This window comes from Aquarana catesbeiana, linkage group LG12, assembly GCF_042186555.1.
Source record: "Aquarana catesbeiana isolate 2022-GZ linkage group LG12, ASM4218655v1, whole genome shotgun sequence".
Lineage (NCBI taxonomy): Eukaryota > Metazoa > Chordata > Amphibia > Anura > Ranidae > Aquarana > Aquarana catesbeiana.
Window position 1 is genome coordinate 97,672,837 of NC_133335.1, and position 72,089 is coordinate 97,744,925.

Below are 72,089 nucleotides of genomic sequence, written 5' to 3' on the forward strand. Positions count from 1 at the left end.
CTCACACCAGGAGTCCCCGGCGGAGCTCCCCCTCACATCAGGAGTCCCCAAGGGAGCCCCCCTCACACCAGGAGTCCCCGGCGGAGCTCCCCCTCACATCAGGTGTCCCCGGCGGAGCCCCCCTCACATCAGGTGTCCCCGGCGGAGCCCCCCTCACATCAGGAGTCCCCAAGGGAGCCCCCCTCACACCAGGAGTCCCCGGCGGAGCCCCCCCTCACATCAGGTGTCCCCAGTGCCCCCCCCCTCACATCAGGTGTCCTCAGTGCCCCCCCCTCACATCAGGTGTCCCCAGTGCCCCCCCCTCACATCAGGTGTCCCCAGTGCCCCCCCTCACATCAGGAGTCCCCAAGGGAGCCCCCCTCACACCAGGAGTCCCCGGCGGAGCTCCCCCTCACATCAGGTGTCCCCGGCGGAGCCCCCCTCACATCAGGAGTCCCCAAGGGAGCCCCCCTCACATCAGGTGTCCCCAGTGCCCCCCCCTCACATCAGGTGTCCCCAGTGCCCCCCCTCACATCAGGTGTCCCCAGTGCCCCCCCCACTCACATCAGGTGTCCCCAGTGCCCCCCCCACTCACATCAGGTGTCCCCAGTGCCCCCCCCACTCACATCAGGTGTCCCCAGTGCCCCCCCCACTCACATCAGGTGTCCCCAGTGCCCCCCCCACTCACATCAGGTGTCCCCAGTGCCCCCCCCACTCACATCAGGTGTCCCCAGTGCCCCCCCCACTCACATCAGGTGTCCCCAGTGCCCCCCCACTCACATCAGGTGTCCCCAGTGCCCCCCCCACTCACATCAGGTGTCCCCAGTGCCCCCCCCACTCACATCAGGTGTCCCCAGTGCCCCCCCCCACTCACATCAGGTGTCCCCAGTGCCCCCCCCCACTCACATCAGGTGTCCCCAGTGCCCCCCCCCACTCACATCAGGTGTCCCCGGCGGAGACCCCCCTCACATCAGGAGTCCCCGGCGGAGCTCCCCCTCACATCAGGAGTCCCCAAGGGAGCCCCCCTCACACCAGGAGTCCCCGGCGGAGCTCCCCCTCACATCAGGTGTCCCCGGCGGAGCCCCCCTCACATCAGGTGTCCCCGGCGGAGCTCCCCCTCACATCAGGTGTCCCCGGCGGAGCCCCCCCTCACATCAGGAGTCCCCAAGGGAGCCCCCCTCACATCAGGTGTCCCCAGTGCCCCCCTCACATCAGGTGTCCCCAGTGCCCCCCCTCACATCAGGTGTCCCCAGTGCCCCCCCTCACATCAGGTGTCCCCAGTGCCCCCCCCACTCACATCAGGTGTCCCCAGTGCCCCCCCCCACTCACATCAGGTGTCCCCAGTGCCCCCCCCACTCACATCAGGTGTCCTCAGTGCCCCCCCCCACTCACATCAGGTGTCCCCAGTGCCCCCCCACTCACATCAGGTGTCCCCAGTGCCCCCCCCACTCACATCAGGTGTCCCCAGTGCCCCCCCCACTCACATCAGGTGTCCCCAGTGCCCCCCCCCCACTCACATCAGGTGTCCCCAGTGCCCCCCCCACTCACATCAGGTGTCCCCAGTGCCCCCCCCTCACATCAGGTGTCCCCAGTGCCCCCCCCACTCACATCAGGTGTCCCCAGTGCCCCCCCCCCACTCACATCGTGTCCCACAGCGGTGCGCGCGCTCACCCCCCACCTAGAACCCCCGCCCCTTTCCATATCAGACTGGCAGCGGGGCGGGGGGTAGGCGGGCCGAGGCGGAGCGGGGCGAGGCGGAGCGGGGCGGGCCGAGGCGGGCAGAGGCGGAGCGGAGCAGGGGGTGGGCGGCGACGCAGAAGCTTCGTCTAGCCTCCCCCCAGCCGTCTTACTGAACTTCAACAAAATGGCGGCCGGCGGAGACAATGTCTCCGCCGGCCGCCGACCTCTAGCGGCGGCGGCAGCGGCGGCGGCGGCGGTTTCAAAAACCGGAACCGAATTTTTCGGGACATTTCCCGGGACACCACAAATCCGGGAATGAAGTCCAAGTCCCGGGAAATTCGGGACAGTTGGCAGCTATGATATATATATATATATATATATATATATATATATATATATACACACATACACACACACAAGCACTTTTTTTTTTTTATATATACAAAATTGTATTCGACTTTTTAATTAATATCATGAATTTAAATTAATATGTTTGTTGTCGGCCATTATTGACACCTTTAGCGCAAGAAAAGAAAAATGCATCCCTTTTAAATTCTATGTGTGTCTTTACACTGGTCTGTTGTGCTTTCGTTGTGGTGGTGTTAAAAATTGTGCTTGCTGCATTTTTGGTCAGTAAAATAAAAACGCACCAAAAACGCACCTCTCCCTTGAAATGCATTGAAAACGCAGCAAGAATGCATCAATAACGTACCCATGTAATGTTTTTGATGTGTTTTTTGAGTCACATGACCTATGAAAAACTTACCATAAGCACAGTAAAATCATGGTAAAATTGCATGCATTTTCGATGCTGTTATTGGCAAAATGTTTTTTGGCTGATATGTTTTGGCTGCCGAAATTTTGAGGCATCTCTAATTGAACGTGGTTGAAAGGTAGTCACAGACCCTTCACTTGCTACACGAACACTTCAGAGAAGGCTAAATCTGCTCAGCCCCCTGCTCTATCCCTGCTCTGCCTGCCCTGTCCCACATTCCACCCTCCTGGAGTGAAAGTCCTTGCTGTGGAGGCGACCATAGGTGTGCGCACAGGGTGTGCCAGGTGTGCCTGGGCACACCCTAATCACCCCATGTGGTGCAGATTCCCCCTGTTTAGACCTCTGATATTCCACCAAAGCCCCCTACTGGGGCTCCTAAAAAGTTGTAAAAACTAAAATTGTAAAAAATAATTAAAAAATAAAAATAAAAACGACTGACACCGTCCACTGCCCTACTGACACCATCCACTGATCTACTAACACCGTCAGTATATATACACATGCACACACACACATATGTGTTTGAGCTTTGGGGTGCACACCCTAATGTAATAGGCTGCGCACACCTATGGAGGCGACAGATTTCTATGTAGAGCCCATTCCGCAGCTCTAGATCCCAAACCGCAGTTTTAGATCCAGACTGCCTGAACCTCAGGGAGACCAGCCTGGGGCCATAATTGAGTGCAGGCATACTAAAACCCCCTCTTTGTCCTTGACATTTGCAGTTGTCCCTCGCTTTGCTGCTCCAAGGGCCCATTCACAATATGCAACAATGACTGCCAATCCTCTGAAATGTGATCGTTTTTCAGATGCTTGTGACAGGCAGTGATGAGGTGATATGCGAGCTCCTCATTGCCTGTTTTAACCCACTAAAAAATGTATTGAATGGTTGCATTACAGCCACATGTGTAATGCCCTGTACACACGGTCGGACATTGATCGGACATTCCGACAACAAAATCCATGGATTTTTTCAGACGGATGTTGGCTCAAACTTGTCTTGCATACACACGGTCACCCAAAGTTGTCAGAAAATCCGATCGATCTGAATGCGGTGACGTAAAACACGTACGTCGGGACTATAAACGGGGCAGTAGCCAAACACTTTTGTCTCTTAATTTATTCTGCGCATGCGTGGCACTTTGTGCGTCGGATTTGTGTACACACTATCGGAATTTCCGACAACGGATTTTGTTGTCGGAAAATTGTATAGCCTGCTCTCAAACTTTGTGTGTCGGAAATTCCTATGGAAAATGTGTGATGGAGCCCACACACGGACGGAATTTCCGACAACAAGGTCCTATCACACATTTTCCATCGGAAAATCCTATCGTGTGTATGGGGCATAAGAGTTCTAAATGTGAAAAAAAGAGAAGCAGAGACCTATGGAAGGAGTAATTGCTGCATATATACCACTGGGAGTGACCTCTGTGCTTATTCTCTATTTCTCACTCCCATTCTCTCCCTCTGACCCCCCCTTACCGTCTCTCTCTGCCCTATCCCTCTTCTCCCATTCTGTCTCTCTTCCTCCCCCTTTCATCCCTTCCTCCCCCTTTCATCCCTTCCTCTTCCTTTCATCCCTTCCTCTTCCTTTCATCCCTTCCTCTTTGCCCCTCTTTCTTTCCTTTTCTCATCCTGACTGCTGCATTCTATACACTGTTTCATATGTTACAAAGTTACATAGAGGTGAGGGGGTATGGTTGTAAGGGCATGGGCCATCATCCCTAATAGAAAACGCAAGAAAAATCCCCCAATATAATGGGACTATAGTGGTCCAAAGTAAAAAGGTAATTTCATGGATAGATAGATAGATAGATAGATAGATAGATAGATAGATAGATAGATAGATAGATAGATAGATAGATAGATAGATAGATAGATAATCACAAATTTATTATTACATTTTCAACAGTCAACATTGGAAGAACAACAGAGGGAGAAGACAGCGGAGAAAACCGGACAAAAGAGTGAGCAAAAGAGCGAGAAGACAGCGGAGGAGACCCGGCAGAAGACAGCAGACAGAGGGAGAAGAACTGGCGAGAGAGCGGAGAAGAACTGGCAGAGGCAGAAGACGTGAGAAGAGCCGGAGAGGGGAGAAGAGATCAGAAGAGGCGACGGAGATGCAATAATAAATTACTTTACAAAACTTGTGTAATGTGTTTTATTTTTGACACTTTTTTTTAGGTGAATGGGTAGGGGTACATTGTACCCCATATTCATTCACACAGGGTGGGGGGGGGGGGGCAGGATCTGGGGGCCCCCTTGTTAAATGGAGCTTCCAGATTTGCGATAAGCCTCCTGCCCGCAGACCCCGGCAACCAACGGCCAGGATTGTCGGGAAGAGGCCCTTGTCCTCATCAACATGGGGACAAGGTGCTTTGGGGTGGGGGGCGCAGGGCCCCCCTGCCCCAAAGCACCCACCCCCCTATGTTGAGGGCATGTGGCCTGGTACAGTTTGCGGTTGGGGGGGGGCACTCGCTGGTCCCTACCCCCATTCCTGACCTGCCAGCCTGTGTGCTCGGATAAGCGTCTGGTATGGATTTTGGGGGGACCCCATGCCGTTTTTTTGGCGGGAGGGTTCCCTTTAAAATCTATACCAGACCGAAGGGCCTGGTATGCTCTCGGAGGGGGAACCCATGTTGTTTTTTTTTTTTTAATTTGGCACGGAGTTCCCATTCATCCCATTCCCGATCATCAGAGCACAAGTCGCATGCCAAAGTCAGATCATTGAAGACGACGATCCGACTTTGATCCGACTTCAGTGATATTCAATGGGCTAAAGTAGGATCAAAGTCGGACAAAAGTAGTGCAGGGAGCATTTTCAAAGTCGGACCGACTTGTGTCGGACCAGTTAAAACGGCTCCTATAGGGAAACATTGATTTTCACACATCATGCAACATGAGCTCCCAATGTCGGAGCGTTTGTCATACCAGTGTGAACCCGGCCTAAATGAGCCCTTATTTGCATTCAGCAGCAGGACCCTTAGGGCTCATTCACACGTAATGTTGGGAGGTGGTAAAACCCTGCAGTTGAGTGTCAGTTTTACTGCCCCCAAACCCTACCCCTGTTTGGTGTACACATGCCGCAGCAGAAATTAAGCCCCCTGTTGCTTTTGGTGGGTGCTACTGCCTGCCAATTGCAACCTATCCAATTAAATGGGGCCACTCTGCAAGTGCCCGAGAAATGCATGCTTCTGTGGGGTCCAAGGGGTTAAAGGAGGTGGGGAGAAAGCAACACAACCCTATTATGCCCAGTGTATTGCTTCACACTGACCTGAAGATTTCCTCTTTTCTTGCTGCTGGCACCACTCTGGAGACTGCTAGCCGGGATAAGAGGTGAAGTTGTTATTATTCCGCATGGGACAGGAGCCAGCACTACAGAGGAGGCATCAGCTTATATGGCTCTTGCTCCAACTTTACAAGCAGTCTCTCTGCATTGCACTCTGATGCTTTGGAATGGTGGGTCAGCAAGCCCAGACCATGATCTACCAGTCACCTGTCCGAGATCTACTGGTAGATCGCGATCTACAGGTTGCCCCCCCGTTTACATCCACTTTAGTTTGGCCAAAGATGAATCAAAATGTTGCTGGTGTAACAGCGACTGGTCAAATTTCAATCCATCCATAGCCCTTTCCACTCAATAGAGGTAATTCTAATGAACAACTTCTGTTGAACTGAAAACATTTGTCAATCATCGGCTACAGCTCTGATCAATGCATTCTGACAGCTGTGAAGTCCCATTGTCAGAATGCAATAACACAGCCAGGAGGATTCCCCCATCCACCTCACTTGCATGGCAAAAAAGGCAAAATAATATCCTTTTGTGTGCAGAAAAGCATACAGTATGGAAATGAAAGTTAGCATTTTTTTAAATTATTCTTTATCCTGAGGTTTATAGACTGATTTGCTGTTAAATAGGCATATAAAAGCAATCCCCACATCCCTAGTGCTGAATAGTATAGAAACAAGACCCTCTAATGGGATTTTATAGGGCATACATTTCAACATGGTTTTAAAAGTTTCAACAATACTTTGCAGGGGCCAGCCATAACAACCAGCAAAACATCATAACTAGCCCCAGGCACAGAACAAAAATAAACCTCCAGCATAGCACGAAAATGAACCACAAGCATGGCACAATATTGAACCACAAGCATGGCACAATAAACCTCCAATATTGCACAATAATTAGCCCCTTAGCATGGCAGAACAATTAAATCCCAGCATGGCACAATAATGTAGCACAGCAATAAACCCCCAGGAATATGCATTAATAATTACCAGAACTACACAATTAACCCCCAACACTGTACAATAATTAACCTCCAGGATAATAGCAGTCAGTGAGCCCCCTTTATTGTAAAACTTACAACAGAGAATATACAGAGGTCAGCACTATATGTGGTCACCATAATTGCCTAGGACTGACACCCTTGGATGCCCAGAGCAGGAATGACCCCTAAGATCACAGTGCCCATATAGATCAGGGTTGCTCCTTAGAATGCCCAGAAGAGGAGTGCCCCTCAGAGTATACAGAGCAGAAAAAGTGTCCCCTCAGAGTACCCAGAGCAGTAGAATGTTATCTTCAAATGCCCAGAGCAGGAGTGTCCCATCAGAGTTCCTAGAGCAGGAGTGACCACTTAGATCAGTGCCAATATAGACCATGCTTCCCTCTTAAAAGAGCCACAAATAGGAGTGCCCCTTTAGAGCTTCCCCCATAGACTGTCAAGATTAGAGTGCCCAGAACAGGAGTGACCCCTTAGATCACAGTGCATATATAGATCAGGCTTTCTCATTTGAGTGCCCAGAGCAGGAGAGTGACCCCCTCAGAGTGCCCAGAGCTGGAGAGTGACCCCCTCAGAGTACCCAGAGCAGGAGAGTGACCCCCTCAGAGTGCCCAGAGCAGGAGAGTGACCCCCTCAGAGTGTCCAGAGCAGGAGAGTGACCCCCTCAGAGTGCCCAGAGCAGGAGAGTGACCCCCTCAGAGTACCCAGAGCAGGAGAGTGACCCCCTAAGTGTATCCAGAGCAGGAGAGTGACCCCCTAAGTGTTTCCAGAGAAGGAGAGTGACCCCCTAAGTGTACCCAGAGCAGGAGAGTGACCCCCTCAGAGTGCCCAGAGCAGGAGAGTGACCCCATCAGAGTACCCAGAGCAGGAGAGTGACCCCCTCAGAGTGCCCAGAGCAGGAGAGTGACCCCCTCAGAGTGCCCAGAGCAGGAGAGTGACCCCATCAGAGTGCCCAGAGCAGGAGAGTGACCCCCTCAGAGTGCCCAGAGCAGGAGAGTGACCCCATCAGAGTACCCAGAGCAGGAGAGTGACCCCCTAAGTGTACCCAGAGCAGGAGAGTGACCACCTCAGAGTACCCAGAGCACAAGAGTGACCCCCTCAGAGTACCGAGAGCAGGAGAGTGACCCCGTAAGTGTGCCCAGAGCAGAGGAGTTACCCCCTAAGTGTACCCAGAGTAGGAGAGTGACCCCCTAAGTGTACCCAGAGCAGGAAAGTGACCCCCTCAGAGTGCACAGAACAGGAGAGTGACCTCCTAAGTGTACCCAGAGTGGGAGAGTGACCCCCTCAGAGTACCCAGAACAGGAGAGTGACCCCCTCAGAGTGTCCAGAGTAGGAGAGTGACCCCCTAAGTGTACCCAGAGCAGGAGAGTGACCCCCTAAGTATACCCAGAGCAGGAGAGTGACCCCCTAAGTGTACCCAGAGCAGGAGAGTGACCCCCTAAGTGTACACAGAGCAAGAGAGTGACCCCCTAAGAGTTCCCAGAGCAGGAGAGTGACCCCCTAAGTGTACCCAGAGCAGGAAAGTGACCCCCTCAGAGTACCCAGAGCACAAGAGTGACCCCCTCAGAGTACCGAGAGCAGGAGAGTGACCCCGTAAGTGTGCCCAGAGCAGAGGAGTTACCCCCTAAGTGTACCCAGAGTAGGAGAGTGACCCCCTAAGTGTACCCAGAGCAGGAAAGTGACCCCCTAAGTGTACCCAGAGCAGGAGAGTGACCACCTCAGAGTACCCAGAGCACAAGAGTGACCCCCTCAGAGTACCGAGAGCAGGAGAGTGACCCCGTAAGTGTGCCCAGAGCAGAGGAGTTACCCCCTAAGTGTACCCAGAGTAGGAGAGTGACCCCCTAAGTGTACCCAGAGCAGGAAAGTGACCCCCTCAGAGTGCACAGAACAGGAGAGTGACCTCCTAAGTGTACCCAGAGTGGGAGAGTGACCCCCTCAGAGTACCCAGAACAGGAGAGTGACCCCCTCAGAGTGTCCAGAGTAGGAGATTGACCCCCTAAGTGTACCCAGAGCAGGAGAGTGACCCCCTAAGTATACCCAGAGCAGGAGAGTGACCCCCTAAGTGTACCCAGAGCAGGAGAGTGACCCCCTAAGTGTACACAGAGCAAGAGAGTGACCCCCTAAGAGTTCCCAGAGCAGGAGAGTGACCCCCTAAGTGTACCCAGAGCAGGAAAGTGACCCCCTCAGAGTGCCCAGAACAGGAGAGTGACCTCCTAAGTGTACCCAGAGCGGGATGGTGACCCCCTAAGTGTACACAGAGCAGGAGAGTGACCCCTCAGAGTTCCCAGAGCAGGAGAGTGACCCCCTAAGTGTACCCAGAGCAGGAAAGTGACCCCCTCAGAGTACCCAGAACAGGAGAGTGACCTCCTAAGTGTACCCAGAGTGGGATGGTGACTCCCTAAGTGTACCCAGAGCAGGAGAGTGACCCCCTAAGTGTACCCAGAGCAGGAGAGTGACCCCCTAAGTGTACACAGAGCAGGAGAGTGACCCCCTCAGAGTTCCCAGAGCAGGAGAGTGACCCCCTAAGTGTACCCAGAGCAGGAAAGTGACCCCCTCAGAGTGCCCAGAACAGGAGAGTGACCTCCTAAGTGTACCCAGAGAGGGATGGTGACCCCCTCGGAGTGCCCAGAGCAGGAGAGTGACCTCCTAAGTGTACCCAGAGAGGGATGGTGACCCCCTAAGTGTACCCAGAGCAAGAGAGTGACCCCCTCAGAGTGCCCAGAGCAGGAGAGTGACCCCCTCAGAGTGCCCAGAGCAGGAGAGTGACCCCCTCAGAGTGCCCAGAGCAGGAGAGTGACCTCCTAAGTGTACCCAGGGAGGGATGGTGACCCCCTAAGTGTACCCAGAGCAAGGGAGTGACCCCATCAGAGTACCCAGAGCAGGAGAGTGACCCCCTCAGAGTACCCAGAACAGGAGAGTGACCCCCTCAGAGTGTCCAGAGTAGGAGAGTGACCCCCTAAGTGTACCCAGAGCAGGAAAGTGACCCCCTAAGTGTACCCAGAGCAGGAGAGTGACCCCCTCAGAGTGCCCAGAGCAGGAGAGTGACCCCATCAGAGTACCCAGAGCAGGAGAGTGACCCCCTCAGAGTGCCCAGAGCAGGAGAGTGACCCCCTCAGAGTGCCCAGAGCAGGAGAGTGACCCCCTCAGAGTGCCCAGAGCAGAAGAGTGACCCCCTCAGAGTACCCAGAGCACAAGAGTGACCCCCTCAGAGTACCCAGAGCACAAGAGTGACCCCCTCAGGCTACCGAGAGCAGGAGAGTGACCTCCTAAGTGTACCCAGAGCGGGATGGTGACCCCCTAAGTGTACCCAGAGCAAGGGAGTGACCCCATCAGAGTACCCAGAGCAGGAGAGTGACCCCCTCAGAGTGCCCAGAGCAGGAGAGTGACCCCCTCAGAGTGCCCAGAGCAGGAGAGTGACCCCCTCAGAGTACCCAGAGCAGGAGAGTGACCCCGTAAGTGTGCCCAGAGCAGAGGAGTTACCCCCTAAGTGTACCCAGAGCAGGAGAGTGACCCCCTCAGAGTGTCCAGAGTAGGAGAGTGACCCCCTAAGTGTACCCAGAGCAGGAAAGTGACCCCCTCAGAGTGCACAGAACAGGAGAGTGACCTCCTAAGTGTACCCAGAGCGGGAGAGTGACCCCCTCAGAGTACCCAGAACAGGAGAGTGACCCCCTCAGAGTGTCCAGAGTAGGAGAGTGACCCCCTAAGTGTACCCAGAGCAGGAAAGTGACCCCCTAAGTGTACCCAGAGCAGGAGAGTGACCCCCTCAGAGTGCCCAGAGCAGGAGAGTGACCCCATCAGAGTACCCAGAGCAGGAGAGTGACCCCCTCAGAGTGCCCAGAGCAGGAGAGTGACCCCATCAGAGTACCCAGAGCAGGAGAGTGACCCCCTCAGAGTGCCCAGAGCAGGAGAGTGACCCCCTCAGAGTGCCCAGAGCAGGAGAGTAACCCCCTCAGAGTGCCCAGAGCAGGAGAGTGACCCCCTCAGAGTGCCCAGAGCAGGAGAGTGACCCCCTCAGAGTACCCAGAGCAGAAGAGTGACCCCCTCAGAGTACCCAGAGCACAAGAGTGACCCCCTCAGAGTACCCAGAGCACAAGAGTGACCCCCTCAGGCTACCGAGAGCAGGAGAGTGACCTCCTAAGTGTACCCAGAGCGGGATGGTGACCCCCTAAGTGTACTCAGAGCAGGAGAGTGACCCCCTAAGTGTACACAGAGCAGGAGAGTGACCCCCTCAGAGTTCCCAGAGCAGGAGAGTGACCCCCTAAGTGTACCCAGAGCAGGAAAGTGACCCCCTCAGAGTACCCAGAACAGGAGAGTGACCTCCTAAGTGTACCCAGAGCGGGATGGTGACCCCCTAAGTGTACCCAGAGCAGGAGAGTGACCCCCTAAGTGTACACAGAGCAGGAGAGTGACCCCCTCAGAGTTCCCAGAGCAGGAGAGTGACCCCCTAAGTGTACCCAGAGCAGGAAAGTGACCCCCTCAGAGTGCCCAGAACAGGAGAGTGACCTCCTAAGTGTACCCAGAGAGGGATGGTGACCCCTTCAGAGTGCCCAGAGCAGGAGAGTGACCCCCTAAGTGTACCCAGAGCAAGAGAGTGACCCCATCAGAGTTCCCAGAGCAGGAGAGTAACCCCCTAAGTGTACCCAGAGCAGGAAAGTGACCCCCTCAGAGTGCCCAGAACAGGAGAGTGACCTCCTAAGTGTACCCAGAGAGGGATGGTGACCCCCTCAGAGTGCCCAGAGCAGGAGAGTGACCCCCTCAGAGTAATAGAATAAGAATAGTGTAAATGAGCATAAAGGAATAACCACATTCAACTGCCAAAGAGCTCATATGAGAGGAGGAGTTCTGGCGGGGATGGGGATACATTGTAGAGAGGGATGGATGATGTTGGGCAGGGATGGGGATACATTGTGCAAAGGGATGCGGATACATTTATTTTTGAGGTAGGGGGTGGAATCTTGGGTGAGTTCCCACACTTTTTTCCCCAGGACTTGACCCCTGGGTATTCCCCTAGATCAGTGTCTGCCACCACCATAGAGGAGATTAGGAGTCCACCCCAGACCCCCCTTGTCTCAGCTCAGGTGCTCCATAAGGAATGGGCACTGCCTGGTGTGGGGAGGGTTGGCACTGCCTGGTGGGAGCAGGGTTGGCACTGCCTGGTGTGGGGAGGGGCTGGCACTGCCTGGTGTGGGGAGGGTTGGCACTGCCTGGTGTGGGGAGGGGCTGGCACTGCCTGGTGTGGGAGAGGATGGCACTGCCTGGTGTGGGGAGGGTTGGCACTGCCTGGTGTGGGAGGGGCTGGCACTGCCTGGTGTGGGGAGTGGCTGGCACTGCCTGGTGTAAGGAGGGGCTGGCACTGCCTGGTGTGGGGAGGGGCTGGCACTGCCTGGTGTGGGCAGGGTTGGCACTGCCTGGTGTGGGAGGGGCTGGCACTGCCTGGTGTGGGCAGGGTTGGCACTGCCTGGTGTTGGGAGGGGCTGGAACTGCCTGGTGCGGGGAGGGGCTGGCACTGCCTGGTGTGGGGAGGGGCTGGCACTGGCTGGTGTGGAAGGGGCTGCCACTGCCTGGTGTGGGCAGGGTTGGCACTGCCTGGTGTGGGAGGGGCTGGCACTGCCTGGTGTGGGGAGGGGCTGGCACTGCCTGGTGTGGGAAGGGGCTAGCACTGCCTGGTGTGGGCGGGGTTGGCACTGCCTGGTGTGGGAGGGGCTGGCACTGCCTGGTGTGGGGAGGGGCTGGCACTGCCTGTTATGGGCAGGGTTGGCACTGCCTGGTGTAAGGAGGGGCTGGAACTGCCTGTTGTGGGGAGTGGCTGGAACTGCCTGGTGTGGGGAGGGTTGGCACTGCCTGGTGCGGGGAGGGGCTGGCACTGCCTGGTGTGGGAGGGGCTGGCACTGCCTGGTGTGGGGAGGGGCTGGCACTGCCTGGTGTGGGCAGAGATGGCACTGCCTGGTGTGGGGAGGGGCTGGCACTGCCTGGTGTGGGGAGGGGCTGGCACTGCCTGGTGTAAGGAGGGGCTGGCACTGGCTGGTGTGTGAGGGGCTGGCACTGCCTGGTGTGGGGAGGGGCTGGCACTGCCTGGTGTGGGCAGGGTTGGCACTGCCTGGTGTGGGAGGGGCTGGCACTGCCTGGTGTGGGCAGGGTTGGCACTGCCTGGTGTGGGGAGAGGCAGGCACTGCCTGGTGTGGGAGGGGCTGGCACTGCCTGGTGTAGGAGGAGCTGGCACTGCCTGGTGTGGGGAGGGGTTGGAACTACCTGGTGTGGGGAGGGGCTGGCACTGCCTGGTGTGAGGAGGGTTGGCACTGGCTGGTGTGAGGAGGGGCTGGCACTGGCTGGTGTGGGGAGGGGCTGGCACTGCCTGGTGTGGGAGGGGCTGGCACTGCCTGGTGTGGGGAGGGGCTGGCACTGCCTGTTGTGGGCAGGGGTTGGCACTGCCTGGTGTGGGGAGGGGCTGGCACTGCCTGGTGTGGGGAGGGACTGGCACTGCCTGTTGTAGGCAGAGTTGGCACTGCCTGGTGTGGGGAGGGGCTGGCACTGCCTGGTGTGGGGAGTGGCTGGCACTGCCTGTTGTGGGCAGGGGCTGGCACTGCCTGGTGTGGGGAGGGGCTGGCACTGCCTGGTGTGGGGAGGGACTGGCACTGCCTGTTGTAGGCAGAGTTGGCACTGCCTGGTGTGGGGAGGGGCTGGCACTGCCTGGTGTGGAGACGGGCTGGCACTGCCTGGTGTGGGGAGGGTTGGCACAGCTTACTGACAGAAAAACAATCATTATCCTTCCTCCATTGATTAGGACTAGAATAACACTGCCTGTCCCTATCCCCTCCCAGCGCAGCAGCTCTATAATAAGGATCAGGGCCAGACAGGTGATAATGTGATGGTGAGGGGGCGGATGCACTCTACTTACATTTCCAGAAGAAATCCCTCTTCCTCTGGGGCTGGGATAGGAAACTCCCCTCTTGTCCTGATCTTGGCTCAGCCCACAGCAGTTCCATAGAAGCACACACAGCTCCTGTCTGCCTGGTTGTGACAAGGTGTGGGAGGGGCTGGCACTTCCTGGTGTGGGCAGGGTTTGCACTGCCTGGTGTGGGGAGGTGCTGGCACTGCCTGGTGTGGGAAGGGCTGGCACTGCCTGGTGTGGGGAGGGGCTGGCACTGCCTGGTGTGGGGAGGGTTGGCACTGCCTGGTGTGGGCAGGGTTGGCACTGCCTGGTGTGGGAGGGGCTGGCACTGCCTGGTGTGGGGAGGGGCTGTAACTGCCTGGTGCAGGGAGGGGCTGGCACTGGCACTGCCTGGTGCGGGGAGGGGTTGGGTTGGCACTGCCCGGTGTGGGAGGGGCTGGCACTGCCTGGTGTGGGGAGGGGCTGGCACTGCCTGATGTGGGGAGGGTTGGCACTGCCTGGTGTGGGGAGGGGCTGGAACTGCCTGGTGCGGGGAGGGGCTGGCACTGCCTGGTGTGGGGAGGGACTGGCACTGGCTGGTGTGGGGAGGGGCTGGCACTGGCTGGTGTGGGAGGGGCTGCCACTGCCTGGTGTGGGCAGGGTTGGCACTGCCTGGTGTGGGAGGGGCTGGCACTGCCTGGTGTGGGAAGGGGCTGGCACTGCCTGGTGTGGGCAGGGTTGGCACTGCCTGGTGTGGGAGGGGCTGGCACTGCCTGTTATGGGCAGGGTTGGCACTGCCTGGTGTGGGGAGGAGCTGGCACTGCCTGGTGTGGGGAGGGTCTGGAACTACCTGGTGTGGGGAGGGGCTGGAACTTCCTGGTGTGGGGAGGGTTGGCACTGCCTGGTGTGGGGAGGGGCTGGCACTGCCTGGTGTGGGAGGGGCTGGCACTGCTTGGTGTGGGGAGGGGCTGGCACTGCCTGTTGTGGGGAGGGGCTGGCACTGCCTGTTGTGGGAGGGGCTGGCACTGCCTGGTGTAAGGAGGGGCTGGCACTGGCTGGTGTAAGGAGGGGCTGGCACTGCCTGGTGTGGGGAGGGGATGGCACTGCCTGGTGTGGGCAGGGTTGGCACTGCCTGGTGTGGGAGGGGCTGGCACTGCCTGGTGTGGGCAGGGTTGGCACTGCCTGGTGTGGGGAGAGGCAGGCACTGCCTGGTGTGGGAGGGGCTGGCACTGCCTGGTGTAGGAGGAGCTGGCACTGCCTGGTGTGGGGAGGGGCTGGAACTACCTGGTGTGGGGGGGGCTGGCACTGCCTGGTGTGGGGAGGGTTGGCACTGCCTGGTGTGGGGAGGGGCTGGCACTGCCTGGTGTGGGGAGGGTTGGCACTGCCTGGTGTGGGGATGGGTTGGCACTGGCTGGTGTGGGGAGGGGCTGGCACTGGCTGGTGTGAGGAGGGGCTGGCACTGGCTGGTGTGGGGAGGGGCTGGCACTGCCTGGTGTGGGGAGGGGCTGGCACTGCCTGTTGTGGGCAGGGGCTGGCACTGCCTGGTGTGGGGAGGGGCTGGCACTGCCTGGTGTGGGGAGGGGCTGGCACTGCCTGTTGTAGGCAGAGTTGGCACTGCCTGGTATGGGGAGGGGCTGGCACTGCCTGGTGTGGGGAGGGGCTGGCACTGCCTGGTGTGGGGAGGGGCTGGCACTGCCTGGTGTAGGGAGGGTTGGCACAGCTTACTGACAGAAAAACAATCATTATCCTTCCTCCATTGATTAGGACTAGAATAACACTGCCTGTCCCTATCCCCTCCCAGCGTAGCAGCTCTATAATAAGGATCAGGGCCAGACAGGTGATAATGTGATGGTGAGGGGGCGGATGCACTCTACTTACATTTCCAGAAGAAATCCCTCTTCCTCTGGGGCTGGAATAGGAAACTCCCCTCTTGTCCTGATCTTGGCTCAGCCCACAGCAGTTCCATAGAAGCACACACAGCTTCTGTCTGCCTGGTTTTGACAAGGAGGAGAGGTGGGCGTGGCTTCCATGCAAGGAGAGAGAGAGACTAAGGCCTCATGCACACGAGACGCTGTTAAACACGCGTTCAGAGGCAGTTGGACACTTTTTTCAACTGCCCCTGAACCCATTCAATGTTATCCCATGTGTCCATGTACACAGTCTCGTTTTTTGGCGTTTTTAGGCAGTTGCGTTTAACCTCGTTTGTCCAGAAGCAAAAACATGGGTTCCGACGCAAAAGTTTTCCTCGTTTCAGACGCCAAACGTGGCTAAACACCAGTACCGTGTTTAGCCACGTTTGCATTTATGTGTTTTTAAAGGAACATTTTGCAACCCGAATTTGGGGCCCCATATCTCGGGGCCACTTGGTGCTAGAAACCCCAAGTTTGATGTGCTAACATAGTTGGACTAACACTATAACATATCCAAATATGGGGTTCCTAGCACCAAGTGACCCTGAGATATGGGGCCCCAAATTCTGGTCGGAAAATGTCATTCTCTGCTGCAGAAGTGCTTGACATTTTGCAACCCGAATTTGGGGCCCCATATCTCGGGGCCACTTGGTGCTACGGGGCCCCAAAGTTGGGTCACAAAATGTCATTCTCTGCTTTGCAGATGCTTCTAGACGCAAACGCGGTAAAACGTGGCTAAACGCGGCATGCAAACGTGGCAAAATGGGCATTTCTAAACGCCGGTTTCAGCTTTTAAAAACATGTGTTCAGCAGAGTTTGCACCGGCGTCTCGTGTGCATGAGGCTTAATTCCTTCCTCCACGGCTCGGCTGGGCTGAGAGCTTCTCCCTCCTTCCTTTCCTTAGTGCGGCTGGCAAGTACAGAGGCGTCACATGTCCCAATGCTTTCAAATCCTAGCCCCTCTGTACAGTAATGAGATCAATCCGCCACTAATGATGCCGAGACTTACTGAAGATCAGCGGCTTATGCGGCCAGAGCTGCAGTATCCCTCCTCTATATGAAAGAGTCCCCAGACTTTTTTTCTCACACAGAGCACATAGGTAAAAATGTATTTAAAAAAATTCCGTGACATATATTGGAAATTCAAGTGTGTACATTTTGGGGGTGCTATGATATGTGCTTAAACAATTTTGAGGGTGCTTTAGCACACCCAAGCACCCACCTGGCGCCGCCCCTGATACTTTGACATGTAGACATAAAAGAAAAAAGACCTTAGTATACCATAAAATACAAATGCGGTTTTAAATAAGAATAGTGTAAGTGAGCATAAAGGAATAACCACATTCAACTGCCAAAGAGCTCATATGAGAGGAGGAGTCCCAATGCGTTTAGAAAATGTAATGTTTCTTCTTTAGGGTTTGGTGGTTTTAATACAAGGCTTTTCTACAAATGCAGAAAGAATACAGTTAGGCATCATATAAGTATATTAATACAGAACGGAAACATTATGTAAGTATTTATATACTGACCCTGTAGACACAAAACTAGCTTATGGAAAACTGCATCATTTAAAAACATCAAGGTTTGTTTACCGCTGCATGCTACCAAGAGTCCTGCTGTTTGGGACACTCAGACCCATGTTGCTCCACCCACAAGGGGCTTGAAGAAAGCCCAAGTGGTCACACTTATGCCTCCACACGACCAATATGCTGCTGTAGCCCATCTACTTCAAGGTTGATGTGTTGTACATTCAGAGATGATATTCTGCAAACCTTGGTTGAAACTAGGAATGGACTTGGGCGTGTTAAGGATCCCACCTGCCCGATCCCACCAGAAAGCCAACACTGCACACCGCTAATCACAGGCAGTGAGACATTTTGCGGTCCACAGTTGCACAGATTGGGAAATATCTCACTGCCTGTGATTAGCGGTGTTCGGGCTCGGGCAGGTGGGATCCTGAACATGCCTGAGCCCATCTCTAGTTGTAATGAGTAGTTATTTGAGTTACTGTTGCCTTTCTATCACCTCAAACCAGTCTGACCATTCACCTCTGACATCAACAAGACATTTTCCTCCACTGGATATTTTCTCTTTTTCAGATCATTCTCTGTAAATCCTGAGATGCATGAAAATCCCAGTAGATCAGCAGTTTTTTAAATACTCAGACCAGCCCGTTTGGCACCAACAGCCATGCCACGATTAAAGTCACTTAAATCCCCTTTCTTCCTTATTCTAATGCACGGTTTGAACTTCAGCAAGTCATCTTCACCACATCTAGATGCCTAAATGCATTGAGTTGCTGCCATGTGATCGGCTGATTAGCAATTTGTGTTATCAAGCAATTGAACAGGTGTACCTAATAAAGTGTCTGTATTTTCACCAGAAATTAAACATTGCATAGGTGGCTAGCTAAATGTGCCTAGTCATTTTTGTTAAAATGTATTTACCTCTGTGTTCTGCTATCCTGTTTTCAAAAACTACACGCTGTAACCTTCTTCTTGCTTCATATCATTTGGAAACTGTAGTTTATAAATGACATTTATCAGGAGTCAATGCATGCACAGTGAAAGCAGCTCCACGCTTGTCAAATAAGGGCCATAAATGGTGCATTGAAAACTGAACACTTGATGTCCAGTACAAGAAATTGTTTGAACCGGACAATGATCACGCAAGACAAGAATGGCATGGCTGAGTGCTGAGTGAAAGAAAATAATCATTTAGATTGACCCAATCAATCGGTTGTGGCAGAAAAAAAATCAATCATACAGGGTCGATCGATAGCGTCCTGAGCTATTCCCACAGTTCACCATTTCCAGTTGCTCAAGTATACAAAAGAAGACCTGTGCTTCTTTTTTTTCAATCAAAACCTGGGGTACACATGTATGAAACATTTGAATTGTGTTTGCTGTGCAATTGATTATTAGCTTAAAGTGATACTAAAGTCTTGTTTTTTTTCATTACCTGCTCTGTGCAGTGGTTTTGCATAGAGCAGCCCAGATCCTCCTCTTCTCGGGTCACTCTTCGGTGTTACTGGCCCCTCCCTCCCGTTGACTGCTCCCACAGCAAGCAGCTAACTATGGGGGCACCTGCGCCAAGTCGGCTTCCTGTGTCCATTCAGACACGGAGCCGTGGCCCGACCCCACCCCTTTTCTCTTCTCATTGGCTGACTGATTTTGACAGCAGCGGGAGCCAATGGCGCTGCGCTGCTGTCTCAGCCAATGAGGAGAGGAGTCTCGGACAGTCGATTCTCTCGTGCAACATTGCTGGATCTAGAGGGGGCTCAGGTAAGTATTAGGGAGGGTGCTGTAAACAGAAGGTTTTTTATATTAATGCATAGAATGCATTAAGAGGAAAAAGCCTTCTGCCTTTACAATCACTTTAAATAATGTAAATAACTGGTTTAGATTGATTATGTTATAGCACCGTGTATGGCCACCATTAGTGATTAGGGGGGCTGAGCAAAACTGCACAGTGCATGTTCGTGGCATATGGAAAATAAGGGAATGCAACTATCCATCTTCCCTAATGTTAAACGCTATGGGCTCAGGAAAAACTGTGGTTTCCTTAAAGGTGCACGGAATGGAAATTTTGGTGGCAAAACTGAAACCGAAAATTCAGAATGCACTTGGCTGAAACTGAAAACAACAACAGTTTTTAAATTTTTAATATAATATGTGTGTGTATATTTGACTTTTTAATTAATATCATGAGTTTAAATTAATATGAATTTATTGTCGGCCATTATAGACACCTTTGTAGCGCAAGAAAAATGCATCCCTTTAAATTCTTTGCATGTCTTTACACTGGTCCGTTCCATTGTGGTGTTATAAATCCTGCTTGCTGCATTTTTGGTCAGTTAAAACAAAACACCCCAAAATGCACCTCCTGTTGAAATGCATTGAAAACGCAGCAAGACAGCATCAATAACGCACCCATGTTACGTTTTTGATACAGTTTTTGAAACACATGAAAAACCTATGAAAAACACCATAAGCACAGTAAAATTGTGGTAAAATGTGGCAAAATCGCGTTTCGGTGCCATTATTGCCACCTTTTTCTCTATCGGTAAAATGCAGAAAACACAATTTTCGGCCGCCGAAATGTTGGTGCATGTCTACTTAAAGGTATAACTATATATGGATTTCTATTCTAAGCACAATAGTTTATAATATAATTGGACTTGGGCCAGCTAATGAAAAAAAATAAAAGGGTAAGAGGTAATACGGAGATAACTACCTTCTTTTATTAAAAAATAAATAAAAACAATTTTTAAACTTATGGATTTGCAGTAGCTGATATTATATTATGACATTTTTATGAATGAAGGATATTAGTTAGTATTTAGAAATTTATTTTTATTTTTCATGCTCTTTTGTTTCTTTTTTTCTCCACTTCTTTTCGAAGGGTGACAGCACATTTGCATATTGGGGGTTATTTACCAAAGGCAATTCCATTTTGCACTACAAGTACACTTGGAAGTGCAGTCGCTGTAGATCTGAGGGGGGACATACAAGGAAAATAAAAAACAGCATTTTAGCTCGCACATGATTGGATGATAAAATCAGCAGAGCTTCCCCTCATTTCAGATCTACCCCTCAGGTTTACAGCGACTGCACTTCCAAGTGCACTTGTAGTGCAAAGTGGATTTGCCTTTCGTAAATAACACCCAATATGCAAATGTACTGTACCCTTGGAAAAGAAGTGTCTTAAAGGAGCAGCATTAACACCCTTGCAAAGGAAATGGGGACTACAAAACACCTCTCCCTCTGCTCATCTTCAGGGATGAGCTGGGCAGAAATTACAACACTGATTGAGATAACAGTGCAGAATGTCTAGCAACGAATGGGCCTACAACATTCAACAGTTTTGTTTACAACAATTGAACATCATATATAACAAAACCCCTTTATTGGTATTTTTAACCACTTGCCACCCACCCACAGTACTTTTACTACGACAGAGCGGCAGCTCCAGGCTGAGTGACGTACTTGTATGTCATCCCAGACACAGCGAAGCACTGTTGCTGTGAGCTCTGGAGTATCATGTGATCACTATGACCAATCATAGCAATCACATGATTACAAAAAAAATCATGAATGGCTTCCATTCATGACAGCTTGCTTACTAGCGTGATGCTGTGATTGGCCCACTGCTGTCACATTGTGCCTGGGCCAATCAAAGTACCCTGTACCATGTGATTAGCTGTAGCAGCATCACAATAGTAAGCAAGCTGTCATGAATGAAAGCCTTTCATGACAGTTAAAACTATTGCTTATAATACTGATCATCAATGTTATAAGCAATAGCAGTGTAAAAAAAAAAAAAAAATCCCTGATTACTTCCCCAGAGTAATATAATATGTAATAAAAAAAAAAAAAAAAAAGTTTACAAAATTTAAATAAAAAAATGATTATTATTCCTGATCACCGCCACACCAGTCGTATGATGACGCTGTACTGCACTGGTAACAGTATGTAAAACAAAAAGTGAAAAAAAAACTAATTTTTATATATTTTTTAATTTTCCAAAATATTTTGACCAAAAAATTACAACTTCAAAAAACTTGCCATGCCTCTTACTAAATACCTTAGACTGTCTACTTTCCAAAAATAGGTAATTTGGGGGGTATTTGTACTGTCTTGTAGGGATGAGCCGAACACCCCCCGGTTCGCACCAGAACCTGCGAACGGACCGAAAGTTTGTGCGAACTTTAGAACCCCATTAAAGTCTACGGGACTCGAACGTTCGAAATCAAAAGTGCTAATTTTAAAGGCTAATATGCAAGTTATTGTCCTAAAAAGGGTTTGGGGACCCGGGTCCTGCCCCAGGGGACATGTATCAATGCAAAAAAAAGTTTTAAAAAACGTCTGTTTTTTTGGGAGCAGTGATTTTAATGATGCTTAAAGTGAAAAAAAAAAAAAGTGAAATATTCCTTTAAATATCGTACTCGGGGGGTGTCTATAGTATGCCTGTAAAGTGGCGTGTGTTTCCCGTACTTAGAACAGTCCCTGCACAAAATGACATTTTTAAAGGAATAAAAGTCATTTAAAACTGCTTGCGGGTTTAATGTAATGTCGGGTCCTGGCAATATGGATGAAAATCAGTGAGACAAACGGCATGGGTACCCCCCCCCCCTAGTCCATTACCAGGCCCTTTGGGTCTTGTATGGATATTAAGGGGAACCCCGCACCCAAATTAAAAAAAGGAAAAGCGTAGGGCCCCCAGGCCCTATCTGAACAGCAGTATACAGGAGGTGCAAACAAGGCAGGGACTGTAGGTGTGTTGTTAAGTAGAATCTGTTTGTAATTTTGAACTTGTACATTTTTAAAGTGTAGCTCCAGCCAAAAAATCTATTTTTAAGCTTTTTGGAAAACATAGGGAAGGGTTATCACCCCTGTAACATTTGTTACCGCTCCTTCTGTGACTGACCGAAGGCTCAGCAACACGTTGTCCAGGAGGACCAGGAAATTGTAACCTCCCAGACTCTGGAAAAACGTTGCACAAACCTTTCTGCAAGGCCTCCCGAAGATGTTTCATCCTCTGCTCCCTCTGCGACAGCAAGATAAGGTCAGCAACATTACCCTTGTAACGTGGATAAAGGAGGGTTGCCAGCCAGTAATCATCCCTCCCCTTGATACCACGAATACGAGGATCCTTCCGCAGACTTTGCAGGATCAGGGAGGAAATGCAGCGTAGGTTTGCTGAGGCATTCGGTCCAGAGTCCTCTGGGTCACTAAGGACGACATGATCCACAGCCACCTCCTCCCAGCCATGTACAAGTCCATGGGTTTCTTTGGACTGTAAATGATCCCTTGAAGACTACTGCGATGCTGAGTGCCAGGCTCCACCTCCATGCTGACACAATCCTCTTCCTCCTCCTCCTCCTCCTCCTCTTCCTGTGTGATCGGCGGGCACGCAGGAACACTGTCTGGATAAAGGGGGCCTTTAGAGGTAAGGAAGTCCTCCTCTTCCTCCCTCTGTTCTGCCTCAAGTGCCCTGTCCAATATTCCACGCAGCGTGTGCTCTAACAGGTGGACAAGAGGGACAGTCTTGTCCTGGTGCCATAGTCGCATAGGTACTCATTGATGGCCCTCTGTTGCGTGTGCAGCCGCTGCAGCATGGCCAACGTTGAGTGACACCTGGTGGGCATGTCACAGATTAGGCGGTTCTTGGGCAGGTTAAATTCCTTTTGGAGGTCAGCCAGCCGAGCAATGGTATTATATGACCTGCGGAAATGCACACAGACTTTCCTGGCCTGCCTCAGGACATCCTGTAAGCCCGGGTACCTGCCCAAGAACCGCTGCACCACCAAGTTAAGGACGTGAGCCAAACAGGCCACATGAGTCAGTTGTCCCTGTTGGAGGGCGGAGAGGAGGTTGGTGCCATTGTCGCAAACCACCATACCTGGCTTAAGCTGGCGTGGTGTCAACCACCTCTGAACCTGCCCCTGCAACGCTGACAGAATCTCTGCCCCAGTGTGGCTCCCGTCCCCCAAGCACACCAGCTCAAGCACCGCATGGCATCTTTTTGCCTGCGTGCTTGCGTAGCCCCTTGAACGCCTACAGAGCACCGCTGGTTCTGAGGACAAATCAGCACAGGAAGAGACCATGGAGGAAGAAGAAGAGGAGGGGGTGGAGGAGAGAGGTGTGGCAGAATCACCACTAGTAGAATTTTGAAGGCGTGGAACAACCTCCAACACTACTGCACCCTGTCCTGCATCCTTCCCAGCTGCCAGAAGAGTCACCCAGTGTGCGGTGAAAGATAGGTAACGTCCCTGTCCATGCCTGCTGGACCATGAGTCAGCGGTAATATGCACCTTACCGCTGACCGCCCTGTCCAGCGAGGCCAAGACATTGCCTTCCACATGCTGGAAGAGAGCCGGAATCGCCTTCCGTGAGAAAAAGTGATGTTTGGGAACCTGCCACTGAGGAACCGCACATTCCACAAACTTACAGAAGAGGGCAGAGTCAATCAACTGAAAAGGCAGCAGTTGAAGTGCTAGCAATTTAGCCAAGCTAGCATTCAACCGCTGGGCATGTGGATGGCTGGGAGCAAACTTCTTTCGGTGGTGCAGCAGCTGGGGCAGGGAAATTTACCTGGTATAATCTGACGTCAGTGTACCGATAACAGATTGCCCACATTACTTGGCTGTGACACACCTAATTCTACACCTTCATTCCTCTCAGTGCAGGTTTCAGAGAGGAATGAAGGTATAGTGGGGTTGGAGATCCCAGTTGATGAGGAGCAAGGAGAGGTCCGCTTTGTACTTTGGTGTGGGTCTTTTAGGTACGCTTGCCATCGAACTGCATGGCAGGTCGACATATGTCTGGTCAAGCATGTAGTGCCCAAGTGGGTGATGTTTTGGCCACGCGAGATACGCTTGAGACATATGCAGCGGTGCGATCTGATGCACTCGTCTCAAAAAAGGCCCACATCAAAGAACTTTTGGAATAATGCGCAGAGACAGCAGTGCCCTGCACATGCGGAGCTCTGCGGTGTCATGCAGTCGGTGTGCTGCCTTTAAGCTGGCCCCTGGAGGGCATCCTGCCTCGTTGGAGATGTGCCTCCTCCTCCTCCTCCTCCCCACGTGGAGTCAGTGACCTCATCATCCCCTCCCTCCTCATCACTGGAGCAAAGCTGGCAGTATGCTGTAGCTGGGGGAACATGACTGCCAGATTGCTGTCCTTCTTGGGCACCCCCTCTCTCTGGGCTCACGTTACTGCCTTCCTCTAGCTGGGTACCATCATTGGAGCCTTCAAAATGCTGGGCATCCTCCTGGAGCATGTACCCAACACTGTGGTCAAACAGTTCGGGGGACACCTCAGGAGGACATGGTGGGGCTAGGGAAGGAGCGACTGATGCCATTGAGCCGAGGGAAGAGGCCGTGTTGGCAGCTGCTTTGCCAGACAAAGTACCCTGAGCCTGGGTGAGAGCATGAGGAGGATGAGGACGGCTTGGTCATCCACTCTACCAAGTCTTCCGCATGTTGCGGCTCAACACGGCCAGCTGTCGAAAAAAAGGACAAGCTTGTCCCACGGCCACGCGCTGAAGAGGATGCACCGTGTCCACGACCAGCACTGTTGCCTCTAGACACAGAGCCTGCTTGCCCTCTTTTATTGGCTTGTGACTGTCTGCCTCTCCTTGTTGGCCTTCCAGACATACTAATGGCCTGCAGTGAGATGTAGCTGCACAAAGCTGGGATGTATATATATACACTGATACTGCAGCTAACAGAATCAACTTCCTGCCTGTAGTATTATTAGTATGAGAACACCAGCAATTGTCTTCAGGTAGCTTTAGGTGCACACTGTGCAGAGGACACAGTACACTAACTGTAAATACTGCAGCTGCCTGCCTGTGGTACTAATAGGATCAGAAGAACACTAGCAATTGTCTTCAGGTAGCTTTATGTGCACACTGTGCAGAGGACACGGTACACTAACTGTAAATACTGCAGCTGCCTGCCTGTGGTGCTAATAGGATCAGAAGAACACCACCAATTTTCTTCAGGTAGCTTTAGGTGCACACTGTGCAGAGGACACAGTACACTAACTGTAAATACTGCAGCTGCCTGCCTGTGGTACTAATAGGATCAGAAGAACACCACCAATTTTCTTCAGGTAGCTTTAGGTGCACACTGTGCAGAGGACACAGTACACTAACTGTAAATACTGTAGCTGCCTGTGGTTCCAATAGGATCAGAAGAACACCAGCAATTGTCTTCAGGTAATTTTAGGTGCACACTGTGCAGAGGACATGGTACACTAACTGTAAATACTGCAGCTGCCTGCCTGTGGTATTAATAGGATCAGAACAGCAATTGTCTTCAGGTAGCTTTAGGTGCACACTGTGCAGAGGACACAGTACACTAACTATAAATACAGAAGCTGCCTGCCTGTGGTACTAATAGGATCAGAAGAACACCACCAATTTTCTTCAGGTAGCTTTAAGTGCACACTGTGCAGAGGACACAGTACACTAACTGTAAATACTGCAGCTGCCTGCCTGTGGTACTAATAGGATCAGAAGAACACCACCAATTTTCTTCAGGTAGCTTTAGGTGCACACTGTGCAGAGGTCACAGTACACTAACTGTAAATACTGTAGCTGCCTGTGGTTCTAATAGGATCAGAAGAACACCAGCAATTGTCTTCAGGTAGTTTTAGGTGCACACTGTGCAGAGGACACGGTACACTAACTGTAAATACTGCAGCTGCCTGCCTGTGGTATTAATAGGATCAGAACAGCAATTGTCTTCAGGTAGCTTTAGGTGCACACTGTGCAGAGGACACAGTACACTAACTGTAAATACTGTAGCTGCCTGCCTGTGGTACTAATAGGATCAGAAGAACACCACCAATTTTCTTCAGGTAGCTTTAGGTGCACACTGTGCAGAGGACACAGTACACTAACTTTAAATACTGCAGCTGCCTGCCTGTGGTATTAATAGGATCAGAACAACAGCAATTGTCTTTAGGTAGCTTTAGGTGCACACTGTGCAGAGGACACAGTACACTATATCTCTATATATATCTATCTAGCATAGTTTGTGGACTTTCCTGCAGACGAAATAATATAAACCGATTTGGGTTATCCGAATGTAGCAGAATACATTTTAGCCTAAATTTATAAAAAAAGATTATTTGTTTGCAATATTTTAGAACAGAAACGAAAAAAACATTTTTCAAACTTTTTGGGTATTTTTTTCATTTATATAGCAAAAATAAAAAAAACTATTGAGATTAAATACCACCAAAAGAAAGCTCTACTTGTGTGAAAAAAATGATATAAATCTCATTTGGGTACAAAATTGATCCATTGCAAGTCAAAGTAAACTTCTCTTATTTGCGCCTTTTGTGGTCTGTTAAACATTATCATTGATAAGATATTGTTATGTCTGTTCCATAACTGTTGAGCATGTCAGAAATGTCCTGCACGCAGGGGCGTAACTAGAAATAGCAGGGCCCCATAGCAAAATGTTGTATGGGGCCCCCCTGCAAACAGCCCCCCACAGCTGCCCTAGTGTCAATGCAGCGTGACCAGTGCCACATACAGCATGACCTGTGCCCAATGCAGCGTGACCTGTGCCCAATACAGCATGACCTGTGCCCAATACAGCGTGACCTGTGCCCCATACAGCATAACCTGTGCCCCATACAGCCCCACTTATGCAGAGGAAGAGGCAAGCCACCCGGATCAGCAGAGAGCGGGATTGCCCGCTGTAATAGCTTTCATTTGAATTTCCTGTCTTCCCGGGGCTCATCGTCACATAGCCCCACCTCTTGGCCCGACACCTTTGATGACGTCACATGTCCCGCATTGGATCGGCGTTCTGTCTATCAAAGGCACCGGGCCAAAAGGTGGAGCTATGTGACGTGAGCCCCAGGAACACTGGAAGTTCTAATGAAAGCTCTTACATCGGGCAATTCAGCTCTCTGCTGATACGGACAGCTCACCTCTTCCTTTCCTCTCTCTTCCCCTGGCTGGGAGACTGTGCCGGCGGTGCTCTTATCCTCACTGGGCCCCACTCGGCTGCGGGCCCCATAGCGCCCGCATGGGTCGCTATGGTGGTAGTTACGCCCCTGCCTGCACACATCCTGTTTTATCCTAAGGAAAGTAATTAGCCCTTCTAGTTCTTATCTTGGGACTAGAGGATGCTTATTCTCTATGTTGTGGAAATAAGAGAGTAGAAGGGTTTGAACAGGTTAACCAAAGAGAGCTGGGCAGGGCTGACACCACTCAGTTCACAAATTCTGTGTGTGTGTTTTTTGTTTGTTTTTTTCTTGGCCATGACATACACTTTAACAGACCAAAAGGACCGAACCAAGGGGGTTCATTGTTGGGGTTTACATATATATTAAAGAAAATTAGTTCCCAAAACTCAGGCAATAAGCTCCCTGTCTTATTAAAATTCATTAGACATCTCTGTGCTGTATGTAATAGGAATACGCTTTGTGAAATTAGATGCATACTAATTCCAATATATTCACGCCACTTGCAGCAGACTGACTGAAAGCTGTATACATAACATATATTATGTTACAGCCTAATTCTTAGATGTGATGGCTGCATTCGTTTTTCTTTTTTAGGCTTTCTTTCCTTTATTTTCATCTGGTGATCTGGCCAGTATATCTGTTTTCAAAAAATCTTTCCTGCAAATGTAGCAGTTAGAGGGTTCAAACAAACGAGTTATCACTGAACTAGTAAAACCTTTATCCCAAAAGGAAATAAACTGTTGATGTAATTGCTTGTGTAACTGCTGTGTGAGCTGAGTGAGTCTGGCTTCAATTTGTTAGTGTATTTAAATCTGCTAGTACATCTAACACTCCCCTCCCCCCCAGACTGGCAATGCTGCTATGCTAATGTGCCCCCTGTGCTCCTTCATCCAGAGTGGGGCACTCTAATAAAGGAGGTGTGTTACTGGCCAGATCATCAGGTGAGAACAGGGGGAAAGGAAAACAAATATTACATTATGAATGGGAAAACTACAATATATTAGATTTTTGGTTTTTAGTTTAATACCGCTTGAAGTTAGCTTGATCCAGTGCAGGTATTTTAAAATATTTCTACAGTATCAGTACAGGTGGTGTTTTTTTTTGGGACAGAACAATAACCAGGGCCATTTTTAATGCGGGGCAACTGACCTGGGCCCAATCTTTGTTGGGGGGGACCCAAATCAGCCTCCGCTTCAACCCGCTCTGCCCGCTAATTGGGGCCCCGATGGCGGCTTGCAGAGTGCACAAAAGACATGGGAGGCTGTATTGCCGAGTCGGCAGAGAGGAGACGGGGCCGGGAGCTCCACTGATGCTCTGACCCCGCCCCATGAAACCTGTATGCTTGGAACAGAGCGGCAGTAGGAAGAGCAGTGATCGGCGTGGGAGCCCCGCCTCTGAAAGTGTATAGTAATCTCAGTTGGCCACGTATGTCCTTACACCCATAGAATGCCTGACTGCTATCCTGAACCCTGAGCTGTGTTTTTCAACTGTAAAGGTGTGCATTGCTGAAAGTTCTCTGTCAATCTCCTGTAGTATGTCCGCAGTCCCTCACGCTCTCCTGTAGTATGTCCGCAGTCCCTCACGCTCTCCTGTAGTATGTCCGCAGTCCCTCACGCTCTCCTGTAGTATGTCCGCAGTCCCTCACGCTCTCCTGTAGTATGTCCGCAGTCCCTCACGCTCTCCTCTAGTATGTCCGCAGTCCCTCACGCTCTCCTCTAGTATGTCCGCAGTCCCTCACGCTCTCCTCTAGTATGTCCGCAGTCCCTCACGCTCTCCTCTAGTATGTCCGCAGTCCCTCACGCTCTCCTGTAGTATGTCCGCAGTCCCTCACGCTCTCCTGTAGTATGTCCGCAGTCCCTTACGCTCTCCTGTAGTATGTCCGCAGTCCCTCATGCTCTCCTGTAGTATGTCCGCAGTCCCTCACGCTCTCCTGTAGTATGTCTGCAGTCCCTCACACTCTCCTGTAGTATGTCCGCAGTCCCTCACGCTCTCCTGTAGTATGTCCTCAGTCCCTCACACCCTCCTGTACTCTGTTTGCAGTCCCTGATGCTCTCTGGTACTCGGTTCACAGTCTCTGACACTCTCCTGTAGTATGTCTGCAGTCCCTGATGCTCTCCTGTAGTATGTCCGCAGTCTCTGATGCTCTCCTGTAGTATGTTGGCAGTCTCTGACGCTCTCCTGTAGTATGTCGGCAGTCTGATGCTCTCCTGTAGTATGTCGGCAGTCTCTGACGCTCTCCTGTAGTATGTCGGCAGTCTCTGACGCTCTCCTGTAGTATGTCCGCAGTCTCTGACACTCTCCTGTAGTATGTCCGCAGTCCCTGACGCTCTCCTGTAGTATGTCCGCAGTCTCTGATGCTCTCCTGTAGTATGTCCGCAATCTCTGACGCTCTCCTGTAGTATGTCTGCAGTCTCTGACGCTTTCCTGTAGTATGTCTGCAGTCTGTGATGCTCTCCTGTAGTACGTCCGCAGTCTCTGATGCTCTCCTGTAGTATGTCCGCAGTCTCTGACGCTCTCCTGTAGTATGTTTGCAGTCCCTGACACTCTCCTGTAGTATGTTTGCAGTCCCTGACGCTCTCCTGTAGTATGTTTGCAGTCACTGACACTCTCCTGTAGTATGTCCGCAATCTCTGACGCTCTCCTGTAGTATGTCTACAGTCTCTGACGCTTTCCTGTAGTATGTCTACAGTCTGTGATGCTCTCCTGTAGTAGGTCCGCAGTCTCTGATGCTCTCCTGTAGTACGTCCGCAGTCTCTGATGCTCTCCTGTAGTATGTTTGCAGTCCCTGACGCTCTCCTGTAGTATGTTTGCAGTCCCTGATGCTCTCCTGTAGTATGTTTGCAGTCCCTGACGCTCTCCTGTAGTATGTTTGCAGTCACTGACACTCTCCTGTAGTATGTCAGCAGTCTCTGATGCTCTCCTGTAGTACGTCCACAGTCCCCGACACTCTCCTGTAGTATGTCCGCAGTCTCCGATGCTCTCCTGTAGTATGCTAGCAGTCCCTGATGCTCTCCTGTAGTATGTCCGCATAGAACAGAATAGAAGAGGGGGGTAGTATATCTTTAGCAGTTGTCCGAGACTTGAATTTCAAATAGAACAAAATACAGAATAGAAACAAATAGAATAGATTAAAATAGAACTAAACAGAATATAGCTGTCTCCTGAAATTCGAATTTAGAAATTCGAATTTCAAATTGATTTGAAAAAATCATTCTAACCTAACAAATATGACGAAACAGAATTAATAATTTAAACGGTTTGAAATGTAACATTATAAAAGTTCAAAGCTCACCATTCATGGATTCAGGTGATCATATGTCATTTATAATTCATACAGTCTGGTATAAGATATAAAAGCTCCTAGTATAGCTGCAGGGATACAGTTCTTGGGGAAGCAGTATACACCAATATGTAAGACAAATAGACTTGTCATTGCATATTCAAACATACATATGAGTCTTTGCTGTGTATAGAAGTAGTTGTAAAACAAAAAACCTGATCCAGCTGAAGAGGACAAACCGTCTCTGCAGATGCCAAGACCTATTTTTCAGATCAACATCTTCCTTCTTAGAGGCCCAAAGTGGACCAAGACTCGGGCACCATTATCCTTTAACCACTTCAATACCAGGCACTTAGGCACCTTCCTGCCCAAGCCAATTTTCAGCTTTCAGCGCTGTCGCAATTTGAATGACAATTGCGCGGTCATGCTACACTGTACCCAAACAATTTTTTTATCATTTTGTTCCTACAAATAGAGCTTTCTTTTGGTGGTATTTGATCACCTCTGCGGTTTTTATTTTATGCGCAACAAATAAAAAAATACCGAAAATTTTGAAAAAAAAAAGTTTTTCTTTGTTTCTGTTAAAAATTTTTGTAAATAAGTATGTTTTCTTCAGTGACGGGCACTGATATGGCTGCACTGACGGGCACTGATAAGGGGGCACTAATGGCCACCGATGAGGTGGCACCAATGAGGTGGCACTGACAGGCACTTATGATGGGCCCCGATGGGCACTCATAGGTGGCACTGATGGGTACTTATGGGTGGCACGGATGGGCACTGATAGGTGGCACAAATGGACACTGATGGGTGGCACTGTTGACACTGATTGGTGGCACTGATGACATTGATGGGTGGCATTGCTGGGCATCACTGATTTGTAATGGTGCCAGTCAGTGCCGATTTGTGGGCACTGATTAGCACAGATTGGGCACATGTGGATGGAAAAAGAATAGAATGGCGCTAAATAAACACTGATATACATACGTGTACTTAGTGACTCAACAATAAATTTCTAAATAAATATCACGTGGAATGTGAACAAATTATAAAAAGTGTAATGACACCAACAAATGTTGAATAATTAGTGCTATAAACAATTGAAAATATAAAAGTGAGTCCAAAAGCATAAAATGCCTGTATCACCCATTTGATGAATGAATAAATTAAAGTGAAAAGTCCATCAAAAACTGTGCAATCCTTGATAATGTAGAAAATAGTGCTCGATCCACCACCAAAGGATGTAGATTGGCCGCTTACCAGAGACCCATGATCCCCCACTACAGAGGATCAGGGAGGTCCTGAATAGGAAACTATCCTCCGGATCATATCCGATAAGCCAAAACCTGAGCTTGATGTAATGTGATATGATGTGGTATCATATCCAAAACACAGCCACCGGAAGATATATATTTCAAACTGCAATGTGTTATCTCCAGCCCGCAGATGGATGAATGCACCATGAAAGATAAAAAGCTCCAATAGTGTATAACCTTAAAACTTTATTCAATATTAAAATACAATATTGCACTCACATAATCCTGGTAAGATAAAGCGCCTATGCGTCTGGAACGTCGGCCGGTAAGCTCACAAACTAACCCGTCCTGCTGGTAACAACAACAATGAGAGGTGACGCAAGCGCCCATGGGGTGCATACCTGGCCATCCATATGTTGCCCGCTTCCATGGTGGTCCTGGCAGCTTCCCTGGTGATCTAGTGCGGGCATCCGAGGGGGGGGGCTGCGCTGATAAACAATCAGCGCAGACCCCCCCCCGTCAGGAAAGCTGCCGATCGGCTCTCCTCTACTCGTGTCTGTCAGACGCGAGTGAGGAAAAGCCGATCAACGGCTTTTCCTATTGACATTGTGATCAGCCGTGATTGGACTCCGCCGGAGGCTCTTTACCAAGATCGGTGTAGCGGTGTGTCAGAATGACACACGGCTCCACCGAGCGCCACGATCCCCACAGGCGGGCGGCGGCCGTTATCCTAAAGGACGTCATATGACGCCCAGTCAAGATAACTGAACCACCACCCGGCCATCAATCTGCTATAGGCCAGGTGAGAAGTGGTTAAACAAGGCAGGGCAGGTCAGTTGTAAATGATATAGCATTTACAGGATAAGTGCAGTTTAGGACAAAGTACACTTATCCTTTGCCCTGACCTAACCAACCTTCCCCTTTTGCAGATGCATACTAATGCCCCATACACACGGTCGGATTTTCCGATGGACAATGTCCGATCGGAGCGTGTTGTCGGAAATTCCGACCGTGTGTGGGCGCCATCGGACATTTTCCATCGGATTTTCCGACACACAAAGTTGGAAAGCAGGAGATAAAATTTTCCGACAACAAAATCCGATCGCGTCAATTCCGACCGTGTGTGGCCTGTTCCGACGCACAAAGTGCCACGCATGCTCAGAAGAAATTCCGACACGGGACAGCTCGTTCTGGTAAACTTAGCGTTCGCAATGGATACAGCACTTTCGTCACGCTGCAATGTTAAAAATGGTTTAATACAGCGCACTCTCTTCTTCTTTATAATGTGACAAGAATTAAGTCGTTTTGCTGCTCATATTCACACACACAAAGTTTTATTTGTGTTTTTTTAGTGGGATTCCCTCAATATATTGTTATTAGTTGTCACATCTGACAGTTTTATTTTTTTATTTTTTTATTTTTTTGGATTTTCAGCCTTTTTTTTTCTTTAATGTTTGGATTTTTTCCAAGGCTGATCTTTGCTCAATGTTATTTTTATTTTTACTCCAGAATATTTTTGTGTGTGTTTTGTGTGTCAAGTTACCCCAACACCATTGATATCTTTTATTATTTAATCTCCAGGAGATTGTTTGGTGTTGGTGTCCCTTGTTCATTTCACATTGTATATTTGAAATGTACCTGAATCCTCACAAACAAACTGTCATTTTTGAAGTAAAACACATAGGAGAGTATAATTCAAAACAAAAATCCTTTATTAAGGGATCAGAACCAAACAAAGAGGAAGGCAACACTGGATCAACATGAGAAATTAGCGAAGCCTGGGACCCCCACGGCAGACATCAATTCTTCAACATCAAAATTGGTGACCTGAGGAGTCCATATGTAAGGGAGGGCAGTCTGGTCCAGAAGTCCCAGAGATCCGGATAGCAGCAGATGACATCTGTGTCCCCAGGCTGTGGTACCACAAGAGGCTGCATCTTTTGGCCAACCAGACTGAACCCAGGGCAATCACTGTCTGGTCTTCCTTCCACGCTTCCTTCCGGGCTGTGGCTGTGCAGTTGGAGATGTGGCAGGAGGAGGAGTAGGACCTGGAGGAGGAGGAGGAGGAGGACTGGGAGGACCTGGAGGAGGACTGGGAGGACCTGGAGGAGAGGGAGGAGGAGGAGGAGGACCTGCAGGAGGAGGAGGAGGACCATCCCAAAGATGTGTGTGAGGTGTAATTTGGCCCCTCATACCTTTCTCCAGAGCCTCTGATATGAGGGCCTCACACATGGCTTTTTGGCCCTCCTCCATCCTCTGCATTTTATATGCTATGAATGCAGCAATGTTCTCCTCCATGGTGTGGGGTGCTCCCAGGACCTCTGTAGCCCTCCAAAAGAATGCTATAGCCGCCTCCTCTAGGGCACTCGTCCTACTGCCACTTTCTGTTTTCAGGTGTAGGGGAGGGACCTTGATATCAGCCAGCCGGCTCGGCCCGGCCACCTCCTGGCTGAGACTTCCCTGTGTATGAAAAAGGGACATGGTTGTAATGTTTTGCATCATCAATCACAATCCTAAATTAGTACTCCCAACTAACATCTAGTTATCATCATTGATTGGACAAGCAGAAATATTTAGAGGAATGCTATACCTGGCTCAATCTGGGCTCCTCCACATGTGGCCTGGAAGGCCCAGGTTGGGCGTCAGAAGCCTCAGCCGGGGGGGAAGGAAGCGTGGAAGGAAGACTGGAGAGGGATGGCCTGGGTTCAGTCTGGCCTGCCAGAAAGTGCAGCCTGTCGTAGTACAACATCCTGGGGACATAGATGTCATCTGCTGCTCCGGATCTCTGTGAATCCAGGACTTTCTTGCGCTCCCTTAGATATGTGCTCCTCAGGCCACCAATGAAAATCTTTAAATAAGTGATGTCTGCCGTGGGGATCACCTGCTTCACAATTTCACACAATTGCTCCAGTGCTGCCTTCCTCTTTGCTTGGTTCTTGAAATGGGGGTGGGTAATCTCCCACAGACAGGGCAGCTCACTTAGCATATCTATGAATACTGACATGAAGTCATTATCTTTCATTAAGATATCCATGTTCACTGCAAGACACAACACAAGACAAAGCCTAATGTCAGACAAAACTCTCCTAATCTTGTTACAATATAGGCCTCAATCTAGAAGCAGTATAGGCACAAGTTTGGCTCTTACCTTCGTTCTTACGATCGGCGCGTCCAATACTCCTTCCTCCGCTCACAGATCGTACATAATACGCACGCGTGTTACGCTTTATACACACTGCGCATGCGTGTAACTCCGCCCGCCCCTGACGTTCTTTCTAGTCTATTCCCCGCCCCTTTTCGTTCGGCGCAGTGGGTGAAGAGCACATGGAGGAGTTACAGCAGGTGCGTGCTAATTCGAACAACGAGGAGGAGGAGGAGGAAAGCCCGGATCCAGGCACGTCCCGATCCAGAAGGAGACGTTTTAAGGCCACAAATATGTCGTTTGGGGAGATGTTGGAGATGGTCGACATCATGAAGAAGTCCGACTATGACGGAAAATATGGGCCTTACCCCAACCCCAACATCAGAAAGGCCAAAGTGGTCAGGAGTCTTGAGCGGAATTTCGGGGTACGAAGGTCTAAAGATCAGCTCAGGAAGCGGTGGTCGGACCTGAAGTTGAGAGAGCCAGAGCAGTACCGAAAGATCCAGAGAGTGCTGCAAAAAAGTAAGTAGTTGTGCTGTGTTCCTATTCTTTCTGTCTTTATTCCGTTCGTTCTGCTCCATATGCTTTTAGTAATTGTAACGTTTCAAAAGGTCAACTTTAATGTTCATGGGCCCATTATTCGTTCGTATCAAACATTTTTCTTTTGGCCTCTAGAACACCATTGCATTTTCACACATTTTTGGGGGCCTACTTGGATGCCAAATATTTGTTTGTGTAGATGGGTTTGTTACTAGAATGAAATGCAAACTAGATTGTGTGTAAGGAGAGGACACTGAGCAGCTGTTTTCACATCTGGACACTGGAGCACTAGTGTGGGACCCCAGAACACCCTTTTTATTAGGGGGGCCACACAGGTGCTCCAGTGTATACTATAGGGGGGGCTACATCTGTGAAGCTTGTACCAAACAGGTAAAGTATTGCAGCTTGACAAAGGGCAATAAAAAATATACATCTTGGAACTCGGCTAAAATAGATAATTGTACCTCACTTCCAAGCAATGTTTCCTATTTCTAGTTCTGCCATCAAATATCTGTGTGCTAATTATACCATTTTTGTTTTACATAGGGGAGAAAAGACTCGGACACCCCTCATCCCAGGAGACCAGAGACCCCCCCCCCCTCTGGTAGAAGGGGAAATACCAACCCAAGAAGCTGAGCAGGAGGAAGAAGAAGATGTGGTGGAGATTGGCACCACAACAGGTGAGTGTCTGCGACCACAGACTCAGGTAAAAGAGATGGATGGTGGCAGATTTTTGAGACCTTTTTTTTTGTTCTTTATCTCTTTTTAGGTGATCGTGATCCAGAACGCTTTACATCTGAAAGTGCCCAGATACTCATCGGGGAGATCATGGGGTGTAATCTCCAATTGCAAAACATCCAGCAACAAATCACTGATGTTATTAAAAAAAAATAATAACATCATTGATGTTTTGGGGCGAATTTAAACCCCACAAAATCACCTGTTTTATGTTACTAAAATTTTTACAATGTTTAGAAAAGCCAAATTTGGAGGATGCACACAGTGTGCCAACATGTGCTATCTGCCATCACGGGAGATCAATGGACGCGTTTTGGGGGTGCAACCCCTTCCTCAATTATAAAGTCGCATTGAGGAAGGGCTTGCTCCCCCAAAACACATCCCTTGATCCCCCCTGATGGCAGATAGCACATGTTGACATTCTGAACTTGGTGTGCATCTTCCAAATTTGGCTTTTCCAGGGGTGATTTCCCCCCATCTGAACGCTATATCAAACACAGTTCCTAAATACTCATGTCTGATATAGCCTTCAGGTTTTACCATATGTGTACTTTGTAAGTTCAAGTTTTTTGGCTTTCTTGTTGGTTTTACACAGGCCTGTTTTATCTGAAATGGATATTTCGATTTTTGATAATGCTACTGCAAACATTGTTATACAACAAACATGTTGGTTTGTTTTAAAGACCTTGCGGAAATGCACATGTGATTGTGCAGCTATAAAAAAGTGCCTTACTCAAGAATGTGTGGATTATTGTCTCAACACTACAACACTTTTGGGGTGATGTAATTGCTGTTGTATGCACAAATGGGGGTTATTTCCTAAGGGCAATTACACTTTGCACTACAAGTGCAGGTTCAGTGCAGTTGCAAGTGCACTTGTAGTGAAATGTGTTTTGGCATTTAGGAAGTACCAGCCAACACTATTTTTTATAAGGTTACCCAATCACGACATTTTCTGCACTCAAAACATTTCTGTCAGGGTCAGCTAAAACAAACACAAGCAGTAAATGTCCACCAAGAATTTCTTTTGTTTGTTTTTTATTTTACAAAGGTGTCACAGATTCTCTGGCATATTGATAGCCCCCCTACCCGCAAAGAACTCCAGGTAGCGTAACCGGACATCACGGGCATTCAGGGAGGGCAAGCCAGGACGGCCACTTTCAAGCGCCGTCAGTGTTGATGGATTTGGGATTCCGGCCTCAGGCCCAACTGAGCCAGCATAGTTGGCTGAATGTTTTCTTAAAAAATTATGGAGAACACAGCAGGCAAGTATTATATGGTTCAGTTTATACTCCGCCATATGGATGGGTGTCAGAAATAATCGGAACCGGCTGGCCAGGATTCCAAATGTGTTCTCCACCACTCTTCGGGCTCTGGCCAGCCAGTAATTAAAAACCCTCTGTTCCGGGGTGAGGGTCCTCATCGGGAATGGCCGCATCAGGTGGTCCCCCAGCGCAAATGCTTCATCAGCAACGAACACAAATGGGAGACCTTCAACATTGTCCTCTGGAGGTGGCAAGTCCAAGCTGCCATTCTGGAGACGCCTGTAGAACTCCGTCTGGGCGATCACTCCACCATCGGACATCCGGCCATTCTTCCCCACGTCCACATACAAGAAGTCGTAATTAGCCGACACCACCGCCAACATCACTATACTATTAAACCCCTTGTAATTATAATAGTACGACCCCGAGTTGGGTGGTGGGACGATGTGGACGTGTTTCCCATCAATTGCCCCTCCGCAGTTAGGAAAGTCCCACCGCTGGGCAAAGTGGGAGGCCACAGTCTGCCATTCCTGTGGAAACTGTTGAGGAAAAAACAATAAACATTACTATTTTTTCACAGAAACATGGCAAGCAGATTATACACAAACATTATGGGGCAACCTCCAGATAGCACTTAATAAGGGGAATTTAACAAGGCCAAAGTATAAGGTACACCTATCATATTCCCCCTCCCCCCCTCTCATGGGCCATTTCTAACATTATAGGGGGGGGGGAACTCTGGGACAGGTAACCCTCTTCACTTCATTTTGAGATGAATGCCTAAATACAGGGTATTACTTGGAACAGCCCCTCCTTAGTTACACTATTAGCAGACCACTGGACAGGTAAGAAGTGTCTGAATACAAAGATATAAATACACATTGTACACATTTGAGGACATTTGGACATTCTGCTATTACCTATCAAGATAATAATAGGATACAAAAACTTTAAACAGTTCCATTGGAAAGTATACAGGCAGGCCCTTGCATTACATGCTTTGGGGAATTCATCCATAATTCTGACCAGTAAAGAGATGGGTATAGTGTGTATGGGTTTGGCAAAGTCAGCAGATAGATGATTGAGGATAGAGAATTGGGATCAGCTGACTTAGCAGTTGGGGGAGGGAGGGTTACCAAAAATTTGTGGACACCACAAAAAAAGCCTCTGGCACTCTGCCTGAATTTAAAGCTAAAATAACATTAACAAACATTTTAGGGGGTGTTTGGGGTAAAGCACTACTATGGAGCTGATAAAATACATTGTTAAGTGACTACATGAGGTGAATATAGGGCAGGAGACACCATGCTGGAGAGGTTATTGAAGGGCAAATATGTATGAAGGACATAAAATAATAATTACATAAAAATCCAGCATGCATGAGGACAAAGGGGACATTCACAGCATATTGCAATCATGGTAATTAGGGAATGAGGAAAGAAATACAAGATATTAGCAAACATTGAATACAATAAAATATGATATAAAAGGATAAAAATCTTACCTTCATATACTCCTTCTGCAGGACCTGGATGATGGCAGAACAGGTCTCTGGGATAATGATCCCCACAGCCTGGGGGGAGATGCCTGTCGAGAACTTCAAGTCCTGCAGACTTCTCCCTGTGGCCAAATACCACAAGGTAGCGACCAACCTCTGCTCCGGAGTGATGGCTTGCCTCATGCAGGTATCCTGCCTGCTGATATAGGGGGTCAGCGAAGCCAACAGACGGTGAAACACGGGGTCCGTCATCCGGAGAAAGTTCCTGAAATCATCAGGATTATTCTCACGGATCTCACGGAGCAAAGGCATATGAGAGAACTGGTCATGCTGAAGCAACCAATTCTTGGTCCATGAACTCCTCCCCACCCTGTTCATGGACTGGACTTGTGTCAAGGTCAGGACCCCAACACCAAGCCCCCGCACAGCACGAACTCTACGAGGAGTACGCATACGAAACATGGCTAGAAAACGGTCGGCTGCTCAGAACGAAGTAACAGAACGCACTGAAGAACAGCAAGGCCTGTGAAGAGCGACCTGAAAACCAGTAACGAACGAACAAGAATACAGTGACTAAAGTCACGCGGAACTTGCTTGCACGCACTGAAGAGCAGATACAAACCCACAAGCACAAACTGAACGGCAGAAAACGATCTGAAAGCCACGAGTCTGAAAAAGCGCGAATCGACTCTCACCAAACTTTTACTAACACGAGATTAGCAAAAGGAGCCCAAAGGGTGCCGCGCTTGGTTCTGAACCGGCCTTTTCTAGTCTCGTCGTACGTGGTGTACGTGACCGCGTGGTTGTCGATCGGAAATTCCGACAACTTTGTGCGACCGTGTGTAGGCAAAACAAGTTTGAGCCAACATCCGTCAGAAAAAATCCTAGGATTTTGTTGTCGGAATGTCCGAACAAAGTCCGACCGTGTGTACGGGGCATAACACAGATCTGATGGCCACAGCTTGTGGTGTTTGCATTCAGCACTACAAGTCTCACTTTCCTGGCCCACCTCAGGTTAACATCTCCTTCGTAACCCCACATGACCACCTGTTCCAAGCTGAATAAAAGACAGCCCTTCCCCCAACTAAGATGTTCTTCATTTATGGTCTGCTCCAGGCCACCTGTTGAATGCAGTTGGTAAGTAATTTGTTTGCTTCATCCCCCAAACCCCCCCCCCCCTGCTGAACTTGCCCCTCCATGTTCAGCCTCTAATGGGGTTGGAAGAACCTGAAGGTAAATCCTTTTTAAAAACTGGGTGCCTTTTTGTGCCAAGACCGCAGACAAAATGATGCTTAAACAGCATTGATATTGTACAGGTGTGGTATTATAGCAGCTCTGCAATGTCATTATTTCCTCTCCTTTTGGGTTTTTTTCCTGTCTTTATATGCAGTGCACTGCTCTCCTGGTTTTGTTAGTCTTAAAGTGGCTGTGAATGGTAGTACAAGGAGATGGGCAGCACAGTATGGGACGGTCAGACGCCATGCAATAGTGTATATGATCTTGGAGGTCTGCAGTTGTGAAGGCTCCTCTCCCCCTCTTTCTGCAGTTCTGCCAGATAAAGGGCTTATCTCAGATTTTGACTGAGTCTCCTATCTGGATGTGCTGTCCTGGCTCCCTTGCTATGCTGTTGTAGCGCTGGTAGATTTATAATCTACCGCAGATTAGGTAAATTGAGTAAATTGTGTGTTAAGAAGGTTAAAAGTTTGCCTCTGTTCCGGCTTGGCTGACATTGTGCTTCCGTGCTGACCAGTGGGTGTCGCTGTTACAACTGGTCAGTGTTGGAAAGGCAACGCGTTGAAGTGTATAGATGCTCCTCTGTCTCGGGGACAAGCTTGGTGGAGGTGGTCCTCCGAGTTGCATTCTGGGAAGAGGGCATTTATGGGACAGATGCCATGTTCGTTTTGCAGCCACCTGCTGGCCCTCCTGGCTGACAGGTATGCGTTGAGGAGCTACCTCGTGGTCCTCCAATTGGGAGGCCCACGATGCTACGGCGCAGGGGTGGGTCCAGAGGCTTGTCTGGGGCCTACCACCGCGGCCGAGGAATGGTCCTGAGCTGTAGGTCCTGTGTGACGAAGCTGGACAGCCGAGGAGATCCCAGGGGAGGACCCGTCTTGGAGAGATCACGCAGAGTGCTGGTCTGTAACCATACAGCATAGTGTTGCCGGTTCAGCTTAGAGGTTCAGGCACTGTGACTGACTGTTCACTGCAGAGAATTTGATACATCCTGTGGCAGAGGATTGTGCAGATTTACCCCCCCAAACAAGTCTGTGGCAATGACTTTAGATTCGTGCTGCGTACTGGCTGCTAGACCGGTGAGAGAGGCCTATCCAGACGAGCAAAGAGTGTGTCCCACGAGGGGAGCGCATTTCACATAATTATCTGAATTCTACTGGGACATTTGTCGCTAAGATTTTGCAAGAAGATATTTGAGTTTCTCCTGAGAGTTCCGCCTCTTTCCTGCTACTTCCTAAAGTTTGTCTGTTCAATAAAGCATTGAAAACGTACTCCAGTGTTGGTGCGTGTGTCGTCCAGAAGTAAACTCAACGGAACCCCTAGACCCGGTGCCGGTGAAACAGAGGGAAGCAAGGCGAAGGTAACAGACCCGCTTAAACCAGCAGCTCCACCGTGAGTTAGTGCTACACTGTGTACTCCTGTGGGTTTGACAGCCTAATTGTTTTGTCTCAGACTCTAAGACCCCATACACACTATGCAACTTTTGTCTGATTTCCTGTGGATTTAGCAGAGCCATGTGGTGCTGGGGCCTGTCTGATTGCATACAGATTGAGACTCTTAGGTTTGGCCTCTTATTATGTGGTTTTGGTGAATCTGAGGGAAGAAGTCGGGAGAAGATTGTATAGTGTGTGTGTGTGTGTGTGTATCCAGCGTAACTATGTCTGCCTTTGGAAATGCTGCCTGAAGCTCACCTGATGCTTCTAAAGTGAGTGGATAAGGCAGATGGCTCTTAAAGATGTTTTTTGGTGAGAGGTAACATGCTTTTTTGTGCAAATATGAGCTTGCCACACCTGTTAGTGGACTGGAGTCAAGCCACCAGACAGTGGCAAATCAGTGGTCTTGCTATCGGATAAGTGTGTTTTTAGTTTTGTTTTTTTATATTCAACACAGGAAAAAAAAAAAATATATATTTTTTTTTAATAGTAATGATTAGACAGTTGTCACATCACCCTCTCTAACATTTTACAATATGGTATGATTTAACTGTGCAAATTTAAAGATACAGAGCCCCACATATCAACCCATTGGTTACACAATGACATTTTTTCACTACTAAATGGGTTAAAAACGAAATCTTCCATTGCTTCTAAATTAGTCAAAATCTCCCATTGGACCAATACGTTTACAATGCAGATGTGTCATACACACCCCCCTCTATGATAACTTACAATACGGTATGATTTTACTGTGGAAATTTAAAGATGCAGAGCCCCACATATCAACCTATTGTTTAGAAAGCAACACTTTTTTCAAATCTTCTAAATACCTAAAAATAAAATCTCCAATTGGAGCAACATATTTACACCCCTTCACGCATAAGGCCTCATGCACAGGGGGCGTTTTTACAGCTGCTTTTAGCAACTTCAGACTTTTTTTTTTCCTCTGCAGCTTAAAAACGCTGCTCCATGTTGTTCTATGGCCTCATGCACGCACACACAGGCTTTTAGTAGCTTAGTGGCATAGGCGTTTTCAAGCTGCAAAAAAAAAAAAAAAAAACAGATTCAGCACATTCTGAGGACTGGCCTTGGAGCTGTAAAAATGTCTGACACTGGTAAAAGATGCTAAATGCGGCTTAACGCTGGATACAGCTGCGTTAAGCCTTGTCAAGCTTTTTTTGACATGCCAAAATCAATGGTTCCCCATGAGAGCCCGTTAATTTGAATAGAAGTCGCACCAGAAATCAGATCATGATGATCCGACTTGCAGTGCAGCTTGTGCGCTGAGGATCTTGAAGGGGAACCCTTGCCAAAATGAAAAAAAGTTTCTGGGGTACCCCGTAGAATCCATACCAGACCCTTATCCAAGCACGCAGCCCGGCAGGTCATGGGAGGGGGGATGGCAAGCGCCCCCCCCCAGACCATACCAGGCCACGTGCCCTCAACATGGGGGGTGAGTGCCTGAGCCCCTCCACCCCAAAGCACCTTGTTCCCATGTTGGGGTCAAGGGCATCTTCCCGACAGCCCTGGCCGGTGGTTCTCAGGGTCTGCAGCCAGGCCCCCCACCCTATGTGAATGAGTATGAGGTACATTGTACCCCTTCCCATTCACCCCCAAAAAAAAGTCAAAATTAAAAAACAGTACTCAGGTTTTTGACAAAGTAATTTATTGAAGCAGCTCTGGTTTCTCTTCTCCTTCCGATTTTCTTCTCCCTCCAGCAATGTCTTCATCCTCCAGTTCATCTCCCTCCACTGATGTCTTCTTCCGCTGCCGAATCTCCTCGCTCGGCTGTCTCCCTGCCGGTTCTCCTCTCTCTGCCATCTTGTTCCTCTGCTGGGTCTCCTCTCTACGCTGCCTTCTTCCTCCGATGTTCTCTCAACAATCTCTCTCTCCCGCTGTAATGCTAGGGCCGATGTGCCATTGCTTAGATAGCCATGGGGCGGGGCCACCCGGTGATGTCATCCGGAGGCCTCGCCCCCTTGTGACACCAGGTGGCCCCGCCCCATGGCTATATAAGTAATGGCACATGGCGGCCCTAGCATTACAGCGGGAGAGAGCGTTGAGAGAACAGGGGGGAAGACAGCAGAGAGTGGAGAACCGGCAGAGGGAGAAGACAGAGTAGAGAGATGAGAACCAGCAGCGGGAGAAGAACCAGAGGATGAAGACATCGCCTGAGGGAGAAGAAATTGGAAGGAAGAGGGGCTCCCGCCCACAGACCCCCACAACCAATGGCCAGGGTTGTCGGGAAGATCAAACCAATCAACATGGGACCAAGGTACTTCGGGGTGGGGGGGCGCAGGCCCCCCTGCCCCAAAGCACCCACCCCCCCATGTTGAGGGCATGTGGCCTAGTATGGTCCAGGACAGGGTGGGGGCACTCAATCGTTTCCCTTTTTTCTGACCGGCCGGGCTGTGTGCTCAGATAAGAATCTGGTATGGGGGTGTTTTTTTTTTTTGTTTTTTTTTTTGCGGGGGGTTCATCATGATCCGACTTCTGGTGTGACTTCTATTCAAATCAACGGATTTTCATAGGGAACCATTGATTTTGAATAGAGGCAGAGAATCGCTGCTAAAAGCTAGCGTGTTAAACGTACATTAACGCCAGTGTAAAAAGCTACTAAAAGTGTGTGTGTGTGGGTGTTTTTTTTTTTTTTTTACGTCCGCTTAGTCCTGGCATGGGTTTTCTAACGCCCTCGGGTGTCCAGGTTTCAGGCGGCCTGAAGCCCGGGCTGTTGGGGTAAAACCCAGACGGGTGGCAACCCTACAGGTATGTAATCTTGGTCATTACGTTTTAGTTGATTAAATCTACTATAGATTTAGTCGACTAAAATGTTGTTATTTAGTCTGCTAAAACAATTCAGATGACTAAAATAGGACTAAAACTAAAAGGCATTTTAGTCCAAACTAAAACTAGATAAAAATTTGCAGTCAAAATTAACACTGGTATTAAAAAATGTAAACAGTATAAAAAAGGCAAGAAAAACAAAGGGTACTGAAAAAAATTTGTAGCAGTAAATCGGCCAATTCTACAGAAATTCAACAGATAGAATAAGTTCAGACACATCATCCCTGAACAATCCACTCCCTGTTTAGGGGGGGCATAAACCCATTACTTATGTATGAAGGGGTGTAAATGTAAAAATGTTGCTCCAATGGGAGATTTTATTTTTTTTAAGTTAAAGTATTTAATTATTTTTATTATTATTATTTTATTTTTTAAGTTAAAGTATTTAACTTTTGAAAAGTGTTGCTTTTATAACCAATTGGTTGATATGTGGGGCTCTGCATCTTTAAATCCCCACAGTAAAATCATACCGTATTGTAAGATATCATAGAGGGGGGTGTGTATGACACATCTGCATTGTAAACGTATTGGTCCAATGGGAGATTTTATTTTTAACCCATTTAGAAGTATTGCGAAAATGTCAGGTTGTAGCCAATGGGTTGATATGTGGGGCTTTGTATCTTTAAGTTTGCACAGTAAAATCATACCGTCTTGTAAATGTTAAAGAGGGTAATGTATGTGTGTCTAATCATTATTTTATATATTACATTATGTTATATTTAGTTTTTCTGTGTTGAAAATTCAACCAGAAAACTTGTCTGATAGCAAGACCGCTGATTTGCAACTGTCTGGTGTCTTGACTCCAGTGTTATAGGGCGTACACACGGTCGGACTTTGTTCGGACATTCCGACAACAAAATCCTAGGATTTTTTCCGACGGATGTTGGCTCAAACTTGTTTTGTCTACACACGGTCACACAAAGTTGCCGGAAAATCCGATCATTCTAAACGCGGTGACGTAAAACACGTACGTCGGGACTATAAACGGGGCGGTGGCCAATAGCTTTCATCTCTTTATTTATTCTGAGCATGCGTGGCACTTTGTCCGTCGGATTTGTGTACACACGATCGGAATTTCCGACAACAGATTTTGTTGTCGGAAAATTTTATCTCTTGCTCTCCAACTTTGTGTGTCGGAAAATCCGATGGAAAATGTCCGATGGAGCCCACACACGGTCGGAATTTCCGACAACACGCTCCGATCGGACATTTTCCATCGGAAAATCCGACCGTGTGTACGGGGCATAAGTGGCACAGAAGGTTAGCAGAGGTAGGAGGGGGCAACGTGGGACATGGTTCTTAAGGGTGCGAAAGGATCTTATGCAGATTAAGGTGTTATGCATTATTTTAGGAGCAGGAACCCTGAATGCAAATGCTCCAAAAAACATAAGACCCGCCAACAATCATCTTATCCTGACCAGGATGATACCCAACAGGTTGTCACATTCATTAAAGTGGATGTAAACCATCCATACATCCAGTGAAGTGAACAGCCTCAGATGATACACAGGGATGAAACAAACCTCCATATAAGTTTCTACATACGTATCTGCTGTCTTCACATTAAGACCCCTTTCACACTGGGGCGCTTTACAGGTGCTACAGCGCTAAAAAAAGCGCCTGCAAAGCGCCCTAAAAGAGCCGCTCCTGGCTCTCTAATGTGAAAGGCTGAGGGTTTTCACACTGGAGTGGTGCGCTGGCCGGACGCTAAAAAAAGTCCTGCTAGCAGCATCTTTGGAGCGGTGTGTATACCGCTCCTGCCCATTGAAATGAATGGGGCAGCGCGGCTATCCCACCAGCATAGCGCTGTTGCAGCAACACTTTGCAGTGGTTTTAACCCTTTCTCGGCCGCTAAGAGCGCTGCAAAATTGATGGTAAAAATAGCTCCACTTTACTGCCGATGCACCCATCCACCCCAGTGTGAAAGGGGCCTTATATATTGTTTAGAAAGTTCAGATTATGTTAGGAAATTTTTCTCTTCCTGTTTAACACAGAGTGATGTCTGGGCATGCAGCCAAGATAGATAAAATTGCTGATTGGAGGAAAGGCACACACCCCCTCTCATCATAGGCAGAGACTCTCAGAGGTGTTTTGTAACAGGGCCAGCTCGCTGCTAATCTATTTATAGCAACCTCCCTGAACAAAAATTTCAGGCTGCTTTTATCTGATGTATCCCAGAATTTGTTAGGAGCTATCAGGCTGATAAGAGGAACAGTTACGGGACTTAGCTCTTTGAAGAGGGATAACAAAACATTGCAGATATGTGCCCAGCTCAAGTTTCATAAATTGGGTTCACATCCACTTTAAGCATGTGGTCAATACACTCTAATGGAGTTTTCTCCACTTACCCTGTGAAAGGACAGGATCCAAGAAATTGGCACATGCGTTTATGTCAGCATGATGGAAAATGCCTCCGGGTGCATTTTGGGCCTGCATGCAGTGGCAGAGAGATGAAATTGCACAGGTTGCCTCACAAGGATGTGGTTGTGCAAAATTCTAAGCCCTATTAAGGAGCCTATTGCAGAAAGTATGCTTATCGTTGATGAAGGATGACAGAGACCTTGTCAGAAGACCAATTTACAGTAACAGGTTCCCTAAACTTTATCCATATAAGATGGCTGATTTATGTTTTTGCACTGCACTTCCAGGAGCAAGTGTCTTTACCTTTTTATAACTCGGTTGCCTTCAGGGATCCTATGGATGAGAAAGTGGACTTGTTTACATCAGGTGCAGTCCAGTGCGTCTTTATTCTGCAGCAAGAATGCATGGACAGTGTCTAAAGCGTTTTTTTTTTTACCCCTGTAAAGCAAAAGGCATAATGAGCTAGTATGCACCGCATACTAGCTCATTATGAAATACTTACCTTAGAACGAGGCGTCGGTATCTTACCTGGTCCACGCCGAGGTAGCTGACATGTTGCCTCGGCGTGTCTTCCGGGTATCGCGGTTTCAGCGATGTGAGTGGCTGGAGCAGCGATGTCATCACTCCCATGCATGCGCGCGGGAGATTTCTTTCCCCGCAAGGTCCTGCAGTTGCCGGGGCTTCAGCTGAGAATCCCCTGTGCGCATGCGCCGCTGCAGTCAGCGGCTCATAGCAAGGGGAATATCTCCTAAACCGTACAGGTTTAGGAGATATTTTTTTATTACCCTGTAGGCTATAGGCTTACCTGTAGGTAAAAGTTAAAAAAAAAAACTATACAACCGCTTTAACTTTAATTCCAATTACATAGTTCACACCAGTACAGCGCATTTTAGTGCAGTCAACAAAGGTAGAATGTTGCATTGTTTATGTATGGAACACATCTAGAAAGCGGCAAAACGCATTGAGAATGCATCAAAAACACCCATGCAGAAACACATCTGGAACACAGAAATTGTGGTGATCTGGCATCAGGATTGTACAGAATCTATACAGATTTTGCCTGCCAACCAGCAATAGCTAACTTAGATGAATGAAATGCCATTTCTAAAGTTCATATAACACTGGAAACTGCAAGATTTGGCACAGTTTCTGGAAAGATTGAAACCTGGCAACTGACGTTTGGATGCTTTTGATAGACCTAGTATAAGCGCTGGCGCACCCAGTCACTGCTATGATTGCATTGTGGTTACGCCACTGGAGGGCAGGTGGAATTTCGACATAAGCCTTCAACATGTCCTATAATGGGGGGTTATTATTTGGCCAAACACTGAACAACGCAATTAAGCGAATTATGGGGGGGGGGGGGGGAGTCTGGCCTCAGACTAGTAAGAGGAAGCGCCATCCTTTGCCCAAACCTACTGAACTTCAGAGGGTGCAGGAGGCCAAATATTATAGGACAGGCTACAGATTTTATAGATCACAGTGGAGGTGTCTTAAAACTACTTTTAACATGAAATCAAGTCCAGAGCAAGCTGCTAAGATGGCTGGAAGGTCTTTTTGAAGGTGCGTCCAACCAGTCTCTTCCAGTAGGGGCCAGGGGGCCTGAGTAAAGTTCATTGTAGCCTCCTTCTGTAGGGTTTGGACGACAATCAAGACCAGTGGGTCCAGAAGACAGGTGGGAGTACAACAGAGAATTACAAAGCTGACCACTGAATCCATTTAATTTATGTCCAACAGATCTCAGAAGAGAAAATGTTGGCAAGCTTTTTCTACTGCTACAAGGCCATGATGCCAAAAACATGGAATCATCTGGGGGCAGTTCTTCACAGTTTTTTCCTAGTACCTAAGGCAGGAGCCTTCTGGTCTGTTTCAGTTTGAAGGAATCAAATGTGTTCATATACGCCAATCGGTTCAAGATGGAGTTCATGCAGACAGTCACAGGGACAGTTCAGAAAGAGGACCGGCTGATTCATACTTCCATGTACAGATCAATGCGGAGCACCAGAGGCATATGAGATTTGCAATGGCCAGATGTCTCTTCCAGTTCAGGTGTCTGCCTTTTACATATTTGGCACAGCCCCAGGAATGTTTTTGAAGATCTTGTTGGCAGTGGTGGTACCTTGGGCAAAGTAGCACATGAGGGCATTTCAATTTGCCTTCTTTAGCCTATGAGCTGGGCTGTCTATGGATCAGAAAATCTTTGTGCCTATACAAATTCAACAAGAGCTGGAATTTTGGACATTGCTATTGTGCTTCTTTCGGAGGCATGCCTCTCAGCCCAGTAGATAGGATGATTCTGAGGCCAGATGCCAGTCTCTAGGGCTGGGGAGTCCACAATCTGAAGAAAACAGGTGCAAGGCCATTGGGAAACTGTGAAGCACAGACTCCCCAGGAATCCTGAATGGAAGGAAGCCTTTTCTAGCATTGTAAGCCTTTCAGGATCTTTGAGGGGGCCTGAGTAAGGTTGACAACAAGACAGTAGTAGCCTCCGTTGCCTGACAAGGGGACACCAAGTATTTTTATCTTGTTACATTTTGCAAAGAAACTTTTCGTGGGGCAGAGAACCACTTAGTTAAGGTTGGTCTTCTTGCCAGGGAAGCAAAATCAATTATTGGTTCAGTTATGTCAATATTGGCCCTCTGGTGCATTCCAGCAGTAGTTCTCAGGGAGACTTCACTGAACATGCAGCTTCTGATATTTTGTAACAGGATACCAATGCAAAGACTTCGTCATACAAGGTTCAGGGTGCCATGGAATCTTCTGTTTGATATTTGTCTCTGATCAAATTAAATCTTTATGGCAAGGTCAGTAACAGCACCCCAATCCAACTGGACTACTTTTAATAGCCTGGCTATGGAATAGGCTACATTGGAGGTGCAGGGATTCTCATCAGAGGTTGTTCAGATCTTGGTGACCAGAAGATCATCCATGAACGCTAGATGGAGGATATGAAAGAAGTTTTTATTTGCTCAGCAAAGCTTTCTCTCCTACGTTCCCTGCTCTAGCCAATATCCTTAACATTTTACAGTCAGAGTTAGAGGTTGGTCTGGCATACAACTCCATTTAAGGGATCTCTACTTTATCTTTTCACGGGCTGCAGATGGGTGCAAAAGCCAGTGACCAGATGCTGCTTTAAGATAACAATCTATATATGACTTTGAGGGAAATCCTGGTTCCCTCTGTTCAGGGCCGGACTGGCCTACCGGGATACCGGGAAATCTCCCGGTGGGACGGATGCCCCTGGGGCTGCTGTGAGGGCAGCGGCGCCTGAAAAAAATATGGCTGCGGGGCCGGTCAACATGCAACTGCGCATGCGCCAGCTGTTCCAAAGCTAGCCATGCTCGGGAAAGCCCGTACACGCTCGGCAATTTTTGGAAAGGCGGGCACATGCACAGGTGCTACAGCACTAAAAAAAGCGCCTGCAAAGTGCCCTGAAAGAGCCGCTCCTGGCTCTTCAATGTGAAAGCCTGGTCACTATGTGGTGCCATTTTTAAAAGTAAAGTGCTCAGTGAGGTCTCGTCTGGTGGCGCGTGCCTCTGACCTCTTGTCCCCCCTCAGCAGCCTCTGACCTCCTGTCCGCCCCCCCCCGCAGCCTCTGACCTCCTGTACGCCCCCCCCTCCCCCCAGCCTCTGACCTCCCCTGTCGTCCCCCCCTCCGCAGCCTCTGACCATCTCTTGTCTTATATCACGTCTGCAGTCTGGACAGGAGTCAAGAGTGGGAGTGCCACAGGGATGGGGGTCATGGGAGAAGTCAGACATGTATGGACTGTGAAGGGGAAACTATGGGATAAAACCCAGATCCACCAAGCTAGAGCCGACTGACTGAGCCCTGCATGGTGCACCTGAGAGGAGGTCAGTGACAGCGCCGCCAGGTCAGCCTGAGGGGGGGGGTCAATACAATATTGTAAGGGGGCACTGATATAAAGGTTTCCCCCTTATATCAGTAAACCCCCTTACCTTAGTGTCTTTCTGCGGAAGGTGGTCTCTGGTCACCAGAGTTCCCCTTTACATCATAGTCTGCTGGATTCCACCTTACAGTGCAAGGGGGAACTCTGATGTAAAGAGCAATGCTGCAGACCCTGATGTAAGTGAGAACTCTGATGTAAAGGGGAATGCAGTGGACTCTGATATAAGTGGGGTCTCTGGTCACCAGTGCCCCCCTTTTTATATCAGAGTTCCTGGTTAGATCATGGTCTGCAATGTTCCCCTTTATGTCAGAGTTCCCTTGCACTGTAAAGAGGAATCCTCCTGATATATGGGGGAACTCTGTGCTGGGTTATACTAATCTGCCATTTTAGGCTTTTTTTTTTTTTTTTTCAGTGTCAGTAAAAAAAATTGGGCTAGTAAATGCCAGGATTTTTGGCAGTAAAAAATTGGTGCTGTTTGTAAATGCCATGTCTCAGATATATATATTGAATCTGAGAGCACCCTTTGCTCCAATAGGTTTAATTTCCATTGAAGTACCTCATGGTTAAACTAGTTCTCCTGACAACTACTTCAGACAGAAGGATGTTAAAGATTGCAACACTTTCCTGCAAGGGCCCCTTGGTCTTCTTTCTTTCTTCCTTCTTCTTTCTTCTTTCTTCTTTCTTCTTTCTTCTTTCTTCTTTCAAACTGGGAAGTAGTCCCTCCTGAGTTTTCATACGAGAGTCACTAAGTGCACAGCAGGGAGACTTCAGTTTCTTACACATGGTCGAGTTACTAACAGTGTACTTGGTCAAAAGAGGAAAGTGTACAGTCTTTTCATTTGGCCATCAGGCCCTTAGGAGTCCTCCACTATTGGGTTACCAGGGTGATTAGATTTGGCTTGCAGGAAGTATGCTTTTCTGCTCTGAAACAATTGCAAGCCTATTGACTAGAGTGGTGGCAGCCTTTGAGGCAGTTAAGACAGGATTGCTTGGAAGATATATAGTTAAGGGATAGCTTGATTTTCTGGTGCAGCCTTCATTCAGCCTTACAAACTAAATATGTGACCAGCATGTTTGGGACCAGAGAGATCAATTCCTTATGACGTTAGCAGCTTTTCTTTAAATGTCAGTGTCTCTCCATTTGTTCTCTCCCACCCTATATTGGCTTTGGTATATCCCATGGTGTGCTGACATGAGGTGGGCCAGGAAAACGGAAAAATGTTATCAAAAACTTACCGTCATTTTCCTTTCCTGGCCCATCTTCACGTCAGCACAGGATTCCCTCCCTAGTGGCCTGTCGCAGGCTAAGTTATTGAACATCTTAGTTGGGGGAAGGGCTGTATTTTATTTAGCTAGGAACAGGTGGTCATGTGGGGTTCTGAAGGAGATGTTAACCTGTGGTGTGCTGACGTGAGGATGGTCCAGGAAAGGAAAATTACGGTAAGTATTTGATAACAATTTTCCATTTTGCTGGCCACACCTGTGCACCTTTTCCTCTAAAACCTCTGGACACAGCCCCAAATAATTCTGTGAAATTGTGTCCATAGGTTGGAGAGGAAGGGATGCACAGGTGTGGCCAGGAGATTGAGAATTGCAGTGCTGAATGCAAACACCAGAGGCTGTGGCTGTAGGTTCTAGGCAAGTATGTATCCGTTGTGGGGGGTGATAGGGGGGGCTAACTATCTTCTCTCTCCTAGGAGCAAGTGAACCTCTTCTGAAATATCTGCCTAGAGTGTTCTTTCAAACCCAATCAGGCCCAGGGAACATTCCAGTAAGAAAATAATGACACAACAGTCAAATGCCTGGAATGTTCTGCTTTTACTTCCGTAGACAATCACTTATATAATCAAAATGACATCACAAAAAAAAGTTCAACCCTTTCATTAATATATGCTAAATTACAGACAGTACATATACATCAGATGTTTAAAAACCACCTAAAAATGAGACATGATTTCTTCATACAGAAACTGTCAACAAGGAGAAAACTTCATGCGTCATTTCGGGGAAATCATGTTATTTACAAGGATTTGAAACTAACTTTTGATAGACGTCACATATACATATTATTCTAAGATGGATACATATTTTTATAGCTAAAATAAAGGACAGCAAGCTAAAATATCCCTACAATCCCCTCTTTGATCACACATTTTTGTATGTGTAATATATATATATATATATATAGATCTATCTATCTATCTATCTATCTATCTATCTATCTATCTATCTATCTATCTATCTATCTATCTATCTATCTATCTATCTATCTATATATATATATCTATCTCACTTCCTTATCATGGTGGTATTCTCAGCTTGCTTCTGATAATACATACTGAGATAAGTTTTATTGGGAGATGAGGGATCTGAAATGCGAGTGGCTCTATTAATAAGGCACATAATAAGCTTGTACACAAGATAAAGGAAAAAGAACACGACAATTATTAAAATGATGGCAATATCCCTTATCCAAGAGAATATCCCTCCAAATCCAAAATCAACATTTCCAAAAGGACTCCAGGTCTGGGCTATGTTGCGAGCCTCTTGTTGCAGCTTGGCCACCTCTTTTCTATGCTGAGCTATCACATCATAATAATCTGGTACCTCTATACTGGTATTGTGTACCCAAGTACAACATTCATAATCCTCAGTCATTTCACATAATCTTGTAAGGGCTGAACTCATGCTCTCAATGGCTAAGTCATGCAATTCTAGTTGTTTTCTAATAGCCCTAGTTTCAACATTAAGTTTAGAAATGTCATCAGAATTCTTTTCCATCATCTCATCAATAATTCCCGAATAATTATTTAACCTTTTCATCAAATCTATTCCCCATCCTGTCCAGGAAGGGAACCATGCCCAGGCCATATCCTTCTCAAGGAATAACTCTCTCTTGTTACAATGTTTTAATGGATACCTTGGGTGTATACTAGCTTCAAGCAAATGACTCCCATCACTATCACCCCCATTATGGGCACCAGTGAGGCCAGGTAACACCAGCCTTGGACCTCTTGTGGAATCCAGGGATAGCAAGTCTTTCCACAACAAACCATAAGTGTGGTTACCAAACGAGAAGGGCGTATTCACAGCAGTCTCTTGATCTACTGCTGTAACTGCTGCTAAAACCTGAAACAAATGCTGTACAGGTTTACTACTTTCATCTTCAGAGGCAAGAATCTTTTTAAAATCAGCCCGTACTCTGACCTCATCGTGGTGACTTCCCACTAGAGGCATAGCAATTAGAAATGTTCAAAACCGATTGACTACAGATATGAGCATTTCTAGTAGAATTCCCTAAATTGAAACACCAGGTAGGATTATAACTTCTATTGATGATGTGAAAGGAAATGGTGTCATTAGTTCTTCTGCTGACATTCAGAAGGTCAAGGAGAATCTCTTCTCTCAACAGGGGAGTAATATTTAAAGGTATAGCCATTAAGGGTATCCTAACAGTGCTAGGGTGCAGTTTACTACAGATCCAACATTTTTGAAATCCTGATTTCCGAGCATAAGCATATTTAAATTTCAACAAAAGCATTTTATCAGCAAAATTATCTTCAATGTCTCTCTTATTTCTAACTTGTATCACTGTAACGTTCTTCTGTGTATATGTGTTCCCACAAATACTTTTAATCGCACCCAAATCTTCAGGGTGGTAGGTACAGTTAGTGATGATCCAAATGGGCGGGAACACCATCAGGGTGATCAGGAACAGGAGGCAGAATGCCTTGCCAGAACTCTCCTTCATCTGCTTGGACTTCTGCTTGAGGGCCTCCTGTGTTTAAGATCTCCTTCCTGCTCTTGGGGCTTTGGGCAACCTTTTTCAATCGGCTGGCATGGATCCAGGATTGGCAATTCTCCACCAGGATAGCCGTTCTGGTCACTGCAATCACCGTAGTAGGAGGTCCAAAAGGATATTCCCGTTTCTTGCTTCTGTTCAACTGTTGGATCACCACCGTGTCTCCTAATTTAAAAGGGTGGGTAGGTTCCTGTGAAGAAAAAGGAGAGGTGCGAGCAACATTTCTCTCAACTGTATCCAAAGTTTTAATTAGTTTCCTCACATACTCTGACTGTACTAGATCCAAATCCCCCTGCTCTATCATAAGAGGTGCTCTGGCCCAGGGAGTAGGAAAGGGACGACCCATCAACACTTCAAAAGGAGAGTAGCCTGTAGTTTTGGAGGGAGTACTTCTTATCTCAGCCAAAACTGCTGGGAGAACCCTCTTCCAATGGACAAAAGTTCCTCCTGTGGCTTTCCTTATTTTATCTTTCACGGTCCTATTTACCCTTTCCACTATCCCTGAACTTTGGGGATGATATGGAATGTGAAACTACCATTCTATTTGGAGTGAGTGTACCAAGTCCTGACATACTTTTGAGGTGAATGCAGGACCTCTGTCTGAGTTTATCTGAAGTGGGCATCCCCATAAAGGAATAATTTCCTGTGTGAGAATTTTCACTACTGTTTGTGCGTCTTCCTTTGTAGTTACAAAAATTTCGACCCATCTCGAAAACATGTCCACGACTACCAAAAAATATTCCTGTCTTTTCCCTAACTTGGGCATGTGTGTGAAATCAACTTGTAGGTGGGTGAAAGGTGTACTGGGATATATCAAATGTTCGTGTTTCGCTTTGTATGGGTTATTTGGGTTGTTCCTAATGCAAGTAATGCACCTGGACACGTAATCCCTTGTCAACAAGGGGAGATCCGAAATGTAAAAATCCTTGCCTAGTAACTCACAAGTTGCCTTCCAGCCTCTGTGACCTGTTCCATGATACTGGGCAATAAAAAGTGATGCACTTGCCATTGGAATACATACCTTCCCCTCTTTGCACAAAAGTCCTGTTTTTGGATCTATTTGTGCACCTACTTTTTCCCAATCTCTCATGTCGGCCTCTGAGGCATAATCCTGTAGGTCAGACAGTACATGATCAAAACAAGGTAGTTCAGGCTGTAACATTGGCATTTGGATTTGAGCTGGTTGAGAGATAGCTGCTTGTCTTGCTGCTGAATCAGCTAGAGCATTTCCTCGAGCTACTTCTGTTTGTTGGCCTGTATGTGCTCTCAATGTATTATGGCAAGAGTTCTAGGCAACTGAATAGCTTTTAACAATGACACTACCAGAGAGGAATGAGAGATGCTTTTTCCATCAGCTGCAATAAAGCCACGCCTACTCCATATGACGCCAAAATCATACACGACGCCATACCCATATTTGGAGTCAGTGTAAATGTTTACATCTTGACCCTCAAACATTTGGCATGCCCTGGTGAGAGCAATCAATTCCGCAGCTTGTGCTGACTGATATGGGATAGGTTTGGCCTCAAGTATAACATCTGGAAGTTGCACAACCACATATCCTGCATGATATGTGTGATCATTTGGCCTAGAACAAGATCCATCCACATACACATTTTGCACATTTGGCAAAGCAGTAGGGGACAAGTCAGGTCTGGGAGATGTGTCTTGGTGGATGAGGTTGTTGCAGTCATGTTGTGGCACCACTTCATCCTGCTCTCCTTTTAATCCTAGCAGGGCATTTAAAATTGGAGCTGGGCCTGCATTAGGGGAAGCATATTTAATATGCAGTTTTGGATTTGACAACAGTATCACCTCATAGCCGCTCAACCTTTGGGCGGACATATGTTGCGTATGTATATTTCTCAGTAATGTGGACACATTATGAGTAGTATACAAAGTAGTATCATGGCCCAAAGTGAAAGTTGCAGCCATTTCAACCAACATAGCACAAGACGCTAAAGCTCTGAAACATGCGGGCATGCCCTGAACTGGTACTGGTACCACCTTTGAAAAAAAAGCAACAGGGCGAAGCTTGCCTCCATGCTCCTGAGCGAGGACACCTGCCATCGTTGTACAATTTTCCCTGGCATACAAATAAAACATCACATTATATTTAGGAAGGCCGAGTCCTGGAGCTGTTACCATAGCATTTTTCAAATACACAAAAGCATTACACATTTCATCTGTCCATTTAACACAGTCTGGCATATCTGAACCTGTGGCCTGTCTCAGGAGATTGTCATAGTAAGAGCAGTCAGGTATCCATTGGCGGCAGTAACCAATCATACCTAGGAAGGTGAGCATGTCTTTCCTGTTGAGTGGGCGGGGCAGACCCATCAGAGCCCTAACTCTTTTATGACTGACTCTTCTTTCTCCTTTTGTGAGAACAAACCCTAGATATTCAACTGTTTTCTGACACCATTGCAACTTTTTCTTTGACACTTTATGACCACTTTCAAAAAGACATTTCAAAAGATTTCTCCCATCCTCCAGGGCGGCCTCCCTTGTCAAGCTGCAGAGTAGCAGATCATCCGCATACTGCAGCAAGACTGAACCATGTTCAGATGTCCAAGCTCTAAGAGTGGTTTGGAGGACAATAGAATAGACAACAGTTGAGTCTATATAGCCCTGGGGCAATCTGCACCAGGTCAGCATCCGATTTTTAAATCGGAAGGCAAAGAATGGCTGTGTTTCCTCGTCCACAGGAATTGAAAAAAACCCGTTTGAGAGGTCAATTACAGAAAAATACTCAGCATCGGATGGTATGGAGGTGAGCAATGATGGCACGTCAGGCACTATTGGGGCAATTGGTACCACTAAGTTGTTTATGGCCCTAAGGTCCTGTACAAACCTGTAACTGCCATCTGGCTTTTTAACAGGATTGATAGGAGTGTTTTAAGGAGAAATGATTTCTCTTAAAATACCTTTCTTCAAGAAATCCTCCACAATAGGCTCTATACCCTCTTCTTTTTCTCTCGTATGGGGTACTGTTTATGATACACAGGTAAAGCTCCTGGTTTCAAAGTGGCCTTATAGGGCGTACAGGAAATGAACCCTACATCAAGAGGATTCACTGCCCATACTCCCTCCTCACTCAATTTGACATCTTCCTCTTCTGGGTGTGAGAGCGATGTAAAAAGGTGAACCCTGTCAGATTTTACATATAATCCTCCTTTTGCAGTAATTTTCATTGTAATGCCCAATTTTCCCAGCAAGTCCCTTCCCAAGAGACTCACAGGACAATCAGGAATAATTCTAAAGTAATGTTGCAGATTACAATCAGCACCAGTACGGGTGCTTAGTGAAAGCGGGGGTGTTTTAAAAGTTTTGGTGAGTATCCCATTTATTACCATTGAAGGCTCAGCATCCACAACCTCTCCCCTATAAAAATCCTTGCTAATGGTACTGCATGTTGCTCCTGAATCAGGCACAAATGGTACCTCATGCCTGTCTACAAGCAATGAAATTATAGGCTGTTCATGATAAGAATGAGAGACAAGTGGAAATGCCGGGATACTACCTTACGGGCAGCTTCATTGTGACTGCTGTTGTTTCCAAGAAATGGGGTACTTAACACCATGCTGCTGCTGTACTGAGGGTGGTGCCTGAGGGGGAGTAGGTGCAGCCGGTGGCCCTGAATTTGTACACTCTCGGTCATACCAGGGGCATTGAGCTTTCCAATGTCCGGGGTTCCCGCAATTAAAACACCCTGCCTTAGGTTGTCTCTGCTGGAAGTCCCCTCTTTGTGGCTGTCCTCTTCCCCTATATCCACCTCTATAACCCCCTCTATCCTGTCCCCCTTTCTTATAAAAGTTTCCCCTTTGATTTCCTGGGAAATTATCCTGGTAATGTATCGGTGCTGGTGTTTGCTTGGGAATGTCAAAACATCCTGCTGCGTCTTTTTCAGTCAATTTTTTTTGAAAGTCAGTCATACTCCTTGTCGCCCAATCTGAAATCTGCTGTCTCACAACGAGGGCATATTTAGGGGCCAGGTTACTAAGATAAGTCTGTATTAAAAGACTGTGCATTCCATCCTGAGTATTAAGTCCGGAATCTTGTGTCCAGACCTCCTGAAATCTTTTCCAAAATTCCAACACTGACTCTGATGATTTCTGTTTGCAAGCTACTGCAGTAGGGAGTGATGACTTGTTAATGAAAACTCTCTTCATTTCCTTCTCTAACTCTTCCCACATAAGGTTCCTTCCTTCAACAGTGTTTAGTGAATAAGCCTCTGCTTTGGTAGTGGGTGCCTCTAGGACATCTATGGTGGGCACTTTAGTCCAATCCCAAGGAGAGGTCATTCCCACCAAACTATAATAATCCTTATATCTTCCTGTGTATAATTTCTACCCTTACAAGCTTTCTTTAAATAAGCTATTGCCCCCAAAGCTGATGTGGAAGGTTTGGGGCAATGTTTTACAATACGATTGATATCTTCAATATCGATACATTTTATCACCATTACATCACCGGCAGTCAGAAAAGGAAATCAGGACAAAGGGGCAAAAAAGATGAGTGCACTTGGCCTTAAAGTGCTATTATAATTTAAAGAAAGGTATTCCCCTATTTTGTCTAGCCCCCTTGTCATCCACTCTATAACACTATGGAGTCTATGTATAAAAAAAAAAATGTGCTTTGCAAACATCTAAGCATTCCTCAGTGTTTGTGTTTGTGTTTTTGTTTTGTTTTTTGTTTGTTTTTTTGTTTTTTTTTCTCCTCTTTGCCAGGCGACTGTAACATTCCCTAACATTTAATTCTAGGAGGAAATGGCCTTTAGAACATTCAACCAGAAGAGTTAAAGAACATTCAACAAATTGAGAAAATAGCCTAACACTAAGGGAGAAGAACATTCTATCAAAAGAGGTAATAATATCAGGGAAATCTCTGCACTGTGTACAGTGGTATTACTACTGTTGCTAATTGTAACATCTACCTGCCCAGGGCCCTGGGTTGTTGGAGCCAGCACTTACTGCCATCCTAACAACCAGTAATTTTTCCCGCCCAGCACATTCAGCTGTTAGCCAGGGGTTACCAGCTTGACAGATAAATGTGAACAAAGAAAAAAAAAAGCATGGGGGGCCCCCCTCCAAAATTTATACCAGGCCCTTGAGACCTGCTATAAATTTTAAGTACAAAACACCCTGTCCCCATGTTAAGGACAAGGGACATGGAACCCCTTTTTAGCAACCAGGGAAGCCCCAGATACAATTTCCCCACATGAACAAGCAAGGGGTAATGTAATGGTAAATACACACACACACACACACACACACACACACACACACACACACACACACTACAAACATCACCTGTATTATTTGTGACTTTTGTGCCAATGCTGAGACATTCACAAAGCACATTTTTGATGCATGGACTCCAAAGTACAAGATATGGTTACAATGTCAGATTGTCTATGCGCTGTCAGATGTATGGAAGTTCTGTTTTTAATTAGGCATTGTATACTAAAGGGGTAGGGGTATTGGGATACTCCCAATATGCAATACAGATGTGACCACTAGAGGGTGTGTGATTTATACATGATGTACTCCCAAATATGCACTATAGATGAGACCACTTGAAGGACTGATTAATACATGATGTAATCAATATGCGATTTTTAGATGTGCCCACTAGAAGGTGTGTGATTTAAAGAGGAAGTAAACCCTGATGGGTTTTGCTTCCTCTTTTTACCCCTGCACAATGGGCTAATATGCATCGCATACTAGCCCATTATGTGGCACTTGCCTGCAAACGAAACCCGTGTTGTCACCGCTGGTGGCCCCATCCATCTTCACCCCTCTTCCTTCCTGGGTCGCGGACTCCAGCTCTGTGACTGGCCGGAGTTGCGTGACCTCACTCCATGCGCACAGGAGCCGTCAGTCATGGCACTTGCTAGTGAAGAAACAGCATGGAGGGTGTCGGCGCAAGCGGATATGGTAAATATCTTCTAAACCGTGCAGGTTTAGGAGATATTTACAGTACCTATAATAAGGCTTACCTGTAGGTACAAGTGGTGTAACTAGGTTTACAACCACTTTAATACATTGATGCACTCCCAAAATGCAATATATTTGTGACCATCGGAGGCAGTGTTATTTATACACAGAGGGAGTGTGTTTGTTTTTATACATGATGTATTCCCAATATGGACTTGAGGTATATAGGTGGGAGGTGGGAATATATACTGCTATGGAAATACAGTGCCTTGTCTGCTCCCGATATCTGTTGTGATGAAATGAGGTAGGCACTGTAATGCTGATGCACATATAAAAGGGATCTGTAAACACACTATTTGTGATGAGGGAATTTTTGCAGTAGTGCAGTTTGAGACATTTACTATTTATCCTGAGTGCTGGGTTAACCGCTTGCTGACCAGCCACTGCAGTTATACTGCGGCAGGTTGGCACGCCTGCGCAAATTGCCGTAGCTATACGTCGCTCTTTAAGACGCTATAGCAGGCGTGCACCCGGAGCCAATGCGCGGGCGCGATGTACGCCAAGCACCCGCGATCGCTGCTGACAGAACGAGAATGGGTATCTGTGTGTGTGTAAACGCACAAATCCCGGTTCTGTCAGGGGAGTAGAGACAGATTGTGTGTTCTTACTAGGTAGGAACAACAATATGTCTCCTCCCCCAGTCACTCCCATCCCCCCCCCCACAGTTAGAAACGCACATAGGGAACACGGTTAACTCCTTGATCACCTCCTAGTGTTAAACCCTTCCCTGCCAATGACATGTATACAGTAATCAGTGGCTATTTTTTAGCTCTGATCTCTACTTAAGTCGCCAGCAGTTATTCCCGGGGGAATGGTCTCTTCACCTCGACTTTTTTCAGGCTGTTTGCCAAAAATGGGGGATGCCGAATGTAGATCTTCTAGCATCCAGATTCAACATGAAGTTAGTCAACTTTGTGTCCAGGGATCCATTTGCATGCGGAACAGATGCGCTGGTAACCCCGTTGGATCAGTTCTCACTGATCTATGCATTTCTCCCCCCCCCATTCAGTTGCTGCCACGACTTCTTTGCAGGATCAAGCTGGAAAGAAAGTCGGTAATTCTGGTAGCACCAGCATGGCCCAGAAGGTCATGGTACGCAGAAATCCTAAAGATGGCAGTGGAGGGTCCATGGCCCCTGCCACTCAGGCCAGACCTGCTCTCACAGGGGCCGATATTCTATCCTACTTTACGAATGCTAAATTTAACAGCCTGGCTATTGAGACCCACATTCTGAAGAAACATGGGCTTTCCGGGTCAGTTATCTCTACTTTGATTAATGCAAGGAAGCCAGCTTCCAGAACTATATATTGGAGTCTGAAGGCTTATGCTTCCTGGTGTGAATCCAAGGGTTGGCACCCTCGGAGATATATCATAGGCAGAATTCTTGCCTTTTTACAATGAGGTGTAGAGATGAAGTTGGCCTTGAATACTATTAAGGGCCAAGTCTCAGCCTTATCTATCATTTCAAAGACCGCTTGCTACGCATTCTTTAGTCCGGGGTTTTATGCAAGGGGTGATGCGGATTAATCAGTTTCATCCAGTTAAATCACCTTTTAAGATATTGTCCTGCCATCGTTTTTTTCCAAAACCATGTTCCAGGGAAGAGAAGTCATTACATTGTCTTGATGTGGTGAGAGCAGTAAAAATCTAATTAAAGGCAACTGCTCAGGTTCGTAAGACTGTCTTATTTATTCTGCCAAAGGGTCCTAAGAAAGGACAGGCAGCGTCGAAATCCACTGTCGCTAAGTCAAGTCGGCAAGTCATAATTCAAACTTTTATGATTTAAGAGGTAAGATTCCCCCTTTTCAAGTTAAGGCGCACTCTACCAGAGCAGTTGGTGCTTCTTGGGTGGTGTGTCACCAAGCTTCCATGGCTCAGATCTGCAAGGCCACAACTTGGTCTTCAGTGCATACATTCACAAAATTTTATCAAGTGGATGTAAGGAGGAATGAGGATATCGCTATCGGGCGCAGTGTGCTGCAGGCAGCAGTATAAGCCCTCAGGTCTGGGGGTGCCCTACGAGTTGTCTCTCTCCCCTCAAGTAGCATTGCTATGGGACGTCCCATTAAGTAATTAAGGCTCTGTGTCCCATGATGTACGATTAAAAAAAATAGGATTTTTATAACAGTTTACCTGTAAAATCCTTTTCTTGGAGTACATCATGGGTCACAGAGGTCCCGCCCCTCTTTTATGGGGTTTAGGTATACTGCTTGGCTACAAAAACTGATGTACTTCTGGAAGGAGGAGGGGGTTATATAGGGGAGTGAACTTCCTGTATTGGGTATACCAGTGTCAACACCTGAAGGTAGCCCATAACCCATTAAGTAATTACATAAGGCTCTCTGTCCCATGATGTACTCCAAGAAAAGGATTTTACAGGTAAGCTGTTATAAAAAACCTATTGTACAGTTGGCAGACTTTAAACCTTAACATTAAGGACCCATTCACATTGTTGCAGTAACACTCTGTAAAATGTGCAGTGTGTTCAGCTTTAAAATACCATTAAACCTAGGATTGCCACCTGCCTGGGATTCACCTGGACAGTCCGGGTTTTGAATCGTGTCCGGGTTTCAGTCTGTCTGAAACCTGGACACATTTAGACATTTTGTGGCTCAAAACAGGGCCTGACAGAAGGGTGAGGGGGCACTATGGGTGCTGCATTTCTATTATCTTTGGAGCACCCAAAGGTCTCCTAGGTCAGTTACAATCCTGTAGTGTATACTAAAAAAAAAAAAAAATTTTGCTATGGGCCGCTAAAGTGTTCAGGTTTGGCTTGAAGAAAAAGTGGCAACCATAATTATATGTATGTATGTATATGTGTGTGTGTATATATATATATATACTTTTTTTTTTCCAAAACTTTGTGACAAAAAGCAAGGTCTGCAAAATACTCACCATACCTCTCAGCAAATAGCTTGGGGTGTCTACTTTCCAAAATGGGGTCATTTGGGGGGGTTGTGCCATCTGGGCATTCCATGGCCTCCGAAACTGTGATGGGCAGTGAGGAGTGAAATCAAAAATTTACACCCTTAGAAACCCTGAAGGCGGTGCTTGGTTTTTGGGGTCCTGTATGCGGCTAGGCTTCCAAAAAGTTTCACACATGTGTATCCCCATACTCAGGAGAAGCAACAGAATGTATTTTGGGGTGTAATTATTATTCCCATGGCATGTTTGAGCAATATATCATCTAGTGACAACTTTGTGCAAAAAAAAAAAAAAAATGTCTTTTTCCCGCAACTTGTCACAATATAAAATATTCCATGGACTCGACATGCCTCTCAGCAAATAGCTTGGGGTGTCTACTTTCCAAAATTGGGTCATTTGGGGGAGGTTTGAACTGTCCTGGCATTTTATGCACAACATTTAGAAGCTTATGTCACACATCACCCACTCTTCTAACCACTTGAAGACAAAGCCCTTTCTGACACTATTTGTTTACATGAAAAAATATTTATTTTTTTTTGCAAGAAAATTACTTTGAACCCTCAAACATTATGTATTTTTTTTTTTTAAAGCAAAGGTCCTACAGATTAAAATGTTGGGTGTTTCATTTTTTTTTTTCACACAGTATTTGCGCAGTGATTTTTCAAACGCATTTTTTGGGGAAAAAACACACTTTTTAAAAAAATTTTAATGCACTAAAACACACTATATTGCCCAAATGTTTGAGATAAAAAAGATGATCTTGGGCCGAGTACATGGATACCAAACATGACATGCTTTATAATTGCGCACAAACGTGCAGTGGCGACAAACTACATACATTTTTAAAAGCCTTTACAGGTTACCACTTTCAATTTACAGAGGAGGTCTACTGCTAAAACTACTGCCCTCGATCTGACCTTCGTGGTGATACCTCACATGCATGGTGCAATTGCTGTTTACATTTGACGCCAGACCAACGCTTGCGTTCGCTTTTGCGCGAGAGCAGGGGGGGACGGGGGTGTGTTTTTTTTTTTTTTTTTTTTATGTCAGGGAATGTAAATATCCCCTATGATAGCAATAGCTAGTGACAGGTACACTTTCAAAAAAAAAAAAAATGGGGTCTATTAGACCCTAGATCTCTCCTTTGCCCTCAAAGCATCTGACCACACCAAGATCAGTGTGATAAAATGCTTTCCCAATGGTGCTGTTTACATCCGAAATCTAAGTCATGAAATGCTCGTAGCTTCCGGTTTCTTAGGCCATAGAGATGATTGGAGCCATTCTGGTCTCTGATCAGCTCTATGGTCAGCTGGCTGAATCACCGGCTGCATTCTCAGGTTCCCTGTTGGGACAGGAGAGCCAGAGAAAAACATGGAAGACGGTGGGGGGGGGACATTCCCTCCCACTGCTTGTAAAAGCAGTCTAGAGGCTAATTAGCCACTAGGATTGCTTTTACATGAAAGCCGACCGCCGGCTGAAGAGAATGATGCCTAAACCTGCAGGCATCATTCTGGTATAACCACTCAAGTCCAGCAACATACCAGTACGTTGCTGGTCCTTGTTGGGCATATATTGTAATTTTTTATTTATTTTTTTTCATGCAGCCTGTGGGCTGAACGAAAAAAAGATTGATCGGTGGGTATGCCCACCATTAGAATACCTCCCTTCATCCACCCACTTCTAATGATGGGCATACATGCACCATTTATATATGCCGAAGCATGGGGGCATCCGCCCCAAAAGTTAGGAGCAAATCGCTCCTCTGCCCCCACAGCACTAGAGTCACGGCTTTATGTATCGTGGGAGCAAACGCTGTTGCTGTCAAGCTAAGTAAATCCGCACTGCAGCTGAATGGCGTACCTGAAGACAAAAAAATGGTTAACAATAAAACACAGTAAAGTATTAAAAAAATTGCATATCTGAAAAGCAAACATGATAAAACATAATAAAACATTGCAGAATAGAATACAGTAAAAAAGAGCAGAACAATAGAGAGAATAGAGAGGGAGAGAGAGAGAACAATAAAACGATGACTTTTTAAATTTTTTTTTTGTAACTAACTCTTATAACTGTAACCGGTTCCAGGTTCAAAATGCGATGGTATCTTGGGAGACCCTGTGAAAGTGTGCCTAGTCTGTGCAATGCTGTACCCTACGCTAATACTCAACTAGTGTATGGTAGTGTTTAAAACATTCACCAATGCAAAAACCAGGATTGTCAGGACAGGAGGGACAATAATAGCGGGTGTCACGCCTATATCCGCGCTTGCTGTAGACACAACATCTTTTTTGGGGGGGTTAGTTGGGTAGGGGTACTCGGGAGGACAAAGAAAATGCCTCTCATGCAGCCGACTGCATTTGGTTGGAGATGTGAATGGGGGAAGTACGGGCGCTGCAGAAGTGGTGGGTTCCCAATTAGGATTGGTGAATGCATCAGGAAGGGCATTATGGGCACGACGGGCCTGTGTTTGTCTTCTTCTTGGTGGCAGCGGGACACTACTTGTGCTTGCCACCTCACCAGCTTGAACTGCACTTATGGGACTCGTCACCAAGTGTTGCTGCAGTGCTGGTTTGACTAGGACTGGGGTGTACTAGGCCGGTGGTGCTTGCCAGTTCACCAAAACGCTACCAAAAAAACTGTTAGCGATCGCAGGGATCAGGCCTGACTCTGCGAATGCTGCAGTTATGTGTTTACTGTTTTGTAAGTGACAGTGATCGATCGATACTGCACTTGGGTGGGCTGGGCTGGGCTGGTCCGGGCGGAAGGGCAAAACGCAGGTGCTAGCAGGTATCTGGGCTGATCCCGCTAACACTGCGTTTTTGGGAACGCTAAACTGCTGGGGACGCTAGTATAGAACTGATCAGATATTGATCCGTTCAGATACTATACCACTAAGGGAGGTGTATGGTGGGTGTTAGCGCTACTGGCACTAACCTATCTGATCCTAAAACTTAACTTCTATCACCGCAGGGCGATCAGGGGGTTAAACCTTTATTGGGTAATAAACGGCGGGTGCCCTGACACTATAAAAAAAAAAACTAACCAGCGTCGCCCGTAACAGTTATACGGTGATCACTGGTGAAAGGGTTAACTAGGGGGCAATCAAGGGGTTAAAACCTTTACTATGCAGTATATAGTGGTCTCTGACGCTATAAAACGCTGACGGCGAACCTAAATACTTACCTCCCCTAACTAGCGTCACCAGTGACACTAATACAGCGATCAGTGACACTGGTGACGGGGGGTGGTCAAGGGGTTAAAACTTTTTTAGGGGGGTTAGGGGGGTACCCTAGACCTAAAGTGGGCCTAACACTAACTGCCCTACCACTTATAACTGATACCAATGTAGTAATCAGAAAACAAAACTGCTATTGGTGTCACTGTGACAGGGGGGGTGATGGGGGTGAAAAGTGTGCCTAGTATGTTTTACTATATGTGTGGTGTTGGTGCACTTGCTTAGATGTCTTCTCTCCTCGGCACCGTAACGGAAAATACCGACGCGAGGAGAGGTGACATCACTTCCTCTGCCGCTGTTTTAAATTACTGCAGCAGAGGAAGATTTTCATTCGTTGGGAGCGATCGCGAGGGGGTGGTCTCCCCCTTTAGCATGGGTCGCTCCCCTAACGATGCCGACTGCCTCGGCCACCGGGGGGGGCGCGATGCACCCCCCGCCCGCGGGAAGCAGATCACGTACCAGGTACGTGATTTTGCCTGCCCGTGCCATTCTGCCGCAGTATATCTGCATTAGGCAGTCGGCAAGTGGTTAAGAGCTTTCAGCAGCTGATGTCACTTATGGAGAATGCATCTTCTTTATCTGTTAATCTTTGCCTAGGTTCTAGTTTTGGCTGGTGCCATGACCACTGCCCCAGGTTTCCTGTTTCAGGGTGGCTCCTTTCTCTTGCATCATCCTATGGAGTCCCCCTTTCATACAGAAACTAGAATTGTGTCTCCCTACACTGTGTGCATCAATAGAAACACACAACCATAGAATGGCAAGGCCCTCCTTTGCTCCTCCCTCTTCCATTCTTCAAGCTAACAGATTGGCTCCTTCCTTACGATGAAGTTCAGGGAAGCAGCACTGAGAGCAGGAGCCAGCAGCATTGAAAGTTGTAAATTCCAAGTGCTAGGGTAAGAGTTTTACCAAATGGTTTATTAGGAAGTTTGTGTGCTCAATGTGTTAAACTAAAAAAACAGCAAGATTTTAATATTACTTTAAACACCAGTGGAGTGTCCCTCAGTTACAGATGCATATTTTACTACAAGTTAGCACAACAACCAGCTAAATAAAACCAGCTCAGCCAGATAAAGTAAATAAGGAATCTGAAGACCGTTCTACTGCTGCTAGAGTTTATTTATTCTGTTTCATATCCACCATGACTAAGCAGAGATTTCTACTATTCTAATTCTACGTATAGTGTAAAGTATTGCTTATAAAGTCTTGGTGCTTTGCAGAGCTTTAGCTTTTTTACAATTTTACAGGAAAATTAATTTTGCTTTTTGCAACAAATCTCAGCTGGAGAGGCCCCTGTAAAAAATGCTGTGTTAATTTTGTCGACTAAAATGACTAAAACATTTTAGTCGACTAAATGAATACTATTTTAGTCAACTAAAATACGACTAAAACAATTGAGATGACTAAAATGGCATTTTAGTCAAAAGACTAATGCCCCGTACACACGGTTGGATTTTCCGATGGACAATGTCCGATCGGAGCGTGTTGTCGGAAATTCCGACCGTGTGTGGGCGCCATCGGACATTTTCCATCGGATTTTCCGACACACAAAGTTGGACAGCAGGAGATAAAATTTTCCGACAACAAAATCCGATCGCGTCAATTCCGACCGTGTGTGGCCTGTTCCGACGCACAAAGTGCCACGCATGCTCAGAAGAAATTCCGACACGGGACAGCTCGTTCTGGTAAACGTAGCGTTCGGAATGGATACAGCACTTTCGTCACGCTGCAATGTTCAAAATGGTTTAATACAGCGCACTCTCTTCTTCTTTATAATGTGACAAGAATTAAGTAGTTTTGCTGCTCATATTCACACACACTTCTCACAAACTTATTTCGTTACTATTTATCGGGATTCCCTCAATATATTTTGATTTCTCACATCTGACAACAAAATTTTTTTTTTTTTTTGGACTTTAATGTAGATTCTTTTTTTGTGTTTCTCTTTGTTATTTTTTTTTTTTTTTTTGGTGATTTTGATTTGTATTCCCGAAAATGTTTGTGTGTTTTTTGTGACAAGTTCCCACAACACCACTAATATGTTGTTCTATTTAATCTGTAGGAGATTGTTTGGTGTTGTTGTCCCTTGTTAATTTCACATTGTACTTTAGAAATGTACCTGAATCGTCACCGTCCTTTTTGGATGAAAACACACACATGAGAGTAGAATTTACCGAAAAAATTTTTATTAAGGGCTCACAACTATAAAAAAACAAAGAGGGAGGCAACGCTGGAGAAACTGCAGAAGTGGGTGAAGCCTTGGACCCTCAGGGCAGACATCAACTATTTAAAAGCAAAATTGGTGGCTTGAGGAGTCCTTATCATAAGGGAGGGCAGTCTGGTCCAGAAGTCCCAGAGATCCGGAAAGCAGCAGATGACATCTGTGTCCCCAGGCTGTGGTCATACGAGAGACTGCATCTTCTGTCAGACCAGACTGAACCCAGGGCAATCACTCTCAGGTCTTCTTTCCACGCTTCCTTCCAGCCTTTGGCTGTGGTGGTGGAGTTGTGGCAGCAGGAGGAGGAGGAGGAGGAGGATCGTCGATCTCAATGACATCTGTCTTGTGTGTCAGTTCCCCACTCTCCCCCTTACGAAGGACTTTATAAATCAGGTCCTCAGAGATCTTGCGTTGACCCTCCTGCATGCCCTGCAATTTGGTGGCAGCCATGCAGGCAAAGGCCTCTTCAGGACTGGGGAAGGCTCGGAGGGACGCCGAAGCCTCCTGGATCAGCCTGTACGCTGAATCCTGCACAGGACTGGGAGTGGCCTTCCTGGCTCGTTTATATGGCAGGCGGAGGGGAGGGACCTGAGACTCAGTCAGGCTGCGACTTGTCCCTGGCTTCTCTTGGCTGACACTTAGCCCCGCCTCCTCCTGGCTGCCACTAATCCCCACCTCCTCCTGACTGCCACATTCCACAACCTCCTCCTGGCTGAGGTCTTCCTGTGTATGAAAAAGGGACATAGTTTTAGTTTTTTATTCATCAATCACACACAATTTTCACCTCCTGACTGCTGCAAATTGAATGTTAACAAATATAACAGACTATCCTTCCGAGCCCAGCAGTTTTCATTCTTGTCCCAATTTTGGGTGCCCATTACTGTCTATTGATATGTAAAGCACTTTTTTTAATCAGCAATTAGTGATCAATAATAACATCTAATAAACATCATTTATTTATTGACCAGAAATCTGTAGAAGAATGCTATACCTGACTCCAGCTGGGCTCCTCCACTTCTTCCTGGCTGGAAGGCCCAGGTTGGACATCGGAAGCCTCAGCTGGGATGGAAGGAAGCGTGGAAGGAAGAGTAGAGAGGGATTCCCTGACTTCAGTGTGGTCTGACAGAAATAGCAGTCTCTCATAGTACCACAGCCTGGGGACATAAACGTCATCTGCTGCAGCTCCGGATCTCTGGGAATCTGTGACCTTCTTGCGCTCCCTAAGATAAGTGCTCCTCAGGCCACCAATTTTAGCTTTCAAATAAGGGATGGTTGCTGTGGGGACCACCGGCTTCACCAACTCCAGCAGTTTCTCCAGCGCTGCCTGCCTCTTCTGTTTGTGATTATAGTGGGGGTGTCTCACTTGCCACAGACAGGGCAGCTCCCTGTACTTGTCTATGAACAGGGGCAGGAAATTGTGGTCGTTGAACCCATCCATTTTCTCTGTAAGACACAACACAAGACAAAGGCTAATGTCAGGCCAAACTCCCCTAATCTTGTTACAATATAGGCTTCCATTTCGAAGCAGTATAGGCCCAAGTTTAGATCCTACCTTCGTTAGCACGATCGGCGTCTCCGATGCTCCTTCCTCCGCTCACAGATCGTACGTAAGACGCGCGTTACGATTTATACACACTGCGCATGCGTATAACTCCGCCCGCCCCTGACGTTCTTTCTAGTCTATTCCCCGCCCCTTTTCGTTCGGCGCAGTGGGGGAAGAGCACATGGCGGATAGACAGCAGGATCATGCTAATTGTAGCAACGAGGAGGAGGAGGAGGAAAGGCCGGATCCGGACACGTCCCGATCCAGAAGGAGATTAAAGGACTCAAATATGTCCTTTGGGGAGATGTTGGAGATGGTGGACATCCTGAAGAAGGCCGACTATGATGGAAAGTATGGGCCTTACCCCAACCCCAATGTCCGAAAGGCCAAGATCATGGCGAAAGTGGTCAGGAGTCTGCACCGGAAATTCGGGGTACGACGATCGAAAGATCAGCTCAGGAAGCGGTGGTCGGACCTGAAATTACGAGAACATGAGCAGTACAGAAAGATCCGAAGAGTGCTGCAAAAAAGTAAGTAGTTGTGCTGTGTTCCTATTCTTTATGTTTATTACGTTCGTGCTGCTCCATGTGCTTTTAGGAACTGTTGTACAGTTTAAGATGGCAACTTTCATGTTCATGGGCACATTATTCGTTCGGATCACACATTGTTATTTCGGACGATAAAATACCATTGTTTAGGCCATATGCATTTGGCCACCATTTTGACGCCCTATACTTGTCTTCAAAGAATTGGGTTGTGTAGATGGCTTTGTTACTAGAATGAAATGCAAACTAGATTCTGTGTAAGGAGAGGACACTGAGCAGCTGTTTTCACATCTGGACACTGGAGCACTAGTGTGAGACACAAGAACACCATTTTTATTAGGGGGGGCACACAGGTGCTCCAGTGTATACTATAGGGGGGTCTCCATCTGTGAAGCTTTTACCAAACAGGTAAAGTATTGCAGCTTGACAAAGGGCACTAAAAAAGCTACATGTTGGAACTCTGCTAAAATAGATCATTGTACCCCACTTCCAAGCAATGTTTCATCTTTATAGTTCTGCCATCAAATATCTGTGTGCTAATTATACCATTTTTGTTTTACATAGGGGAGAAAAGACTCGGAAGACACCCCTCATCCGAGGAGACCAGAGCCCCCCCCCCCTCTGGAAGAAGGGGAAATCCCCCCAACACAAGATGAGCAGGAGGAAGAAGACGTGGTGGAAGTAGTTACCACAACAGGTGAGTGTCTGCGACCACAGGCTCAGATAAGAGATGGATGGCGGCATATTTTTTAGAGCTAATTTATTTTGGGTTTCCTCTCTTTTTAGGTGATCGTGAGGTTGTGGATCCAGATCCTTTCACATCCGAAAGTGCCCAGATCGTGATCGGGGAGATCATGGGGTGTAATTTACAATTGGAAAACATCAAGCAAAACATCAATGATGTTATTCCAAAATATAAAAACATCATTGATGTTTTGGGGCGAGTTTAAAGCCCCTCCAAATCACTTTCTTCTTTTGTCTGCTACAATGTGCTAAATGTTTTTGTGATTTTTCCCAAAGCCAAATTTGGAGGATGCACACAGTGTGCCAACATGTGCTATCTGCCATCACGGGAGATCAATGGACGCGTTTTGGGGGTGCAACCCCTTCCTCAATAATAAAGTAGCGGTGAGGAAGGGCTTTCTCCCCCAAAACACATCCCTTGATCCCCCGTGATGGCAGCTAGCACATGTTGACATTGGGAAATTTGTGTGCATCTTCCAAATTTGGCTTTTCCAGGGGTGATTTCCCCCCATCTGAACGCAATATCAAACACAGTTCCTAAATATTCATGTCTGAGATTGCCTTCCAGTTCTACCAAATGTGAACTTT